Genomic DNA, 60,948 nt, shown 5'->3' with positions numbered 1-60,948 from the left:
AGCTACGCACACCTATATGGCCAGTGCTGGAAAGGTGCCTGCTTCTTCTTCTGAAGTTTCAGTAATCATACATGGTTCAAGGGAAGTGAGAGCTGCGGGAGAGGGATACGATAGCCTGTCAGGTTTCTTTATTATATATATGCTACTCCTGTCCATAGTCATCCCTTTACATTAAAAATTGACCTGGGAAGGAGGAACACATAAAGCTTTCGGAGTCCTGGCGGTGAAGCTTTAACAGCGATATTTTCTACTAGTTGATGAGGCTTAAGCAGGTAACCCACATCCATAACAGACTCCACTGATTCGCTCGCTCTCCAGTGTTTTTTGGTATGGCAGAACATCAGCAGTTGTCCAGCCAACATAAAGTGATCAGCAAGGCCTGACTACCTAGTGTTTAAAAAAGTGAAACCATAGAGATTTCTTTCATATAAATACTCCAGTCTTTATTGCTTAAACATGTTCTTAAGTTTGTTTTTCCTGCAACTGCCTGCATTACGCCTCGTGAGTTACCTGCCTGCTATCCCAGCAGGATAGGGTGAGGCTGATGAGCGGCTCCTTTTCCTCCAAAGGACCAATGCCATCCTCCCCCTCTTGGGTGCTAAGGCACACTGCTGGGACAGCCGAGCACCAGCTGCCCAGGGAATATCTCTTCCCAGCACTGAAAGAATTACTGAGAACTCTCCGTGACGCAAAGTCCCGAGTAATGCAGGCAGCCTTATGCACGGCAGAAAAAGAGAAGGAATGATGGCCTTTTGTAAGAAATTAATCTTTAATGAAGCAACCATGAGTCACATGAGCTGCCAGCTGGCCCGAGGAATAACAATAGCAGTGGCCTGGACAATAGCAGCTAGAGCTCACAAGGGAGATTGTCTCTCTCCAGAAAGTGATATACTTAATAGTACATATATACATATAAGTGATTTTTTCCCCACTGCTAGAAAGTTGCGCTATTGGCAAATGCATATCACCACTAAACCCCTGCTGGGCCGAGGCATGTTGGTGAGTGCAAGGAGGTAGCTTGAGTAATACTCTGGAGCATTTTGAACTTGATCCTGCTTTCACTGAAGTCAATGGTGAAGCTCCGCTTGTTCCAAGGGAGCAGGATGAGGAGCAACAGCCCTTGCCCTCCCGCCCCCCCGCCCCAACACAATTCTTTCCAATGCAAGATATTTGTAGCCATGTTAAAATGCTAACCAGGTGCTGTTCTTGTATGTGTAGCAGCCCCTGCCTGAGGGCCAGGAACTGTCCTGAACATCAGCATGGGCCTTTCCGTGTTTATGTCAATAAACAACTGCTACTTACTGTTTTTCATGGCTAAAAGCCACAACAAAGGAGAGTGGGGAAATCTTCTGTTGGTTCAACAGACATTTCACATAGCCATATAGTTTACAGCAGGTTTTGCAGCAGGTGCTAATTCTATTGCAATGATGGGTTTCAGCTCAGAAGCAACTCTGCCTCCTTGCAATGAGGGTAAAGCGTGCCAGGGAGCCATCGTTTGAGCTAGACTGAGAGCCAAGTTCTTCAGTAGATTTCTGTTTATTATTGATAAGGTGATGTAAAGAGGACATGGAGCTGGACATTGTATTGTTTGACCTGGCTGGTGATCACTCTTGTTCTCATACAGATTTAAACTTCAGTCCTGAGTGTATGTGTAATATCAAAGTCCTTTTGTATTGCACAGCAGCATGGTGGGTTAGTGAAGCTAGATAAACACAGAACTAAGGCTGGAAGTTGAACAAGCCCCTGTGAAATCAGCATGGCATCAAACTCTAGGAGGTTGACTAAATTCTAAGAATAAAAAATAATGCTGTATTGCATTACCAAGAAGGAATAACAGAGGGATACATCCTCATGCTGGTCAGTTGTTTCAAAGCTCATGCACTGCTTTCTGATTTTTTTCCTGATCTCTACAAAAACCTCTGTAAATCCAACAATATTTGAAAACAGGGAAAAAACAGTCAACAGTTGTTGGATGCCTACATACTTGAGCATGATCAGAAACATGCCCAAAGTAAATCATTACGAGTGTCCAGGCTAGGAGAGCACGTTTCCCATCAGCAATAACACACTTTGTGTCCATGTATTTGCTGATAGCACAAGATCAGTCCTGGGCTGTGATCCAAAGCCATCTTCCTAGAAACATTGCATCTCCAGGGGTCACAGGGAACTTCTCAGATGACAGCACAAGAGAAGTTTGTTTTAATGCTGTGATTTTTGCTGGGCTTTTCTCTCCATTTTTGCCCTAAGGGGCTCTTTGTGTCCTGCTTGTGGAGCTACAGCCTGTACATACCCCAGCGAGGCAATCTGCACCTCCGAGCCCAGGTGCGTGTCTCAGTCCTTGCCCATTTTCAGCAAAGGTGTGGGACTGCCCTTCCTCAGATCATTGTCCACTCCGACCAGCTCAGATATGTATAACAGCTAGTAGTGCAGGAAGGGGAAATGCATGACACATGTCCCACTGCCTGACCCTATGCAACACCTTCCCTGGGGAATTTTGTGGGTGACTTCAGACATCTTCCTGTGCCAAGAGCCGGCTCTACCTGGGCAGTGCGTTTCTACCTCTGTCGCAGGATATATTTGCCTTTCCGGTCCAGGTTGCTGCTGAAGTGGATGGAGAACCAGAGGAATGAAGTCAGGATCATCCCATAAGCCTAAGAGGAAATAAATGAGATGGGCATACAATTAAATGCTGAACTGATTATGATGCTCCATCTGCGCAAATAAGTGATCATAAATGTTGCCTGTTAGTCCACGTGGCACTTCTGAATTTATGTATCAGGATGTCACATTTTTCTTAAGACAGCTGTTCTCCAATAAATGGTGAACACCAATTCCAACATAGGAGAAAAAACCACCCCCAAAAGTGGTTAAAGCATCTGATTGCAATTAGCACAGTATGGCTCAAACCCAGTCCTAAAAATACCAAGAAATGAGATGAAACCGGGAAATTCAGAATTCAAATTCCTGCCAGAAAACATTCCTCTATGAAAACAAACATCTCTTTCCCATAATAATAGCCTTTTGTAAAGAGAACATAGGGAGAAAAAACCCCAAACCTCGTGTATCATTTGGAGTTCAAAACTCACCAAAACAAAAAAAAATCTCTAACAAAACACAAACCCCACCCCATAAACGTGCATGGTTGTGACTGCAGAGGACAGTATACTTCCTCTGTACTCTCATATTCTGCCTAGTATATCACACATCAGGATTTACACAGGCAATGTATCAATGGCAAGGCTGCTGTGGGAAGGATAACAAGGGCTGTAACAACGTGCTCTTTCTTAAAAGTCTGCCTTGGTGTGCAGGTGCCTTTGCTTGCAGCTTGATCTGGGGACACGTGTGCATTGTTGGCTGAGGGACAGTGACATCAGAGCAGCTATAGACTTTGTCACACGTTTCCTTTGCATCCTGCCATCACAATAGTGAACTATGCAGCAAGATTTCCTCTAGCATGCACTTCAAAGACAGCGCCTTATCTGGCTATAGCATCAAGCTGTGAAAAAAAGATATACATAATAAAAATGCCCCCACTTCTGTCTAATATGGCTGCAGTGAAATTCCTTCTATACCTGAGAAAAATCAGAAAGCGACACCAAATATTCACACATGACTTTACATTTATAGCTCCACAGCAATGCCTGATGTTTTTCCTAATTTGCTACTAGCAGTATAAAATACAAAAGTGTTTGTTTATCTGGGCTTTTTTTTTTGGATGGAGAAGAGCCTTCTAACCCATAAGTGTGCCAAGGTGGACACAAGTAGTAAAACAATCTCCAAATACACATTCAGTCAGGAAAGGTCATCCCAGCTGGGGAGTAACACAGAGATACCACAGCAGACCAAACCTCCCTTCATGGTGAAGAAACGAGTCTCCTGGCAAGTACTCTTTTCTTGCATGCTTCACCACACATGCAGGGCCCTTGTATAGACGTGATTACAGTGATACACCTCTGCCAAGCAGTGGGTGGGCATATGAACAGGCTTCTTTCAATTAGTGGCGCTCTCCAGCTCCAAAGAGACCATCCCAATGCAGCCACTGAGCCCCCTCACCACTGAAGGACACGCTCCTCTTGCAGCACTTCATTTTTTCTTTTGTCTTCCCCCAAACAAGACTCACAAATTCAGTACAGACGCTTTCTACCCAAGCCATGCTACGAAGATGATCCTACCCCTCCTCTGCAAGATCCTCCTTCAAAGATGGTGCCTGGGCGTCCAGGCAACATGCTCTGCTCCTCTCCTTTGCAACCTGCTCCTTATGAGCCCGTGCTTCACCCACCCACTGCCTGAGATGCACCTTTCCAGGTTCTTTAGTGGTCATTAATAGGATGGGACCTTCCCCTTCTGCACAGCTCTCCAGCTCCACTGCTAGTGCTCACTAGCTTTCAAGACCTTCTAGCTCTGGCCACACAAAGTGACTTCTCAGGCTGAGCTGGGAGGCAGCCAGCAAGCGCTGGGCAAGGAGGGGTAGCAAGTTTCTTAAAATATGGAGCTTTTACTGCATCTCCTTTTCTACAATTTTTGCTGGCTACCTACCTGATCTGCAAGGCCTGCACCAAGTGACACAGCCTCTCGCTTGCAGGATAAGATGTGCAGGCAAGCCTGAAAGGATGAAACACAAATGCTGCTGCAGCCCACTCCTGCTGGTCCCCAGCCCCAGCTGCTGTGTCTAGTTTGGGCAGAAAAACCATGCAGCGAGCCTATTCCTGCAGGAAAACGCCTCCATCCATCAGCCTGGCCAAGACAGGTCATGGCCCTTTCCTAATTTCCACAGTGGAGTCCGCCACTGTTTGTTTCGCTGCTGCCAGTCTCCAAACCCACTGAAAATCCTAGCTTCTGGGGGCTAATTTAAGATACACTTTTCCTGCTGGACCCTGCCTCTTGGGGCCAAAACGCAAAGGAACAGACATAGCTACCGTGAAGCCAATGGTGATGCCCAGGAGTGTGGAGACAAAGTCCATGTGCTTCTTCAGGAAGACCTGGATCTCTTTGAGGCAGTCCTAGGAGGAGAGAGACACAACTTGCAGCACAGCTGCAGCTCAGTGCGGGACTTTGTCGCCCCAACAGCACTTGCCACAACGCCAGATGGAAAGGGAAGCAAGAGGGGGATGCAGCATTACACAGCTGGGCTGCTCTGTGGGCAGCTCTTCTATTTTTTCTCCTGCTTGCTGCAACTTGGGAAGACAAACACCTGCAGTGTATTTTCCATTACTACAATACACCTACGATTTTTCTTGGTGTGATGCATTTCAGACTGTGGGGGTTGTGTGTGTGCACAGGAAAGGGTGGTCATGCACAGGCTTTTTTCTTTCCACCCAGTGGAAAATGTAAAGAGGGAAACGAAAAGATGGACAAAGCAGAGCACACCATAATGCTAAATACGTTCCCCGAAGATACTAATGAACAGCTCAGTTTTGCGAAGTGTCACAAGCATTAATATACATTAGCTGTAAGCATGCCAACGGCCCTACAGAAATCCAGGAGTTGTTAGCCAAGAGAGCAATTTCAAAAATGCAAGAGCATGCCCTTGATAAAGTAATTTGTAGCATGAGGTAAGAGTGCTAAAAGCCAGAGGGCAAATGTACTGCGGCTACCAAACCGCGGTTCCCCGAGTTGCAAAATGCATCCTCCCACCGACCTCCCCCAGACCGCCACTGGAGGAAACACAAACCATTAGCCGGGAGGGGAACCGAGTCATCCCTATGGTGCCCAGTTTTACTCTGCTCTCCCTTCCTGTTCTTTGAGCTGAGTTCAACCCTGCTTTGAGATGTGACATTCCCGGAGGCAGTGCTTTGAAACGGCGCCCTGCGGGCGGACGCGTGCCTGCGCGTCACAGCGTCCTGTTAGCGCTTGACATCTTTGTCTAACAACAATGTTTTTCTATAGCTGTAGCAACATGGTTTTGTTTTTCCTAGGGACAGCATACATATTGATGCTGGTGGCTTTATCTACTTCAGCTGCTTTGACTACTCCAGTGGAAGAAAAGTAATCATACAATAGATTTGCTCGGAGAGTACGAAGTCTACGTTGCAGCTTCAGCACAGAGGCAGTCTAATATTGGTGGCGTCTTCATTAGCCTCACTGAGATACTGCAAAGAGGAGGAATAAAGTGTACCCGATTAAGCTACTGCTGGGCATCATCATCCTGCTTCAAGTTTCTCATTTTAGTACCTACTTAATGCCCTGGGAAAATGGAATTACAGCAAATTCCACATTTTTTATTAGCGGGGCACTTTTTAAGCCTCAGAAACTAGTATCGCTTGGAAATGTCCAACAGTTTTTTTGAGTGCAGACACAGGCCCACGGTATGTCACAGACTCTGCAGAGGCAGGAGATGAGGAGGAAGTTGGAGGGAAATGACAGACTGCAAACACAAGCATTTTGAAGCTGTTCTAGAGCTGCAAACGAAACCAGGGCTCCTCCAGTGGGTGACATGCCTCCTTATTGAAATAACAAAACCCCAACAAAAGAAACCCCAACTACAGCAACTCCAAACCATGAGAACACCATCATTTTCCTTAACGCTTAGACACCAGTGAGGTTTTAACAGTTAGTGAGCAGCAGCACAAGCCCACTGTGGGGTAGAAGAAACCTTTCCCTTACCTGTCCTGCACTGTAAACCTGGCTGGATGGGCAAGTCTTGTGCTCGATGTTGTCTGTGTCCCCAAATGGAGAGTGCTTCCCACAGCACAGGAACTGGAAGAGAGGGAGAGATCTGCCAGCCACCTGCTGGGGCTCTCCCCTTGCTGCTAGCTGCTGCAGCAGGAGGTGTTGGCAATGGGCCACCCTTCCTCCCTACTGCCCCTGGCAGGACTATGCAACCAGGGCTGCAAGAAGCGAAGCGCACAGGTATGCAGCTGACAACTGCAGCAGCAATGGAAGTTAAATTCAGAGGAGGTGGATGGATCTGGCCCCAGACTTGCCCAGCCCCTCCAGGTCTGCTGCCTGGAGCTGGGGCCAGGCTCTCCTTCCATGGTCACACCAGCTCTCACAGTGTCTGCTCTGGAAAATCCAGGGATGCTCAGACTCATGTTTCCAGTGCTTGTTGTGGGCTGGGGGTGGTCCCCAGCAACACCCACTGTGGAGCTAGTTTCCCATAGCAGGGTAAACTGGCCAGCTTGGAGCTCTAGCAGAAGGAAAAAAAAATAGGAGTAGAAGGACTGTTTCTCAGGCCTTCAGTGTTTATCAGGATCAAAGTGGCTAAAATAGTAACTAATGAAGCTGGATATTGTGCCTGGTTCTCCTTGCCAAGGGGGACTCTGTGTGTGCTGCTCCACAACCCTGCAGAGCAAGCACCGCCACACCTGGTCAAGGCTCCGAGGGCCACCACCATTATTGCAATGAGGAACATTTGCCCTTTTCTGCGTTTTGAGAAGCACGGATGACAGCAGCTTCAGAAAGTACATGTTACAATGATTTAAGAAAACATGGAAGGATAGAAAGAGTTGCATGGGAGGTGTCTGGAAACAGCTGAACGGAGCTGACCTCCTGATCCAGCCCTGCTGCATGCCATGAACTCACTACTCAAACAGGCCCTGCTATGCAAGGAGACAGCATCTCCTGTTGGAGACTTGGGAGTTTCTCACCACAGGGGACATCCTCACTCAACTCCTGTGGCTCTGAGGGCAAGCATCCTCCCTGTGCTCTGGGCAACCACCCATACCCACCTACTGAGCTACAGACAAATCCCCTGTGCCAACAGCATCCTGGTGGTGGTTTTGGGGAGCTTGCTAGCAGCCTCCAGAATTGCAAGAGGCCACGTAGCATCCAGTACTCCTCAGCCATAGGCTCAAGAGTAAACAGAAATAACCAAGTCCAAATATTTCTGCTGGACAATGTGGAATTTCCCCCCTCTCTCTACCTGACTGGGGACACCAGAGAGGTGTATATCCACTTTCTCATACCACAGATAGGGAGCATGGCAGAGACCCTGCTGAGACAGACAATATATATATATCAGCTACAGTGTGGAAGCTCTGAAGATCTCATACCAGAGCAATGCTCAGGCAGGTGGCCCTTTCCTCCTGTTGATAATCCGGTTGGTCAAATGAGGGAAAGTAAGAGTAGGAAGGGAGGAGCAGACTTCACAGCAGGCTGGAGGACTTGGTTCCCAAGGAAAAACAGCATTGCATCATCCACAAGGGAGAGCACAGGCATCAGCCCCAGCCTGCTGAGACCATTGGGAAGATACCCCAGGGCAAGGTTTTCTGCTGAGGCTGAAAGACAACTTACTGCTTCATGAATGGCAGTCAGCTCCTGCCTCCTGATGCTGGAGGTGTTCCTCCTCACCTCCTCGTACACAAGATCGTACATATCCATCATGCTGTGTTCCACCTGCAATGAAAGCAGAGATCTGTATGTGGAAAACACTTACTATGGTAATCTCTGGAGGGAAATATGCTTCTCTCACATCCCCCCAGAAGATATCACACGTGTAGTAAGACAAGTAATGCAGCTATTAAATGACCACCATTCAGCAGCAGAAGCTAGTGTATGACCCACCACACACCAAGGACTACCTACAGCATGGTGAGTCCCACATGAGAGGCTGCAATGCTGCATCTGTTCCACCTTCTGCTACACACAAAATCACAGAATCATTAAGGTTGGAAAAGACCTCTAGGATCATCAAGTCCAACCATCAACCCAACACCACCATGCCTCCTAAACCATGCTCTGAAGTGCCACGTTTACACATCTTTTAAATACCTCCCAGGACGGTGACTCCACCACCTCTCTGGGCAGCCTGTTCCAGTGCCTGACCACTCTTTCAGTAAAGAAATTTTTCCTAATATCCAATCTAAACCTCCCCTGGCACAACTTGAGGCCATTTTCTCTTGTTCTATCGCTAGTGACCTGGGAGAAGAGACCAACAGCCACCTCACTACAACCTCCTTTCTGGTAGCTGTAGAGAGAGATAAGGTCTCCCCTCAGCCTCTTCTTCTCCAGGCTAAACAACCCCAGTTCCCTCAGCCGCTCCTTATCAGACCTGCTCTCCAGAGCCTTCACCAGCTTCGTTGCCCTTCTCTGGACACGCTCCAGCATGGGCCCTTTGGCATCATGCCAGGTTCTCACCAGCTGATGGCTGGAGCTTTTGGCCTGTTTTGTGTTTAGAGTCAGAGAACAACTCTGGTGCCTGTGACCAGTGTGTCTCTAAATCCCTCTGCCAGGCAGGGATGACACCATCTCCCTGTCCTGTTGGATGACTGTGAGGACAGGCACACATGACTGAGAGATGCTAAAATAAAAAGTTGAGAGGACATCAGATCGCTGGTGTTATCCCAGTGATGGAGGTGTTCCTCCAAATACAGCCAAAAAAATAACAGAGTGATTCAGTGGTGAATCAGACCCTAAATATTTACCAAACATGTGAGAACTCACAGCTTGACAGATCCCAGGGAACTCCCACTCGGGTTTCAAAGGGAAAAAATATGACAATTGCCTTCAGCGCCTGGAGTCAAAACCTTATTTCTTCCTTTTATTTTCCCTTGCTTCCTCACCAGCATCGATCTGAGTGGGCCTGCAGGCAGCGCTTGCCTTTCAGGAGGGAAAAATTGATCGGCGAGACAGAGTGGGTGGCCACACAGGGAGGGACAGGCTCTACGGGAGCAGAGCCAACTCTCAGTGAGGCTTTTCAGCTCAGTCTCAAGGGGCTGTGCTTGGAAATTATACTAGGGGAAAAAAAACCAACGCCATGTGCCTGGTGGGTGAAACCAGGGTAATTTGAGGCAATTACAGCCATCACTGCAATATTGCTCTACCCTGCCTGGCTGTCCAAAATGCAAGCAACTAATGGAGGTTGATAACCAGGGAGGAGAGAGAGGAAGGTTGAGAAGATTACTTGTATCCAAGTCGGCTCAATGCCACCAGTAATAGAGTTTAATGTCTCACATTGGAAGATTTTCCGTGGCTATCAACATGGCATAGAAATGAAGGGGCTTGGGGGTTTCTCTGCATTTATCTGCAGCAAAGCTGATGTCCCCCCTGGACACTCCATCACCCTTCATGGGGCAATCTGTAGGTGAGGCAGGAGCAGCCCAATGATGAAGGACATATTCTGAGCCAAGGAAAAAATCCTCCACAGCAAGGTGTGTGATGCTGACCTGTCCCACACAGGTGAGGAGGGAAGATGGTCATTTTGCCACCCCTGTGTATCAGAGTGCATTGAGTGGGATGGGCACAGCAGTAAGAAAAGATCTCCAGCAGACTTGTGCACCATCCTTCCCCTGAGCAAACCTTAAAACCCAATAAGAAGAAAACATCCAAGCTTTTCTAACTTCTTGTGGGCCATGAAATAGCTTTCCAGCAGCAGCAATTAAATAAATGGATTCAATAAAAAGAGCATCCATTTCCACTGAAGAATTAGATTAAGAATAATGAAAAAAGAATAATCTTTTGACCTCCTCTTGTGGCCTCATGTTGCTGAGGAAGGAAGGAAGAACAGAGCAGCTGGTGCCTTAACCTAAGAGATTATTACCTTTTGAATATCCCAACGCCAGTCTAAGATGCAGGAACAAAAACTATTTTGTGTTGTTACAACATACATATGCATTTTGGTAAGATAATGGCGCTGCATGTGCAATTTTTGCCTGTTCGTATTTATTGTTAGTCTCAGGGTGCTGAGCTTCCCTCCTAAATTTCAATGACTTTTTAAAAAAAATAAAAGGGGGTTTTAAGCAAGTTGCTAGGTTCAAGCAAGTGCTCAAGGCTTGAAAGCAACCCAGAAGTTTAACATTAAAAGGTCTGCTGAACACTGGGCCAGGAAGTGGTGGTACAAGTAGTTTTAAGCCTTCTGCCTTGCCTGGGCACATTCCCCAAAACCTCACAAAAACGGGCAAAAATGCTCCTTTGACTGCAGTGAGTTTTGGGCTGGATCTGGCTGCTTACTTTACAACTGTATTCAGCTTAAACCAAGGTGAATTGAGACGGGTCAGTGATGTTCCATCTGCAAAGACCATCACAGGCTCCATAGCAGTAGAGCAGGCTCTGACCATGCCACCAGAACCAATTCACTATGCAGAAAAGTCAATGCTCATTAGTATTTTGGTCTGATAATACGCCTCAGGGCCCAACTGAGGCTGATGTCCTACTCAGCAGCTTCTCAGGTGATTGTGCAGCACCAAGCAACCTGGGAGGAGGGCAGGTGAGCTGCCCAGATGTTGGCAACTGCTGGCCACTGCTCATAGCCTGCGGCAGCTGCCAGACTGGCAAGCTCCTGCCAGCTGCATAAAACCATGAGAGGATCTATTTAACCAGGCAAGGTCCTGCCTGATGCCATGGTGCACATCTGCACCTTCCTTGTTATTTTAGGTACCATGCAATGACATTAAACATTGAGTCTAAGGCTGCTTGAAGGAAGAGAACCGCTAGGAAAGAATTGAAGGAACAAGATAGCCATAACAAAGCTATGGCAGAAAATTATTCCAACTGTTGGAAACAATGAGGGAAGAAACCACCAGCAGTCACTGTTTCACAGCCAGCTCAACTACAGTGATGGTGATGATGATTACGATGGTCATCTCCAGGTACATAATGACTACGAAAGACTTCAACAGCACCCTGTTTCTGAGCTTGCTTGTGAGCTGGCTTCTCAGTTATTTACTAATTTTTTTTTTCATTTTGTCAAGCAGCCTCCAAGACCTGAAAGCTCAAAGTGTAAAATGTTTTACAGCAATAATTTTCTTTTAGAATGTGTGTCTGGGCAGGCCTAAGAGTACAATTTGCTGTTAAGTCATTCTCAGCATTTCTATCTAGCAATTATATTTAGCATTTATACCCAGCTATTATCTGAATATACTATTTAGGCCCTGGTAAGGGAATATCAAACTACAAAACCATTTTTAAAGAGTAAATTGACTGTAGTTCCTCCACATCATCTTTCTGATCTTTTTCTAGGATCATTTGATTTTGGAGGGGAAAATAGCTGTCTTCATACAACATGGCAGTCTGTTTTCAAAGATTACTGCAGAGAGCTTTCTCATTTAAATATTTCAGAGATAGGTATAAAGTACTAAATCTCAGTATTTATCACTGGCTATTTCTTTCCATGCAGGAAATCATGCCACAGAGCATACAACAGGTCTGGTTTAACAAGGAGACATACAAGAGCAAAAGAGATTGCACTAATGAACCATCATCATTGCAACTTTTTTGCCTGGAAGGGGTTTCTATTTAGAGCTGCAGACGAGCTCTGAAGCACCAGTTATGCATGGCAGCGTTTATCCAGCCCAAAAAGGCATGCTAACTCATGCATGCCTAATGTTGTAAAAAATAAAACCTGAAAGCATTACATGAAGTCACCAGGTGGTTTCATGACCTATCTTTATTTGCAACACTATTTTATCCAGCAGATGCAAGTTTGCCTGTATTAGTTTCCTTTTGATCTGGGACGTAACAGTGAAGGTAGACTGCAGCACTGCTTTGTGCCGTCCTCAGATTCCCATCACACACTCCACTGATGGGCAACTTTCAGTCCATTGCCTCAAAATAATTTTCTTCTTCCTTTTCTTACACCAGGTGTTGGAGAAAAAGTATTAAAAATAATCAGGGTACTTTCTCTGACAGTTAAGCAACAGTATGCCTTTTGAGTTTGAGTGGTTATGCCAATAGCATTAATAACATGCTTTAAGAAAACCACAGCTGTGCCCCATCCCTTAACTCAGACAGCAGTTAGCACATAATGGACCAATACCGTTGGAGAAGAGAAAGTGTGTCTGGGCTTCTTTTTGAAAGCTCTTACACTCCCCCCCGCCACATCAGTATCATTACGGTCAAGTGAATTTTCCTGTTCCTAGTGACATGCTGTCACCCACTGCTGGAGGAGTAGTTATGGACGAAGCTCTCCCTTGGAAAGAGACTGTCCCTGCAATGCTTGTCAGTAAAAAACACCGAGAGCTGAAGATGAAGCATCAGCTGGGCCTTGGCTACGAAAAATCTCCAGGTTAAGTGATATGCAGGTCACACCTTACAGTCATTCTTTTCCTGGAAGATGCTGGGTGAAATGTTCCAGCTCTAAATTAGTCAAATAATTGCTGCCTCCCATTTGCTGTCTGCATTCTTTAATGAAACATTAATTTAGGGGTGATATTGATGGGTTGTTGGATACAACAAATGGAAAATCACCACTGAGATGGATGCATCTAACTCCATCTGACTCAGTAGAGTAGCATTTTTTTACTTACAGTAAAAGAAAGAAGGAATTTGGATTGTTTATCATCCTCTAAGTCCTTTCTTCCCCCAAGAAGCAGAATTTATGATGGCAGGAAGGCATTTACTCTAAGCCATTAGTGTTCTTGCCCTTGGCTATTAGAAACTAAGACAAATTTCATTCTTACCTCCTTCAAGAGGAAAACTGACATTTTTGACTTGGGTTATTTATCAAGGATAATTTTTACCTGTAATTGGATTTGGAACAGGAAGATCCGATGAGGAGGCTAGCCTTCAGTTCCTGATCCCTTTGCAAGCCAGGGGTATTAATGAATGCCCCTCCTGCTGCCAGTGGATAACCATGCCTAGGCAACCTGAGCTAGTTGCTTCAATGTATGTTGGAAAACTAATGTAGACTTGTACCAGGAAGAACAGTCTGAGACCTACTCAGTGAGCCATCTTTGCAACAGCTCTTGGCCAAAAATCTCTCTGAAGAGCTGCAGCTGAATGAGAACATAGTGTAAGGAGATGTCAGGGTTGTCTCAAAGATGAGCCCACCTCTCTCCTTTCTGCTTAACAGGAATGCTCTTGTCATGGCAGAGGAGGAAGGCAAGCATGGCAAGCAGAAGGACGACCCTCCTCTCCTGTGGCTCTTTGTGCCTTTGAGGTACCAAACTGAGCACACACGCCACAGCCTCAGAAGAAACTGCAACCTCAGCACTTCATGTTCTTTCAGCATCGCCAAGAGAGATGTACTCACTAGCGCCACTCAGAAATATCCCTTCAGCAGCGTCTACCACAGACTCCTTTTGTAAGAGAACAGCCCCCCTTGGAAAGAAGAGGTATTGTCTATGTTTAATGAACATGAATCTAGACTCTTTTTTTTTTTTTTTGAACAAGCATTATTTGATGTTTTAATATTTAATGTAAGCTTAGGGACAGGATATCTTGGCCATTTAATCAAGGACAAGCGTTCCTTTTGGAAGAAAATAAAGGAAAGTTGGCAAGAGAAAGCAGCCTTGAATTAGCCGTAGGTGACATGTGACAAGGTATGCATAAAAAGGGTTAGGGTACTTCATCCATAAAGACCACCAAGGACCCCTGAAGAGAGGAAGACATGTGCAGAAGGATCTGAAGTGGAGCCAAGAATAGTGACTTAATGCCATTATGCAACCTAGGTAGATTAGAATGAACGTGTGTTAGATATACAATAAATTCATATATATTCTGCCTATATATAACAAAGGAGCAGGCTCTCGTGTGATCGGTTTGTGGAAAGCCATGAAGCACCCAGGCTTGTGCAATCCTGAAATAAATCAGCAGTGTCTCCTGAGTGTGTGATTATTGACTCACTGCACATCGGGAGACGAGTACGCTTTTCGGACAACACTTTGCTGAGTTACAAACCACAAGTTAGTTATGACGTGAACTAGAATACAGTGGTTGACCTACTTGAAATCCTTCCTTGCTCCAGTAAGACAAAACACTTCTGCATTTCACCATCTCTGTCTTCCCCGTCCTCCCCAGTGTGCTGAAATGCACGTGTTCACAGAATGTCAGAAAGCAGCGGGGGGCAGATGCAACTGCTTGGGTTTGGATAAGGCAACAATGCAACTGCAGTGAAACAGAGGAGGGAAAACCACCCTGAGTGCTTTAGCCAGGTTGCAGAGCAATTGCCACCATGTGGATCAAGCACATGGTAAGATGGGCTCACCCCGCTCCATGCTTGACCAGGCCTCCATTGCTGTGTCTAACACAGTCATTACAACTTGCTGCATCTTTATATTCCCTTAATAGCATTCAGCTCCCCTCCTCTCCAGCCTTCCTGAAGCCAATCAATACCAGCTGCAGAAATCTGGCCAGCACTGCAAATCAAAGCAGCCTTTGAGGGCCCCCATGGAAAACTGCCCAAGATAAGAAGGTGCTGCTCTGCCTCTGACTGCTGGTGGTCACGGGGGACCGCTGATGCAAGAGCAGCAAGATCCAGATGGGGTTTTTAACTAAATGGTTTTCACCTTTTCTTTCCAGTATATATAAATATATATATTATATACACATAGATACACACACACATATATAATGTTTTTTAATAACTCATACACTTCCACCCACTTTCTCATATTGGAAAAGGACCAGGCAACCCCCAACCATCTTTTAGTCCATCACTGAGTGAATACACAGAAGGAGAGAGAACAAAAACCATCATGGAACAAAAAAATTCAGGTAAAGCACAGCCTTACAAAGTTGTTTCTCTCTGGTCCCAGTGCTTCCATCAGATCCTTGTACAAAACATTTAAAACAGGAGAAAGTGATGAGCTTTTATGCTGCTCACCTCCTCCTCAATTCCCATCTCCATGTCCCAGAACAACAGCAAAAGTCTAGCTGTATGGGTGATATTCAAACTGCTCAAACAGCAGGCAGGGGGACATCACAGCTTCATGCTCAACCAAGCCATAAACCCCCAAGACCACCTCTGTGCTACTCTATGCAGCCAGGAGCATCACTTTGTGACTGTGGCAGAGCACCAGATGCTTCACAGGGAAGCACAGAAAACCCAAGCAAGCAGTTATTCAACACCAACAATTTTTTCCCCTAAATCCTCCAGATCTGGGGCTGCATCCCTCCTGAGTAACACCAGCCTCAGGATTATCAAGGTCCTCTTGTGGTTTTGGGTCTGTTGGCCACACTCCTTTTAATGCACCCCAGGATACTGTTGGCCTTCTTGGCCACAAGGGCACGTTGCTGGCTCATGGTCAACTTGTCCACCAGCACTCCAAGGTCTTTCTCAACAGAGCCACTTTCCAGTAGTTCAGCCCCCAGCCTGTACTGGTGCGTGGGGTTGTTCCTCCCCAGGTGCAGGACCTTGCACATGGTCTTGTTGCATTTCATCAGGTTCCCCTCGGCCCAGCTCTCCAGCCTGTCCAGGTCTCACTGGATGGCAGCACAGCCTTCTGGTGTATCAGCCACTCCTCCCAGCTTGGTATCATCAGCAAACTTTATGAGGTAACACTTGATCCCTTCATCCAGGTCATTGATGAATATGTTGAACAGGACTGGACCCAGCACAGACCCCTGGGGAACACCACTAGTGACAGGCCTCCATCCAGACTCTGCCCCGTTGATCATGACCCTCTGAGTTCTGTTGTTGAGCCAGTTCTCTGTCCATCTCACTCTCCACTCATGCAACCCACACTTCCTTAGCTTGCCTGTGAGGAGGCTATGGGAGACAGTGTCTAATGCCTTACTGCAGTTAAGACAGACAACATCCACTGCTCTCCCTTCATCGACCCAGCCAGTCACACCATCATAGAAGGCTATCAGGTTGGTCAGGCATGATCCTCCCTTGGTGAATCCATGTTGACTATTTCTCATAACTTTCTTGTCCTCTACCTGCTTAGAGATGACCTCCAGGATGGACTGCTCCATCACCTTTCTGGGGACGGAGGTGAGGCTGACTGGTCTATAGTTCCCCAGGTCCTCCTCCTTGCCCTTTTTGAAGATTGGAGTGACATTTGCTGTCCTCCAGTCCTCGGGCACCTCTCCTGTCCTCCACAACCTTTCAAAGATGGTGGAGAGTGGCTCATCAAGAACATCTGCCAGCTCCCTCAGCACTTGTGGGTGCATCCCATTGGGGCCTATGGATTTGCGAGGATCCAGTTTGCATAGGTGATCTCTGACCCAATACTCTTTAACCAAGGGGAATTCTTCCTTTCTCCAGATTTTCCTCTCTTCTCTGGGGGCTGAGATGCCTGAGGGCCAGCCTTAGCAGTAAAGACCAAAGCAAAGAAGGCATTCAGTAACTCTGCCTTCTCTGCATCCTGCATCGCCAGGGCCCCTTCCTTCAGCAGTGGGCCCACTGTAGCCCCAGTCTTCCTTTTATTGCTGATGTATTTAAAGAAGCCCTTCTTGTTATCTTTGACATTGCTTGCCAGATTTTGTTCCATAGTGACAGCAATCATCTGAGCAGCCTTGGGTACCACAGTTGATGCTGCTGGAAACAGGAGCTCCAGCTAACACTCTGCCACAGGAAGTGGCAGAAACAGGGCCACATAGGTTCAGCATCAGGGCAGCAATAAATTATAAAACCCATGAGTGCGAACAACTGTGTGGCATGTCAGACAAAGGACATCAGGGTCTTGCTGGTGGGAGCAAGCTGTTATTGTGTGATGAGAACATAACTGTTAGGAGAGAGTCCCAATATTTAAGAACACTAAAGAAGGGGAAGGGAGTTTCCCCCTTTTCTATTTTTTCCATAGACTTCAGAGACTGGGAAAAGCTCTGTGCTTACTTTAAAGTGATTGTGCCTGGCAGAATAACAGCAAGAGAAAGGTGGACATTAGATTATTCAGTGTTTTGGCAGGCAAATCACTGCTTTTTGCAAATGCTCTTGAAAGACCCCCATAGGTGGCTACAACCCTGATCCAGCCCCACTGAATCAGAAAACCAAAGGAAACTGTATGCTTCAGGTTTGGTTTCAGAAAGCACCTGAACACACCTTCAGCTTGTGTTTAAGTCCCATTAAAATCTCTAGGACTTAAGCCTGCCTTTAAGCGTTGCCTTCAGATGAGACAGACTGGACCCTGTAAGAGTTTGCCCCAGCACACACGACTAGCAGGAGCAACAGAAACAAACACACCCTGGAAAAACCACAGACTTGGTTTGCCACTGGAAGGACCTCTGCAGTCCTGCTTAAGGAATTACTTGGGAAGTGCAGGTCACTCCTTGCATACCTGAAGAAACAAGCAATGCATGTCCTGGTTTTGAGCACAAAAAGACAGGATTTGCTTCCTGGCGACCCAGGCAGTACCGCATCTAGCATTGCACTGGTTAGGAGGAAGAGCCACAAACAGAAGATCGGAACTGATCCCATATGCAGGTAAGAGAGCAGGGAAGCTGCTCTTTTGAAGAATGGGGCCCAGGTGTAGCAATGCTTGTTATTTAACAGCTGCAACTGTTAATCCCAGCTTTGTACCCCAGGCCCTGTTAGAAAATCACTACCTCAAAAGATACCACCTTGCTCACTAACAAAGTATGAAAGACTCTGTTTCCCCTTTCCAGTATGAGGAGGGGAGAGCAAACATGTTCCTCTGCAGAAAATTTCAAGCAGAGCACACCTGCAGGAGAACCAGAGCACGGGTGGTTTGTGTTCCCCATCCCATAAAAAGCTAAACCCTCACATTTATTCCCTGAGTACTTGCAGTGCAATGCAAAGAGGCTATTGCTTTTCTACAAATGTGGAGCCAAAAGCCAATGTGAAACCTCCTTTTGAAATCACACAGCAACTTGAGAGACCATTTGAAAATTAAGAGATTGCGGTATCATTGCAATTAGTGCAAATCCAAGTGACCTCTTCATCCAAAGGACGTGGGAAATCGGGCCTTTATGCCAGAAGTATGGGCAACTATTTGCACCAGTGTTTAGTTTCAAATTTTCCCAAGTAGGGAAATAATAATTTAATTGGTTTTAAGCTAACATTCACCTGCAAAAGAATCTCTGTAATTAAAAGCTTGTGCTGTTGCAAAACTCCTTTCACATTGCAGCAATTTTATTTTTGCTGATTCACCCTGCCATTCTGACTGGCTTACGGGGCCAGCATCGCAGGGCTGCTGGAAGGATCTTCTAAGCCGCTGCAGAGAAGGGAAACAGCAGAAGATGGTGTGAGACTGAAAATCCTCCAGCCTTTTTCACAGCAGGGTCCAGAATGAAACCCCAAATCTATTTCTCTGTTGGCTAGCAAGGGTACCAAAAGTCTTTTACACCACAGCTGCAAGGCTACTCTTTCTTCCAGCCTCAGCTGGCAGGTTTTTAAAGCAGCAGTTAATGGGTGAGGAGAGAAGGAAAGCTGTGGAGGAGGAGAAAGCAGCAGCCTTCCCCACCAGCTGCTCCAGATGTGGCATGTCTCTCCTACATCCTTCTCCACATCCCAGGTCCCAGCTGCATTGGGTTGCACTGGCGACGACTAAAGATCTCACCTAAACAGGCAGAGGTTTGTGGTAAAGGAGCTGCCATAAAAATAACTTTGGAAAACAAGACTCATCAGTTTGGCTTCAGGAATCAGGACTCCCTAACGTGGCTGAAAACCAGTCAAAACCCTCATCATTTCTGTGGTTACCACAACTGCTGCACCGAAGGTGCTCGTGTAGAGGTCATCCTCCCCGCCCACTCTTGTACTTTGTTCTCTATTTCACTTTGCATCACTGGTGTTGAACCTAGACAGGTTTGTGACACTTTCCAACCAAGTCCACATTTCCCACCAAGACCACATTTTGGCCAGATGGCCCATAGCGAGGGCAACCAAACATGCTCCTCACCCTTGTGGAGACCCTTGTCTGCACTAGGTTGGACATGGGAAGGGATCAACTCTCCCAAGTGATTTGGGCCAGGCAGAAAAGCACATTAGAGTTTCACAGGGGCTTGGAGGCTGGGCTGGGGTGTTTCTGGAACTGTGGGCTTGAGAGCATGATGGGATAGAGTTCACCTATCTGAAGTCCTAGGAGGAGCGTTGGGTGCAGCAGGTGAGGATATGGCTATGGGGCAAGTTGAGCTAGAAAATACTGAAACATGAATGGCTCAGCACTATAGCTAGTAGGAGAAAAGGTCCTTCAACAACCTCCAGATTACAAATATTTTAATTTCAGATTTTCCTCCAAGCAGCTGACCTGCCCAGAGGAGTTTTCACACTTCTGCAAGAGACAGCGGCATTTTTTCTGTTGGTGCCATTGGCTAAGAGGCAAAGTGTTTCTTTTTAAGCTGGGGGTAGACACTAACAGAAAGGCTGCATTGTACATGCTGGCAAGACATGGAGATCTGGGATGTTACTCTGACTTATTTGTTCTTCCCCATTTTGTTCAGCATTTTCTTTGCAGAATGTACCAAGCAAACATATTTTGGGAATGAGTAGTTTGTTAGTTCCTTATTAAAAGTACTTCAGTGCAGACAGTTGGATGCAAAGCAGCCTTAGAAGACAGGCCTGGATCTCACAAAACCCATTCTTTGGCCACATGGATAGGTCAACAGGGCAGGAATAATTACAGTGCTGAACAGAGGGATCAACCTTTTTGTGTAAAGCACAGTAAACCTCAGATTCATGACTTTTACATGTCTGATGTAAGTTATTTGAAGTATAAAGATAGATAGGTTACACTGAGTCTATCTGGGATGCAGGGAACTTGAAATTAAAACGCATGGCACCTCTCTGAAAGAATTCATTCAGGAGCTACAGAAGGTCACAAAAGCAGAAAAGAATGGGAAATGAGAAGGTTCACATTTTGTTTACAGTGCCCATGTCTGAGAATAGAGAATATTTACAAATAACTCTTCTTCTCCTGTCCTGAGTAGCTCCTCTGTAAGAAGTACTGTTAACAAGTATCTAAAGGACTCACAAAGACAAAAAAGGCCATCTTGCTTTCATCATGTTCAAGTAATATTTCTATCTACCGCCTCTTGAAAATAACCATCAAAGCAATTTTTCAACTGAAAATTGGGCTTTTCCATTTTAGATAATCTTCTATAAGAAGGGTCTGCTTTATGAAGGAAATTCAGGGTTTTTTGATTTTTGGGGTTTTTTTTTTTTGATCAAGAGGAGTAAACCACTGAGGGCACCTGCCATGGTTTGGTGTGGGAGGGACCTCCCATCTCCTGGCTTGCAGAGCGACGGGAGGGTTCCACTTTCAGTGCTGCCTGTGTTCAGCACCTTGCCCACAGGGAGGGAGAGGAGGGATCTACTGACACCAGCTCCCAGCTGGCATTTCCAGATGGAACTGGCTGATTTTCTGTCTGGCTTTTCACTGGAAGGTCAATATATTTTACAAGGGAAAAATGCACATTTTTGGTTTAGCCATGAGCGCGGGGCAGTAGCCCCTTGGTGCTCTCAGAGGCACTGATTCAGGCACACGTAATGGGCATATTCATCCATACACGGTTTTATATCCCCAAATTGTCTTCCTTTCTTGGTAGCTGTGTACATCCCATCAAGTCTACAAGACACCCGTCAATTGTTTTAGTTTGATTTTTTCCCCCATATTACTGCAATTAACTATTTCTGACAGTACAGGCACGCAGTAGGCTCGGGGAGGACACCTGCTTTTATCTTGCTCTTTACTTTGAGAAAGTCAGGCAAACAAATGGCTCTATAACGAGACTTCAGGAGTCTTCCCCCTGCTCCATTTGGTTTTCTGTGTCATTGCACTGTCTTTCTGTTCTGGAGGTGCAGTCACATCTGCATTTCTCTCTCACATCTGCATTTTTCTCACTGGTGAGACAGGTTATCTTTCAAGCTAAACCAAATTTCCATTTGTTTTGTAAGGGACACTCCTAATTAAATCTTTCCTTACTTATATACCCTGTTTCTCCTTGCATTTTAGAAAGCAGAGAAGCCCAAGACAATGTCTACCAGTATTTCAGTTTTTCTGTTGCCAGAAACACTGCTGGATTTCTCTACCTAGAAAGTAAACACTTTACAGAAAACCTTCATTTTGCCTACTGGTAACTGTTTTGCCCAAAGAAACCCAACCAACTACTACAGCTAACCATAACACATGGGTGCATTTATGGGCAGGGCACTCAAAGCAAGAAAACAGGAAAATAATTTGAAGTAAAAACAGATGTGGTGATTAAGAGATATACAGAGAACGTAATTCTCCTTTAAATATTTTCAGCCAAACATTTTTCATTACAATATACAACTTTTTTCTTGCAGCCTTTTTACACCCTACTCCATGTTTCTGCATTAAAAAGTATAACTAAATAGTCTATTTGGAAAACCCAATCTCACAAGACCAAGCAGACACACTTTCTGTTGCCATTTCTCCCTTACTAACACAGCTTTTATTTCAAACTCTCATTACAAACTTCTGCAGAAGAAGAAGGAAACTGTGCTCAAGACCTCCCTTCTGTGTTGGCCATGAAAACAAAATTATTTCTGTATTAAATTGTTAGTGTGGAAATAACAACTTTTGATAGCTTTGCCCGAAACCAGGGAAAATATATGTAGAGGCTGTGGAAAGACTTCTCTGTGGATGTCTCAGCTCTGACTGAATCTGCTTCAGCTAGGTAAGTGTAGAGATGAAAGCTGCTGCTGTGCCACCAGCACTCACCCTAACATTTCCAAAGCAGCTGGACAAATTCACGGGGGAAAAACCCACTGAGAGCATTAAAGGCAAAGGCACCAGGAGGTGCCATGAACAGGCACCTGAGCCACAAGTGGTTGGCATCTGAAAAGCATTGCTTTGTGCTCACTGGGTTTTTATACTCTTACCTTGGCCAACAGTGGGTGTGCCTGTCTGAGAGTGGGTACCTTTGATCCAGTATAGCCATCTGCATATTTCAAAGGATTTTCAACTACTGTGGCCACTGGTTAGCTCTGGACAAACTTTCTAGAGAACCTTAACCCTCATCTTAACCTTGACTTTGCCCTTTAGACTTCTGCTTCCAAAAGGACTTAATTTTTGCACAGGACATGAACCATCATGTGGCAGGGCTTCTTGTCCCCAAGAAGTGCAATTGCCACGCTCCTAGTATGGATTAAGTCTCTGGGGTTTTGATGGAGTGGTCATCCAGCAAAGAATAAAATCCCTTCTGATGCTCTTTTCCTGACGCACTGGTCTTCAATTCCCCCCAATGTCTGTAACCCTAAAGAGATGAGCTGGCAGTATCAATGTGACCCTAATCCACCAGGATGATGTTTTGCGTCACCCCTATCCTCATGGCTGGCCACAGCATTGTAGGTTGCAGCATGTGCCTCGGGCTGGGGAGGAACAAAACGGAGACGGGGACCAACCCGCTGCATGAAACATCTATCGAAGTCCCAAAGACTTATCTGAGTTCCTGTTAGATAATTCAGATACTTCCCTAAAATATCAGGGTTCTGCTTTCAAAAAAAAGAAGTAATGATTTTATTTTTGCACTTCTAAGTCTCTTAACATTTTTTTTTTGAGTGCAGGGATACAGAAAGGGGATTTAAGACCAAGCAGTAACAAATTCCTCTGAATGGGAAGATGAATAAATACACAAAAAGCAAATTATATCAGATTAAGAAAGGGTTAAAAAAAAGTCTAAACATCTTTAGGCTACCAAATATTAGGCTCAATTTCTGCTTTCCCCAACAGCCTGCCCCAGGGGCATCCCAGCCCTGGGGTGAGGGTACACACTGCAATGCGCAGGGCTGTCCCTCAGCAACTCTGTGTGCCTTGACTCCACTTCCCCAGCACCTTGCATCTCCAACACCATCCATCTACCACCACCAGCAAGCTCTGGGTTAACAAATCAAAACGCAGCTTTCTGGAAAATTTGACTGCGTACAGCCTTCTCTTTCTGGTCCAGCATGGCAGCGACCCAAAACACCATTTTTCACACTAGCGTTTTTACTGTAGCATTGCTGCTGGTTAATAAACACCTCTTGGGTGTTTCTCCTGGCCATTGCCAGAGAAAACCTGAACAGTCACAACCTGCCACCACCTTTGAACAGAGGCTTCCAACTTTTTGCAGGAATTAGAGCTGTCTGGAAATGACTATTCAAAAGTCAAGCATCTCATTTAAAACAAAACAAAACAAAACATCCCCTGAAAAAAAATAAAAGATCCCAAAGCTATTTAAAATGAGACTTGCATTTGTTTTGTCTTCAGGACAAAGTGTTGCCCTGCATGAGGGTTTCCGTGGCTTCTCCCTTCAGATGACCCACTGGAGAGGCAGCTGATGAAGGCAGCCCTGCTCTTGCAAAGGACGGATGTGACAGAGCATGCATCTGATAGACCTCAGCATGGACTGCTTAATTACCACCAGATGTCCCTTTTATGGGAGAAATCATTGCTACAAAAAAATCTCCATCTGACAAGATGGTGGTGGTATTTCCTAGCAGCCGAGGCTTACCTCTGTGCTGTGTGTGTATCTCCAGCAGGCAGCTGGGATCAATCCACAGAAGGCCAGAGCAAAACAGAAAAATCCCTGAGGACAAAGAGGAAAAATACTATCAGTTACAGTACGGGGAGAAAAACAGCCATCTGAAAACACCATTGCGACACATTTAATATGCTCGTTTGAGCAAGTTTAGTTAAAGTTAGAGCTAAACATCCCCTTCTTTTAATATCCTTCATAATGCTGGTTACTTAAAAGAAATTAGATTAATAATAATGTGATTCTCTGTCAGGAGCCCTCTAATTACACTGTGGCTGTTTGCAGGGTTGACCAAAAAAGCATCAAGCTTCCTGCGGAGCGTTTAAACTATTCTGCCCAAATTCCCTTTGGGGAAAGAAAAAAAAAAACCCCCAAACGCCAAAACATTATATTTACAATATGCTCCTCCTCTGTAGCAGGACTGTGCACCAGAATTGTACCTCCTTACTCACAGGATTCAATCCCCTGCATTTAAAACTCGTCTATCAGTTTCAAAGTGGGGAAAACACAAATAGTCCATGAAGAAGTGAGTAATCGGGATGGAGAGCAACCTGGAAAAGGAGCTGGACTTTACCCTGTTAGCAAGGTGACAGCTGCACAGTCACGCATCCTTTCTTAAATCAGCACCATCCTAGTTAGATAAAAGGACTACAGAAACACAATCAAGGCCAGCAAACTGGCCCTGAAGTGTCTAAACAATTACGGCAATGATGCAGGAGGCAGTTTGCCTTTTGTCTTCTTCCCCAGGCTCGCAGAGCTGGAAGTTAGATGCATTGTCTCTTTATTTGAACAAATGTGATCCAAAAGAAAAAAACCCTGATGTAAACAGCGCTTGCCTGTTGTGACAGCTGGACCAAAGGATCTTGTTCCCATTAAAAAAAAAAAGAAAAAGAAAGGAAAAAGTGCCTGTAAAGCATTTGAAGGCCAAATGGGCTCCTCAAATATGAATCCACAGCTTAGTTCTGGAATGGCAAAAGATGATGAATAAGCACCAGTCAAAAATTATTGCCCTTACAAGTTTTTCCATGAAACTGTCCCTCTTCCAAAAAAGTTATGTAGCAGGGGAAGATTACCCAACTGACTGCTTCTTATTTTGGTGTCTAATTTTTTTCTATGAGGGTTTTAATAGTACGATATAGCTGAAATCGCTTAAAAAAGACTAAATCTTTCATGAAAGCTTACCAAAATCACGCTGAAGAGGAGGAAGAAGAGTGTTGCTGCTACAAATTCTGCTTCACCAAAAACCTTTTGCTTAAGAGGTATGGTTTTAAAAAAAAAAAAAAGACTCAAACTCCTTCATACACAACAAGAAAGGAAAATGTGTTACTTTAAACCCTGGAAATGAATGTGAACAAGCCAATAAACTGCCTTTTGATGGTTCTTGTCCATCTGCTGCCTGCTGTGTTTCTCTGCTCGTGGCAGGACAATGCCCTTCCCTGGGGGCTTTGCTCCAGGAACAAGACAGGCATTGGCATTTCCCTACTCTTTTAGGGTGCCTTGTTTCAGGCTCTGCACCAGATGCTGGGGAAAACCCTGGTACGGCTTTTACAAAAAAACTTAAATTACGTATGTCTGATCTCCCCTTTTCTTTTATTTTTTTGGCAGTTGCCTGGCCATATAGGTGGTGAGATCACTTGCTGCCTTGCCAGGAGCCGAAATGGGATTATGGGAGAAATGGGACCCTAAAGAAGAGGAAAGTCTGATCAAACGCTGATGTGACAAGGGGAATACAAGTAGCAAAGATGGGGAAGAACACACAAGGTGAGATGCCACAGACCAAAGCATGGCAGGACCAAGCCTGAACCCAGCTGGGGCGGGTGGTTCAACCCCTGCAGGTACAGCACACGTTGGAGGTGGGAGGAGGTGAGGTTGCATGGCCATTTCAGGTTGCTTCTCATTAGGACCAGACCCTGCATTCTGCACCTCCTCCTACAATTTATCCCCTAAACAAACAGCATAACAAAGTTAATGTTTTCACCAAATTCAAGAATCATAGGATCATTAAGGTTGGAAAAGACCTCTAGGATCATCAAGTCCAACCATCAACCCAACACCACCATGCCTCCTAAACCATGCCCTGAAGTGCCACGTTTACACATCTTTTAAATACCTCCCAGGACGGTGACTCCACCACCTCTCTGGGCAGCCTGTTCCAGTGCCTGACCACTCTTTCAGTAAAGAAATTTTTCCTAATATCCAACCTAAACCTCCCCTAGCACAACTTGAGGCCATTTTCTCTTGTTCTATCGCTAGTGACCTGGGAGAAGAGACCAACAGCCACCTCACTACAACCTCCTTTCTGGTAGCTGTAGAGAGAGATAAGGTCTCCCCTCAGCCTCTTCTTCTCCAGGCTAAACAACCCCAGTTCCCTCAGCCGCTCCTTATCAGACCTGCTCTCCAGAGCCTTCACCAGCTTCGTTGCCCTTCTCTGGACACGCTCCAGCACCTCAATGTCCTTCTTGTAGTGAGAGGCCCAAAACTGAACACAGTATTCACACTCGCTAGTGCTGAGTACAGGGGTGCGATCACTTCCCTACTCACTATTCCTGATACAAGCCAGGATGCTGTTGGCCTTCTTGGCCACCTGGGCACACTGCTGGCTCATGTTCAGCTGGCTGTCAGCCAACACAACACCCCCAGGTCCTTTGCTGCCGTGCAGCTTTCCAGCCACTCTTCCCCAAGCCTGTAGCGTTGCACGGGGTTGTTGTGACTCAAGTGCAGGACCCAGCACTTGGACTTGTTAAACCTCATACAGTTGACCTCAGCCCATCGATCCAGCCTGTCCAGGTCCCTCTGTAGAGCCCTCCTACCCTCCAGCAGATCGACACTCCTGCCCAACATGGTGTCATCTGCAAATTTACTGAATGTGTACACAGTCCCCTCATCCAGATCATCAATAAAGACATTAAACACAACTGGCCCCAAAACTGAGCCCTGGGGGACACCATGACTGGCCGGCAACTGGATTTAGCTCCACTCACCACAACTCTCTGGGCTCAAAGACAATAAAAAATAGAGAAAAATATGGCAGATGAAAAGAACAGCACCGACAGCAACGTGAAAGCTCTTCTGCACATTGTTCCAGTAAGCATTTAATTGAGAGGACCCACCATGAACCTGGAGAGTGAGAACAACAGCATGCCAGTGGCACCATCCAGATTTCTCCCTTCCTTCCCCCTCCTCTGCTCTCCCTTCCTTCCCCCATCAGCTCCAGCACTTACGACATCTCTCTGGGGCCAGAAACCCCAGCAGATTAAAATCCTCCTTCTCATTTTCCCTTCCTCAGCTCTACCCCACATCCCAGTCCTTCACCTCCAGCATCGGCTCTCCCTTTATTTCTGTCTAGCTTCTCTGGGAATACCAAAACACAGCCCCTAGGGAAGCTCCCCCCTCCATCCAGCCAGTGTGGAGCAATTACATGGCTCTGAGAACATCTTATAAATGAATTATAGGCTGTTTTTAACCTTCCCAGCCAAAAGGCTTTTGGAAGAGCAACTTTCTAATTACATTAGAAGACATTTGGAGGAAAAAAGAAAAAGGCAACACATCGTTTGCATACAAAATGTGGAAGGGTCGAGGCTGGTTTACCATCTCCCAGACCCTTGGAGCTCCTCAGAGTCGGCCGTGGGCTGCTGCCTGTTCCCTTTGCAGGAGGCAGCCACATCAGCCCCACAGAGGGCTGTCACCAGCCAGACATCAATTACTCTTTTATGAATGACCTTGTTTCCATCCTTGCTGCAAGGAACAACTTGTCTTCGAGAGACTTGACAGAATCCGCAGAAACAGCATCTTGTCTGTTGACTGGTGAATCTTTTAATTCACCTTTCTGATGCTTCCCCTTCAGTTAAGGGGTCTGCTTCGGACAAGGGGGGGGGGGGATCCTTTAGCTCAGACTGGGTTCAGTAGCTCTGCCAAACCCCTGCACTCCCAGGGAAGGAGCCAACCTGTGCCCTGCTCAGCTCCAGCTGCTTTTTGGTGCTTCTGTGGCCACTGCAAGGGCCAGCTCCCTGCCAGACTTCACAGCCCAGGGGCGGGGAGGGGGGGAGCTAATTTCAGGTTACTTCCATCAGGTTGCATCCCTCCCACCCTGACCCGGTTCACCTAAAAGCCCACGATGCTTTTGCCTTTCCACATAGCAAATATGAGTCAGTTATCTCAGTCCAAAGGAGGAATCCGTCTTCAGCTCCAACTGAGCACATCAGCTCTGCCCGCACGTGCTCCCCAGGGACAAATGGTGGACGGATGCATTGCTCAGGAGTGCTGCACCCTGAGGGACAGCAGAGGAGACAGACTGATTGTGAAAGCAAGATGCTGAAGTGCACTGCAGTGTTATTAAAGATGCTCTACACGCTTGCCTACAATGATACACCTGGGAACAGTAAAGCAAACAGCCTGTGCTGTGTGCTGGCCCTACTGGCACATCACTCTTGGTGAAAAACTGGGTTATATCGGGCATTCACTGAGGCTTTTTTACCACAGAATTTGTTTGGAACAGGTGCTTGGAACAGCTGCTCCATCCTGAGCACAAATTTTGCTCAACATAAGTGGGTTTTAGCCTGGAAAGTTCAGGTATAAGAATTTCAGCTGAGATATTCTGCTTATTTTTTCTCCCCTCTCTCTGTCTGACCAGATAACAGCACATAGCACCTTAAACCCCACTGGAGCCAGAGTCTTTCCTTTGTACAAGCAGGACTAGCAAAACTGCAGTTTTCCTTCCTTTCCTTCAAGAGTGGTGTGGCCTTCAGGGGCCGTGAGAGCTGCAGGATGTTTATGTGCAGGACCGACTGCATGATGGACCACAGATCACCAAAAAGCAGGGTTTGCTAGAACTATAGCTGGAGGACAGTCAATAAACTGTCACTGCTCTGCCTATTTAAGAGGAGCTTTGGGGATAATAGCCCTGGATTTTAGGACTTTTTTTTATCCTGAAGTTTTCTGCTACTCTTTAGAAACCAGCTTCCTCGCAAGCATCAGTGGATGCACAGTGGCACCTCTCAGGTCCGGTGATGCTGCTAATGCAGCTACAGGACAAGCTCCTGAGATATGTAACCAATTTGACCTGTTCTGGTTTCTAACCACTGGGCACCCATTATAGTTATTAGGACAGCACCAGTAAGGCCTGCAAAGACCGAGGCCCCTCCTCTGTATACACACAAACCTCCAGATAACCAGGCAGGGTGAGCACTTATAATTTAAATAGACCAAAAAACCAACCAAACAAAAAAAGAAGTCGGTAGGGAAAGAGGCACAAGAAGGAGATGGGGTCCACCCAACAGGTCAATGACCAGGGTAATGCCCCTCTAAGACCACCTGCATCCTGACTAGCATTTCCCCGGGGGGGCTGGTTTACCAAGCATCATTGTGATAGATTAGCCACATGGATGCAGATATCCCCTGAGCATGGCTTGGTTTTCTATACAGCCACAGATGTCAGGCACCAATACTCTGGTGTCTTCCCTCTTTGATTAAAGAGGGAATTAAATGGTCTTCTAAAGCAGACACATGCTTTTCAGGGGAGGAAAGTCCTTTAAAATCAATAGCAGGGGAAAGTGAAAAATCCTCTCTATTAACAAGCAGGAAAAAAGCTACAAGTGGGGGGCTGATCACTTCTGCAAGCTGCAGCCCAGCGGGGATTAGCAGGGTAGGATGTGACACCGGTAAGTGTCAGAACCCCACAGGGCTGAACCCCACTCCTGCCTGCGGTGACATCTCACCACAGCCATCAGGGCTGGCTTTCCCTGCCTGCATTTCTCGCTTGCAGATCAGAGATTAAAAACGAGCCTTGGGAGAGGGTAGGAGCCGGTGGGAAAACAAGCAGCGGACTGGCCCTTGCTGTAAGATACCGACAGAACGGGGGGACGGGCGGGGGCAATTTATAAGAATAAGCAAAGCTCCCCTATGTGATTTAAGATGCTGATGAGCTGCTAGAACAAGGCGGAGCAAAGAATAAGGTTGCTCGTGACCAGCTCTTGGGTATTCCCCCGGGGCCCCCTTAATTTCTGAAGGGCTGGGTACATGCCACCCCCCGGCAGCGGTTACGGCGGCTGCTCCCGCACCCCCTGCGCCTCCCGGCAGCTCCCGGTGCCGAGGGCCCCCGCCCGGAGGGGCGGGCAGCGCGGAGCTCGGCGGGGCCGCGGCGCCCTCCAGCGGCGGAGGCGGCGGCGCAGCCGGGGCGGCCGCTCCCGGGGCAGCGCCGCGATGGAGCGGCCCCTCGCTCGGGTGGTGGCCGCCCCCCTCCCCTTGCACCCTGTCCTGCACCTTCACACGCCCCGCGGGCCCCTCACGCTGCCGGAGGCGGTGGAACCGGAGCTTAAAGGCAACCGAGGGCCACGCCGTTATCCCCTGCTGAGAGCAGAGGGCGGTGGATGCCCCATTGCCACAGCCACGGGGAAAGCACCTCGCACCCTTCTGCCACAAAGAAATTATACTGTCTTCACTGCAATGGTATCATGAGAGGTCCAAAACGAAGACAGCCACCTTCCCCCAGAAGACCCAAACTGTGAATGCTAAAGCAAAGCGACCAGGACGCCCTAGGAGCCACAGAGAAAAGCAAACAGCTAGTTTGGGGTTTCTGCCAGCCAGGGCTTGCTTTGGTGGCCAAAGCTTGGCGGTGTTACACCAAACCAGCTGGGCTGGGGGAGCCCACGGGGCCTGGAGGAAGGGGCCTGCTCATCCTTACCCTCCACTGCCACGGGAAAGGAGAACAGCATCAGGTGGCCCTTGGAGGAGGGACAGCAACGCTGGAGTTCACTGGATATATTTTTCTTCAACTATCCCTTCAGGAAACAGCCATAATTTTAACAACCTCTTTTACCTAGTGGCATATCCCAAGCCATACTGCACGTGGAGTAAGGCAATCAAATAAACATTACAGAGAAGTTCAACTGTGTTTTCCGGCAGCCCTGACAATGCCCCCTAGCCTGTACATACCCATCTGTTGTTTTAGATGCAGTAATTGCAGGCACACACTGAAGTATACTTCAGCAAAAAAGGGGGATTCTTTGGCAAAAGAGAGGGGGATTATACATACTCTGCTAGCAGTATTCATGGGAACTGTATCACTCAAGCCCCTTAGAGCATCTCAGAGAGAGGAAGACTGTGTATTGAGAGGGTGAAAACATTCATTTCAGCAGCTGGTTTGCACTAAGTTTTAAAGGTGTCCACTTCTTGTTTCCACCATCAGTATAATTTTCCCCAATTACATAGATTAGATAAATCTCCTGAAAGCTAGTTTATTTATGACAGCAATGGAAGTATTTTTATATTAAGCACACCTTCACACACAGCCATCTACCTGTTAGCTCCTGCCCTTCGCACAATATGGGCAAGCATGCAGTGAGCAGCATTTTCCTGCTTATCCCTCCAGCCCCAAGGCTGGAAGCTGCTCCGTTCAGACTAAGCCCTGTGTGCAGGCTGTGCTTTTAAATGAGGCTGAGCTCACAGTCCAGTTTGCCAACGCTGCCATGGTTTGGGCCCAAAAAGGCACTTCACTGTGGATGATGGAGAGAAGAAAGGTGGCGTTTCAGCTCTTGTGGTACCCCTCCACCTTCTCTTTGGAGGCTGAAGCTGAGTGTCAAGCCCAAAGCCCCCGTGCCTGCTACCACCACCACTGTGGTAGATGTTTGTGGCAAGGGGGGAAGGAGGGGAGCTGACTTTGCTGTCACAAGTCAGAGGAACAACGTGGGACTCAAAATCTCACTGCTAAGGTTTCCCCACACAAACCGCATTTTGACTTTGTGAGAAAAAAATACCCTGGGAATCGTCATCACTGCAATTACTCTGGCAGATAAGCACCTCCCTTTGACCCTCCTCTGAAAGCTGCATACACAGCACTTTGGCAAAAGAAACAAGGAACAGAAGGATGTAGTCCTCAGCTGGAAAAACTCTGCAAGGTCATGCCTTTTACAAAAATGTCCTCCTGCAGCACAGGGTGGAGCAACAGGACATCCTTCCCCAGGTGTGCATGCTCCCGGGCACAAGGCAAAACAGCCCCCAGCACCACATTTTAAGGGTATCAGCCCAAGGTTACGAAAAGCCCCTCCCAATACGCACCATGGCGGTGAGGCACTGCGATTCCCGCACCGTGGCAGCAGAGCTCAGCAGGGCTGCAAGGATCAGGGTCATGCTGAGGCAGATCCCAAAGTAGAAAGCTGGAAGGAAGTCAGACATGGGAGCTGTGGTCAGGCACAAAGACTTTAGGGCTAACAGAGGCCTGGTCTGATGCTTCTTCCAGGAAGGGGGCCAAAAAGCGCATTTTGGGGAGCTGGTCCAAGAAGACCAGGTTGCAGAACTGAAATTGTTTTATAATTTATTCAGTACCTTCCATTTGCGTATGCTTTGCTTTTCTGGCAGGGCTGTAAACCTCTGACTGGTTCTCACAGCTCCAGCAGAATTAAGCACTCTAAAAGGATATTGGTCTACCCGACAGACCACAAGCTGTCAATTATTTCAGCACTCCCGATAAGGATCACCCCAAATGGGGGGTGCTGATGCACAGCAGCTGTCCCACAGCCCCTATCGGGACTTTGCGCACTGCTAATCTGGTGCAACACTCGCCCTCCAGTTTCCTCCTGGCTAAGTCAGGGTCACAGCCAGTACCCTGGGGCAGGGTTCAGGGACCACAGTGCTGCAAAGGGCTTTGCAACCCTCACTAAGGGCTAAGCGTGCAAGAGTTAGCACTTGCAAGCAATCTAAGTGGAAACATCGCTGGAGAGGAGTGGTTGGGAAGGGAAAGACTGCAAGGCTGCATTAAGTGACAATCTATACAGTCTCTGGTGTGTGTAGGAAAGGGGGAGGGCTGTACCTTAGCTTTGGACTAACATAGTTCTTACACCTGCCTTGTTAAACCGAAATTGAGAACCAGGATCTAGAGTAGTGATGAGCACGTTTAAGCCCAGAGTATAGCTTAGGAGAAAGAGAAGATGCAAGCATAGCAGAGGTGAGCAGAGTATTTTAGTATCTGGGCTGTTGTCATCTCTTTGCTCTGGTCTTGTAGCCAAGACTCAGTTTGTATTTCTTTGTTGTGTAGGGAAAACCCCCCACATTTCCTCCAAAAACAGCTGTTTCCACACATTTCTCCTCCCAGCCTCAATTTTCTATACTCTGCTTCAACTCCTGTAATAGTCCTTCTCACACACCCAGGGCCCTTCCAGCCCCACTGCACCTTTAGGTCCATCTTTGGCTGAACCCCGCCGTGCTTTCACTGCAGCACAGGGGAAGGATGGGGAGATGGTGAATAGAGGGACAGGAATGAACACAGCAGCACCTGAGCACCCTGTGGTTCCACAACACCCTTCAGTGCTGGGCATGTGGATCTGATACAGAAAAAAGTGTCTGTGGGACTGTGTTAGCCCTAGCGCATCCTCCAAAAGCCAGCCCCTGCTTCCTTCTGCGATGCCTCTGCACTTCCTTCGACTGCTCTGGGGGACTTTGCAGGTTCTGGGTTCACCAAAGGTCTCACTGGGATGCGACTGCAATGTACCTGCATAGTGGATGACCCTGTAGGAGTTGCTCTCCAGGGAGATGTTGCTGATGACGGTGAAATGGAGCCCGTAGTGGGTGACCGTGGTCAGTGTGGCAATGGACAATCCCAGCAGCTGGAAAAGAAGGGTTTTAGGAAAGTATTGGCAAGGTAGCAGCCCCTGCCGAGGACACACAAAGCTTTGAGGTGTATCTGGATAGTCCTGAGCCCCACACAGATGCAGACAGCCTGATCATCCAAAGACCACTACATCTACCCCAAAATGCACATAAAAGGACAAACCCCGGAACTTATACCAAAGCCCTTAGGAAAAGGGCTCTTGCATAATGAGTGCACATGCCACTGCACAGCCCACGGTCTCTTGGCCAGTGTCCATGGATGAAATTCCCACCACGTGAAGAAAGCCCAGAGGATCGATGCTTTTGCAGCACACCTGTGCAGTCCCACCTGGCTCTGCAGAGTATGCACATGCAGTTATGACAGCCACCAGTTTCAAGAGTGGTTTTGGGCAGGGATGATATTCTCTTCTTTGCTCTTTGCAATGCTAGTCCCATTGCCTGCTGTTGGCTATATTTTGTATTGTAGAGTGCAAAGAGCTGAGCCTTATACTACTCGAAGTAAGCTGTGATGCTTTCTGTCGCCACAACATGCTGCCAGGCTGTCCATGTTTCTGTCCCATCCCTGAGAGCACTGGTATGCCAAAGGCGTGGGGTGACTACCAGCACGTTACCCTCTGTGTCGCCCAGAGCAAGTCCAGATGATGGAGAGGGAACATTTCTGATGGCACCTGGCTCTAGACAAGGGCTCCTTGTAGCACACCAGTGGCAGAGCTGGGACAAAGGCACCAACAGGAGGACAGAATAAAACAGCTGCAATGGTAGTATAATGAACTTGCAAAATACAAGATGTGAGGCCACTCTTAGGTCCCAAGGTAAGGTTTCAGCATTTTGTGCCTTTACAATATGGAAACACAAGGCAGCTATCCCTGTGTCAAATGTGACAATCCAGTGTCAACATAATCCCCACTGTATGACATTTTCTTCCAGAGCAGACTAATAGCTATTGTTGGAGACTAGTTTAGTTTCAGAGACTAAATACACCCAAACCAAGCATTTTTTGCTTATAAATAATTTGTGGCACCTACTGATCCTTCATGCTGTGCATTACTGCATATCTTGATCCACACCCAGCAAAATGCTAAGTGCAACACTGGTTAGCTCAGATTTCTGAGAAACACCAGTCTAAAATCCTCCCAACAGCAATAACATGATTCTTGCCTAGCACGGTGGCAACATCTTTGGTACCAATCCTCCTTTGATTTTCTCCAAATGACATATTCTGCTATTTGGAAGAGAACAACGTACAGCCACTACAGCCAGTGGTCCTGAAATGTTCAAATTTGGATGAACTATAAATTTCCCATATGGCCCAAAATAAGGCGCCACCTTTTAATTACACTCTTTCCAAGCCACTAACCCTCTTTCAACTAAATACAGATTATTTTTTTTAAGCTTGCAAGTTTTGATGAAGTGAAAAGACAAGCACATACAACTCAAAAACATCCAGCAGAAGCATCCCCCAGTTTCTAACATTTCCCATCAGCTCTAACAGCAGATGTCAAGAAGTTCCCCTTTAATTTGCTTCAAAATCTGAAAAAAAAAAAAACTTTAAAAAGTGCCTAGAACTGCTTTCACTTTGTGGTGCGGGTTCACAGGTCTCTCACATATATTTCCATCGAAGGCTTGCAGTTTCATATCCTCATTGATCCCACCTGCAGTTGACCACCGTCCCAGCAACAAGTGTGACTGCAGCAGGTCCATCCTCCCTCTTTTGCTCCAAGGAGACAGGAACAAGTTTCTTTTTGCTGAAAACCACACATTCTGTCAAGCAGCGACCTTTTCTTTCTCCCTCAAGGCGCCCAGCAGGTTGTGAAAGAGCTGCAGTGGCGTGGCAGCCCTGAGAAACCAGAAGTCTATCAGCGGGGGGGGGTGATGCTGGCGGCCGGTGATAACTGCCCAGGGCATAACGATAACTCAGGCAGTTGCCTTTGCTTGCCCTCCGCCCGTGAAAAACAGAACGTGGGAAAACCTGACCGTCTCCGAGCGGGGACGGGAAAGGCAACAGTCTGTCTTGCCCCAATTCTGCAGAGGTCCCCCCCAAACTTGCCTGCTCACCATGACACAGAGGCTGGTCACCAGCTGCTGGCACTTGGTGGTCCTCATCCCGCACCTCAGTCGCATGGCTGCTCGTCCCCAGAGAGAGCTGGCAGTTGGTCCCTCTAGCTCTTGATAAAGCCTGAGTTTCCACCAAAGGGAGGCACGGCCACAGTGGGGCCTCTCAGGAAGTGTAGTCCCCACCACGTGCCGATGCACCTCCTCCTGCCCGATTATTAAATCCTGTTTAGAGCAGCCACTTTCCACCCAGGCTTTCGGTGGGCTGCTGTCAGCTCCAACATGTGGCCACCTGGGAAAGGAGGAAAGGTGTATAGAAAAACAGCCTTTCATGGACTTCAGAGCAAAGCTTCTCAAAAGACTTTTAAAAACTATTCAGTCAAGAGCCAGTATCAAAATACCCTGGTTTTCGCTTTCACTGGGATGCAGTTCTGCGTAATGAACATTGTCACTAATTTTTTTCTAAGCCTGCATAATTAGTTTCTTGGGAAAAAGTTTAGGAAAATGCTATTTAGAGAAAAATAACTTCATGTTTAAACAAGACATCAAAGCCCCCAAACAGACCTGCATGAGTCTTCCCATCCATTTGAAAAACCACCACATGGCAATAACCTTTGGCTGAGAGTCTATTAAAACTTCTATTTGCAGCCAGGGGAAAAAAATCCCTTTGGTAGCATTTTATTCAGGAAAATGGCTATATGTAAATATAAACCCCTGCTCAGGAGACCCTCACTGTCCATGAACATTCTGACTCTCTTGTTTCCCCTCTCCTACCACTGATGACCCCACGGACCCATGGCTACAGAAGACTCAGGTGACTTCTGCTGTTCAAAAATAGCTGCCTGGTGGCTGCATATTTCCCAAAAGTAAATCACAAAAGAGCCTCAAGAACACTCTGGCCAAAGGGAGACTGAATGACTGAGTGCCTTAATCACCCTTGGTTTTGGAGCTAGACCTGTGGAAAACAGGTGAAACAACAATGGAAAATAGTCGCACTCCCCCCAGGTGGCAAAGAAAGTGGTGGTGGGGAGGGTAAAACCACCCCACATCAGTAACTGTAGTTACAGGAAGATGACAAAGGAGGAGGAGTGGAGTGAAAAAAGGAAGGAAGATGCATTTTGTGGAGCAAAGAGAAGCAAGAGAAAGTGAGTTGCACAAAGTCATGTGCACAGGAAAAAGCATGTAATGATTTTCTGACTACATTGCTAGCTTTCTTGCAAGCTTTCTCGTCAAACATCTTGGTTGCAACCTCCCAAGACACCAATGAGAGCTGCCACAGCCATTTCTGAAAACAGGTATCCCCCATGGCTCGTGGGTCCCTGCCCTGGTGGGGGTCCCTGATGCCCAGCAGGAGACACTGTTGTACCCATGTGCACACAGAGACCTTCCTACTCCAGCCACCAGCTGGAAATCACCTGAGAAAGTCGAACAGATGGACGGCAGGGAAGGAGAGCAGTGAGGAGAGGACTACAGAGAGAGGGCAACAGGCTGGGGAGGCAGCTGGTGCCCAGCCACACATGTCCAGGAGGAGGATCCAGACACCATCCACGGCAGCGCAGACACCCCCGGGGACCAGAGCACAGCTGCAAGGTGATCATGGTCCCCACCATGGGCCAGGTTGGGAAAGTGCCTTATGAAACACTGTGGTGGAGTTAGGACTGCATCCAAATGCAGAGCTGTTAGCACCCGTCATTTCTTCTGGTACTATGGGCCAGACGATTGTGTTGACACCTGCACTTTCATGGGGAATGAACAGCAAGGGGGCCACGGGTATAAAGGCAGTGGGGTTGGTTCACAGGTGGAATGGTTAGAAGGGTTAGAAGAAGGTATGAAGCACAGCTCTGCGTGTAAAACCAGCTACAGAAGCCTGACCAAGAGCAACGGTGAGTTAGAAGCGAGGGCGCAGCCATGGTGCATACCATGAACACCCCTGGTGCCTGTTTCACAGCAAGGGACATATGCAAAACCATGCAGTCCATCTTCATTTTCCCCTAGGCCCCACTTTTCTTCCTCAACCTTAAACGCACGCTACCAGAGACTTGTGCAAAGCCAGATCTCACACTAGAGGTCCCCACAGACCAGCAGAACTCCCTCCCGAAGGCCTGGATGATTCAAGTGGGCTTTCTGAAGGGAACAGATGGACAGTTCCCTTCCCAGCTCCACAAAGGTCTCCTCTGTCCGTGCAGGAGCCTCACACCTCGCTGCAGGACCACCTGATCCTGGACCTGACCACCAGCTCACAAAATCATCATCTACACCCCTTGGAAGTGCCCCTGCTCTCTCCACAAAAGATGCTCTACCTCCCTTTGTCTCCAGCCATAAAAACAGGCAGCTTCACTGCCTCACCAAAGCTCTCAAAGCAGGTGCAGAACTTTAAACACCTGGATTTAAACAGATGTTGCCTCTGGTTTGGTTGCGCATGCCTATTCCTGGTAGTTTGCCCATGTCTTCTGATGCTTCAGATGCTTCTCCCACCTCCAGTGCTCAGCGCTCTGCCTTCGTGCCTGCTCTCTCGATTACCCGCTCCAGTGCTGCACTGGATTTGGGTGTGGAAGCATTTTCTGCTGTTTCTCTTCCCTCTGTCTTACACATTATCTCACACAGGTATGGCCTGAAAGATTTCTCTTTGGGCAGAACATATGTGAATTTCTAACATCAAAAAATAACAAAAAGCAATAGAAGTTACCCCCTCCCCCCAAACAAAAGTGAACAGCAGGAGTGTTAGTAGACCTGGGGCATTAAGAGGTTAGGCTCTGATTGAGGGAGGCACATTTGGCACGTGGCAAGGGCACTGCTGAAGTGAGGACAGGGAGAGCATGCATGCTTATCTTAACTGTGGCCATCAAAAGGGGGCCTTTACAACACTTCACTTTCCACAGGTGTATACTTCTGGGTGCCGTGTCATTGTCATATGCCTGTCTTGGCAGTTCTCTGCCCAGGGACCCCTGGCAAGAAGCAGGGTGTCCCCCAGCCCCATACCAGTGGGAAGAGAGGCAGCGCTGGAGGCACACCGGGGAACCATCCTCGCAGCCGGTGTGCAGGCTGGATGGCAGCATGGCTTTTCCTGCAAGACTCGGCCTCCTGCCCGCCCTGCTGGGTTTTATCAGTTGGTCCCCTTTGCAAGGGCACAACTTATCACTCCCAGACGCGGTGCAAAAACCACAGGTGACCACAGCTCTTGCCTGTGGCTTCCTCCCTTATCTCTGGTTATCAGCTGGAGCACGGGAAGAGGGTAGCAAGGCTGAAAATACCCCAGAGAGCCCAGGTGCCCTCTTCGTCTAGCCTTGTGGCAGCTTGCAGCCTTCTGTTAGGCTGTGAAAATACACACTGGCATCCCCAGCTGCATGGGTGTCGGAAGGATGTGCCACCATGTCCAGAAGTAAAGGATTGATTTAAAAAAGGGAACAATGCCAGATCATACTTTTGCAGAGCTAAAAACCTCCAACCCTCTTCTGTGCTGGAGGGAAATGCTGCCCACACTGTCAAGACGGATATCCTAAAAGAGCTGGGGGATTTAATGTGTCACTGCTGCATGGGGTGAACTTGGGAGACTAAACATAAATGGAGGAGGAGAGGCTGAATTCATGCTAGTCTTTCTCACTGTCCACTTCTCTGGCTCTCGCTCCATCGGTGCAGCCACTAATGATGCAACAGCAGCACCCTGGCCCCAGCTGCTTCAACTCCAGCCAGGCAGCAGGTAGAAGAAACCTCCCCCGTGGCTTTGGGGTGCTGCTACTCGTGTTCCTGTGAAAGGATGTGCTGGAGGCAGGGGAGAGGAGGTTGCTCCAGGAGGCAAAGCTATACACATCGTCCAGGCAGGACACACTCGTGCCAGGTTCCTGCTGCCTCTCAGGAGCCTCCTCTTTTGCCAGCCCATACCACTGTTAGGGAAAATACCTCTCTTCTAAGAAAATAGCTCCAAATGTGGCAGATTTACAAGTGTCACTGGCTCAGCCCATTCGGTCGCTCAGCTACTGCCCATAGCATGGCTATATTCACCCTAGTGCAGGCTCGTAAATAAAACATGTCCATATCAAACTGCACCAAAGCCGTATGAATGACGGGAAGCCAGGGAGACCTCACAGCCTGTGTCTGCCTTCCCAGGCACATCAGAAGGACGCTTTGTAAAGGCTGCTTAGTATTCCTATAGCACATACGCACAATCAAAGCTAAAAATCAACTTTTAGACCTGGGGCCTTCTCTTTTCAAGAAGGGAAGGAGAGGAGAAAAGAGGGCGGTGCCGAGCTTTGCCAAGCTTCAGACGCACCATACAACTCCACTATGAATGGAAAAAAGGCTGGCTGGATGCTGCCTTGGAAGAAACAAAACTGGATAGAAATCATAAAATCTCCAAAGGACTTTTTTATTTATTATTATTTCCAAAGTGTGTCTCCTCCAGAAATCCTCCAGTGATTCCCAGGCATTTTGAAATTGTAGGTGAGAAAATAAATGTCGGAAGAGTTACTAAAAAAAGTTCATCAAGCCTAAGAAAGATTACATTCAAAAAGAACATAAGCTGAAGACTTCAAAGAATAAACTCAAATAAACTTCTTTCCCCCTGAAAGTGAAACAACTGTACTCATAGCTCTAAAGCACAACACCCTACTTAAACGAAATTATTTTTTCTTTTCCACATGGTATCTAATTGCAAACCATAACCACCCAGGAGCCAGCTGTGCTGGTGATAGACCCAAAGACAACTCTAGCCCTGCTCCTGACAAAACCAATGCAAGCAGAGCCCAGCCTAGCAAGCAGGGATTCACCTCCTCTCCAGGGAGCATGGGGCTGCTTGACTGCCCCTTGCCATTTATTTCTGGCATTTGCTCTGTTGAGCCTTACCACAACGGGACCTCTACTGCTTTCTACAGATGTCCAGAAAGTTTTGGCAAAAAAACCCAGAAGCTCATGCCAGCTGCCTGTAAATCATGGGTCATGGTGGGACTGACCCAGCACCTCGTCTGCTGCATTCCCACTGACACACGTGCCAACACAGGTGGCAGCATTTTGCCCTCAACTTTGGCAGACGCAAGAAGTAACACATAGCGTCAGGGCTTGGAGGCCCTTCACCGCAGAGTTACTCTCTCTCCAAGCAGAGCTTGCCCACCTTGCACCACGCTGGCCAAAGCCACAAAGGGCTGCGAGGTGTCCACACCAACCATGCATTTATCACTTTTGCCTCACCCGTGCCAGAATAGGAGAATTTCTTCTCCCCAACCTCTGGGGATGGGTATCACATCGCTGGAAGCTCGCTCTCCCCAGATTACAATCAGGAAGTTGATTGTGAACCCAGTCTTCAATGATGTTCTACTGGATCTTACATAGTCATTAGCTTTTATAAAGAGATTTCAAATAAGGTTACATTTCTCAGAGTACAAGATGTACCTACCTTCCTTCAGACTATCAGGAAACCAGCTGTACTGTTAAGAAAGCATAAGCAGTTGTTCTGTGCTGTGCTCAGGCCCAGAGCCGACAGCCTCATCTGGCTGGAAACACGCATCGCCATCAGCAGCCCCGAAGCCAATTTGGCCAAGTCAAGTTTGTCGCCAAGCTGAGCATGGAATCACTGGGGCTGGAGGCTACATGCTCTCTCTTGAGACTGGATTTACTGGTGTTTAAACTGTGCATTATTAATGAAAAAAAAATCCCTGTAGTTATTTTTGTACGATAAAAATCCAGTTATTACTCTTGAGTGTGGCTCTTCGATACAGAAGGTTTTCTCTTGAAAAGCTTCAAAGACAGCAACTTCCTCTTTCCTGTGAGAAAGGCTTGCATCAGAAATTAAAGACGGGGTAATAAAAGAACATTAATATTACTCCATTGCAGTAATGCCCTTTCTGCCTAAGCCACTACTGCTAGTGAGCGCAAGGGAAGCCCCCTGCGCCAGTCAAGACAGCTTTGCGGCTGCTGAAGGCAAGCACTGGCATTACATGGCTTGAGCCGAGCAAGCGATCCTGTGACCACTCGTGGACACAAGCACATTTATATGCACAAGCAGCTCCCCTGCACTTCCCAGGAACCCACCAAGCAAAATGCTCCCACCTGCACCGCACTTCACGAGCTGCTCCCCTTGGGCCAAACCCTTCAGAGCAACCACAGAGCTGCTCATAGTTTTTGCCCCAGGTCTACAGCACAGCCAAGAACATCTTGAAAGCTACTGAATTTGGGTGCTCAGTACGCTTGGGTGGGATTACCAGAAATGTGAAGCACTCGCAGGCTTCTTCCTGCCACTTCCAGGAATTTCAGCTGGGCTGCCTGCGATGCTGTGGCAGTGCTTGCTCCTTCAACCTGCTGCCATTGCAACCGATCCCTGGGAAAACTACTTCTCTTCCAACATGGTAGAGCTTTGCTGCTCCCTAAATACCCCAGGCAGGTAGAAAAAAGCCACCTTTGTGTCACGTCTAGAAAGCATGGATGGCTTGTTATATTACTATTTTTGGGTTAGATACACCCTAGGAGCAGCACCAGAGTACTTCAGGGCAGCCAGGGGAATAGAGGTACTTACTATGATACCCGACTTCTGCTGCAGAGCCTGGCTGGCCCCCACCTGTGCGGTGATGGCTCTGCTATGGGCACGTACATGTCCCTGCCACCAGGTTGCTGCCAGAGCCACTGGCTTTGAGCGTCTCCTGAGAAGGGGTTGTGTTCTCTGCCAAAAAACGAAGCCCCATAACTGAACTGCCTCCAACCTCCTTGCCTGCACACCTCTGGGTGGAGGGAGACCCTGCAGAAGGCAATTAGCATGTCTCTTAGTCTAATTGCTGCAAACCCTCAAGTGGATGAGCACTCTCCACCTCCTGCGGATGGTCACACTGAGGGGCTGCACGAGCACCAGCTTGGCAGCTGGCACCGGAGGCAAGGCAGAAGGGGCCAGGGCTGACCCCACTGAAGCCAGTGAAAGGGTCTGTTGCAGATGTTTTAGCATCACACGGGGTCTTTTGGGGCTTTTTTTTTTTTTAAAGGCTGGGCTAGAGCAAAGCCCTGAGGACAGCCGTGCTGAAGCCAGGAGTGGACTGCAGCCCCTGGGCAATGGGTACATGTGGCACCCCCTCCATCCGCCCTGCTTACTTAGCAAAACAAGTGCAAGTTATTTCTCACCACAAGCTCCTGGGATACCAAGAAACAGATCCTTTGCCCTGTCCATTAAATTCAGCTATTTGAAAGTACCTTACCCTGCTGCTCTCCTCCCCGGAGCTGGGAGCAAGGTTTGCTCGATGTCACAGCAAAGTGAAGCGCGGGCGCAGCCCCTGAGCCACAAAAGCTTTGCGTTTTTCTCCTCTCTGTGCCTTTATCATTGAAACTGTCATGTAAGCCTGAAAAGCAGGCCTGCGGAGAACAGCCTTTTTAAGATGTCTCACGCAGCTGCTATAAAGTTTTATTATTTTTTTGTACACGTAACAAAGCAGAGTCCCGGTGCATCCCTTCGCTTTGCAAAACAAACGCCAGCCGGCAGCCAGGTGTCCGCACCGCTCCGGCCCCGGAGTTTGATGGCAGGGCTGCTTCCAGCCACCGCGCCGCGGGGGCCGCCCGCTCCCGGGGGCGCCGACTTCCCTGGCCCCGCCACCCACGGGGTGCCCGCTTTGGGGGGGGGGGGGGCGGGGCGGGGAATGCCATGTTTGAGGGGACAGGACACGGGGGCTGGCACCGCACCGGGGACAGAGGGACCCCCGGCTGCTTGTGCGTGCCCGCGCCGGTGTGCGGGGGGGGGAGGCGGGGCCAAAGGGGAGCCCCTCCCCCGAATAATAATAAAAAGTAGAGTACATTATTAAAAAAATAAAGGCAGAAGCGGCGGGCAAAGGGAAGGGCCGCAGCAGGCGGGCCGGGCAGGGGCGGGCGGGGGCGGGAGCGCACCCCCGTCCCGCGGGGGCAGGGGGAGAACGCCGGGCCCTGCCCGGAGCGGGCGGTGCCACGCGCCGGGCGCGCGCGGGGGCGGGGGCGCGCGCGCGGGGGCAGGGCGGGTGTCGAGGGGGTGCGGCGGGCGCGCGTGGCGCGGCGTGCGCGGCGCGTGCGGCCGGCGGGGGCTCGCGAGCGGCGGCGGCGGCGCGTTGATAAGGGGCGTCCGGCGGCGGCGCCCGCCGCAGAGTCGCGGAGCGGTGGCGGGGATAAACACCCCCGCGCTGCTCACCACCCGCTTTCCTTATTATTTTTTTTTTCCCCCCTTTAAATTTAGTTTTTCTTAAAAAAAAAAAATCTTTTTGTTTTCTTGCGCGCTTTGCGCCCGCCGCCGCCGTGGCCGCCCGGCGATGAACGGCGCGGCGCTGCCGCCGCTGCCCCCCGCCGCCCCCCGCGGCCGCCGTCGGCCCGCCTCCCCCGAGCTGCTGCGCTGCAAGCGCCGCCTGGCCTTCGCCGCCCTGCCGAGCACCGGGGCGGCGGCGGCGGCGGCGGCGGCCGTGGCCCGTCGTAACGAGCGGGAGCGCAACCGCGTGCGGCTGGTCAACATGGGCTTCGCCGCCCTCCGCCAGCACGTCCCGCACGGCGCCGCCAGCAAGAAGATGAGCAAGGTGGAAACGCTCCGCTCCGCCGTCGAGTACATCCGCGCCTTGCAGCGGCTCCTCGACGAGCACGACGCCGCCGCCGCCGCCTTCCCCGACGGCCGCGGGCGGGCGGCCGTCGGGGAGGGCGGCGGTGGCGGCGGCTACTCCTCCGCTTCGCCCTCCTTCGCCTCCTCCGTGCCCGGCTCGCCTTGCTCTTCCGAGGAGAGCGGCTACGACGCGGCGCTCAGCCCCGAGGAGCGGGAGCTGCTCGACTTCACCAGCTGGCTCGGGAGCTACTGACCCGGCGGGAGGTGAGGGGGCAGCCGGCGGTGGGGGGGAGGAGGGGGCCGCCTCCCCATGCGCCGGCGCTCGGGGGAGCGGGGCGCGTACCCACCGGAGCTCTCTGCACATCTCTCCGCAGCCGCGCTCAGCCTGCAGTAGTACCTCAGCGCCCTCGCTCTCCGCAGAAAGCCGGCACGGCGACCCCCCTCCCCACAGAAACACTTGCCGCCCCCCCCCCCCCCCCCCCCCGCCCCGGCGGGGCGCCGCTGGCTGCTTTCCTCGCCGGGTTCACCCGTCGTCTTCGGGCAGCGGGAAGTGCAATGGTGTAACCGGCGGGGCTCCGGTACCTGCGCCGGGGCGGCGGCGGCTCCACCTGCCCGCCGGGAGCTGCCGGCGGAGAGGAGGCCCGAGAGACCCCGCTTCCCGCCGCGGCTGCTTCGGAGGGGTGGAAAAGAAAAGAAAAACACTTGATGCTTCCTTGTTTCTGGAGGGGGAGGGAACTTTTTTATCATGTCAGATTCTATTTTACATATAACTTGAACGGCCTGTGGGAACACTGGTGTATGAAGACTTATTTTTGTACAAGAAACCTTAGAGAAAAGGGGTGAGGAGATGGGTCTATTTTTAGCAAGTCCTATTCCGTTGTTCTTGAACACTGCCAGCTAGAATGTTTTGGGAACATACACAAGTTTAGATAAAAAGATGGGTTTTTTTCTCTCCAAACACTTTAGTAAAAGACTGTAAAGTTATGTTGTGTCTTAACGTGGTGTCCAAGTTTGCCTGGTGTGAAGGTCCACTGCTCTGAAAACTGAAGTTTTTTTTAAAAAAAATGTATTGAAGGCATTTTTGTATGCACTTGCTAGGATTTCTTAAGTTGTACATATGCAGTTTTTAAGAGAGTATCATATTTTATGTAAATTGACTTTATAAATAAAAATCTATTTATAAATTACTTCAGGGCTGTAAGGTGCATGTGTTTGCCAGAAATGCCCAAGGTAACTTCTGTCTGAGCAGGTGGGAGAGGGGACTAATGAGCGGTACAGCAGAGAGGCAGTTCTCCCGGACCAGGCTTCATGTGCAGAAGGGAATGAGGAGCAGCACAGCAAAACCTCCAGGCTTCCTTTTTTTCCCCTCCCCATTCAAATTTTATGAACTTTACACTTGGTGCAAGTACTCCAGAGCTGATGTACGGGGATGCGGATGCATGTGGGAGATGGGGCATGTTCAGCTCTGGTAACTCCTTTCCAGGGCACGCAGAAGGTGCCGCAGGCTGCGCTGCCCTTGCTGGCAGCGATGGGAGAGTCATGGGAAGGTGAAGGGGAGTGGGTATCTGAAGTTGGTTTGTCCTGGCACCTACGTTGAGGAGTTAGGTTGGGGTGCCTTTATTCAGGTGAGCCGCATTTCTGAGATCAGTGTTGTCATTTAAAACCCTTCCACATAACTAAGTGTCCTACTCTGTCCTCCTCTAACTTCAGCTGCTTGTACATGTACTTTATCTAAAAGCAATAAGCAAACATGAATTGCTCCTTAGAAACTATTGTCAGAGACTCCTAAGCTCTGTCCATTACTTTTGCACTCACGCTGAAGGCCTGCTTCAGTGCAGGTGAGCCAAAGTAAAACAGATTGCTGTGAAACAAAACACAGCGATGATGGCATGAAAAACTACAGCAGAGGTTACTTCCCTTAAATAGCTCTAGTGAATGCTACTAGTTGCATGGAGCAAAATGGACCAGCCTCTAGAATACAGTGAGCAAACACAAAACAGAAAGGGTTATTAAAATTGACCTACTTTGCAGGGACTGTGTGTGTAATCTCTTGGCTGTGTTAGTGCTGGGAAGGTAGAAGTTTTCAGGAGTATGATCACACAGTCCCGACTGTGTGCTCTGTAATCTAGATCTGTAAGAGTATTCCACATATATGATTCCATTATTCCATTTGAAAAGAAAAAAAAAACAAAAAACCAAAATCAACAACCCATGGGAAAATGCAGGCTCTGACAGCAAGTACCATTTAGGAGTCTGCAAGCAAGATCAATGATTACTGTGCTTCAAGTTCATTCCCCAAAGTTGCTCTGATAAACATGCCCTTTGAAAGGCCCAGGAAATTGAAGTTCTTGATAAATTGCTTGCAAAGATTTTGCCCTGCATGACTCTTCAACAGCCCCACAGGTAGGAGTGTGAGCTGACCTGGGTGTTAAGTGATCTGCTACACTTGGCGGCAGCAGCAGATAGGGTGGGTGGGGTGGGTTAGCATGGTACCTTTCCCCAGTTGGAGTTTAGGGGCTTTATTGTCATGGATGACCTCCAAAAATTCAGTCAGGCATAAACCAATGCAGATTCCCACATACTTATTCTCAGCCTAAACCAACAGCATGCCATCTTTCCCAAGCAATTTAGGAAAAAAGAGGACTGCTGCATTTATCTGCACAAACGTCCCGTGATGGCAGAACGCATTTGTTTAGAGAGTTTTACTACTGCTTGTCAGAGTGTTTGTTTTCCTTCCGTAGGAGCACTGGCCATTTTCATATTTCCAAAAGCAATATTTAGCTCTTAGTTGAGTAACTCCCAGCCTTATTACTAGGTTCATCAGATCACCCAAGATACTGTTGCAGCAACATTAAAGCAGAATCAACTGTAACTGTATTGGCAAGAAATGAGAACAGTTTTCACTTAATAATGAGGGGGTGAGGGGGGAGAGAGAGCTTGGTCAGCATCACAAGCTACCTTAATGCTGTCAGTCAGTGTTTCCGTAGAAAATAAATAGGGGGGAAATCAGGAATGTACAATTTACTTTTAAAAAATCAAGGTGGTCATGAGTCCTCCAAACACTTGAGGGGGAAGAGTGCAGGGAGAAGGATGTATGCCTGATTTAGAAACGCAAGATGGACAGAGGGACTCTTTCCTCAGCCATGGTGACAAGTCACTAGCAGATTCTCAGATCAAGCTGCTAAAGAGGCTGCACCAGAGAGAAAGTTATTGAATCATTCTGCCCTTTTAAGAGAGCGTTAGGGAGGATGCAAGGTAGGTTCTTTGGCAGTTGCAAAGACAGCTGGTACCTTTGGCCAGCCTGGCTCACTCCTGTTCTCTTCAACTGCAGCCACCTGAAGAGTGTTTGGACCAAACTGAGAAGATTCCTGGCTATAAAAGCTCACACCTAGACCGCTTTGCTCCATTTATGCAAAATAGTGCTAGAGCAAAGACTTGGAGATGAAAGCCCTCTGACCACAAAAGTCCCCTCTAAGCAGCAAGACACCACACCAGATCTGCCTTCTCAGCCAGGTGCTTCCCCTGCCTGGAGTAGCCACCTCCACGTGACAGTGGGACTTTCAGCGTCTGGGTTAGCTGCCATTAACCAAGGGCTGTTGTGGGGGCTTCCAGGAAGCCTGGGTGCCTGCCTAAACTGCTACCTGAAACACTTGTGGCAGGGATGGGGAATGTCTCTGATGAGCACATCGTTTCTCTTTAGTTGTATAGCTAGAAATTCAGTGCCTAAAATGGAAACTCCAGCTCCCTGGGAAGACACAAACCCAGCCCTAAGTTGAGGTCTGCAGGACAGTCAGATTCAAGCAGAAGAAATACGCTGAGGAATTCTGAGAATTAAGAAAAAAAAAAAAAAGCTGCAGCAAGCCGAGGGTGCCAGGAAGCACAGCATTGAACCATGCATTATTGCACTGTAGCGTTTAAATGATGCTGTCACCGTTTGTGGCCAGCCTCAGGTTCAGTTCCATGGCTACACTGCTTCCAAATTTGTTCACATGTTATTAGAAAAGTAGTTTTGTAGGAAAGGGCTATGCCTTCTGCTTGAAGGCTTGCACACCGTGAGAAGCACCAGGAAGCTGGCACACGGGTACCCTGCAGCATCTCCATGGCAGGATGGCATTGCTGGTCCTTCTTGCAGGACAAGTGGCTGCCTCAGAACCCCGGCACTGCAGTGGTCTCCAGGAGATTCCTGCCTCAGACCACATTGAGAGACAAGAGTCCAATGGCAGAGGGATTTCTGCTGTTCCTACCACCACATGGCATCACCAGCAAATATCAGCTCTACTACAGGTTGTCCTGCAGAGAATGGCCAGTGGCTGGTTTCCATTTATAAGGACTCACTTTTACATTAACACCTTGTAAAGATCTTGTTACACACCAAGCGCAGCAGGCAGTGAGGCGAGCTTCTGCCTCCCCTCCCATCTGTTGGAAGCAGCCGCCAGGAAAATACTGGTCTTGCCAGCCTTTGGTCTACGTCCCAAGGCTTTTTGCCTGCCATGGTTTGTGGGCAGACAGCTGTGTGCTAAGACTAGTCCTGAGGTCATTTCACTCTTTTCATGCAGGTCACAGAATAGACGGCTAACAGTAACAATTTTCAGTCATTCCTTATCTGGATTGGATGTGGGCCAGCAGCCTGGGAGTGTGTGTAGTTAAGAATGAAGGGCAGCCCTTGCACAGTCAACAGCAGGCAGAGCTGGCCTGGCTTTGCCCAGTTTGGGCATCAGCCAGCAAGGGTTCGGTTTTCTTCCCAGAAACTATCATCAACAAAGTACGATATGAAGGCATACCTGAGAGTAATGGGAAAAAGAGTATTAAAGCAGCACCAGCTGTAATCACAAGTTAACGTTGCACTCTTAAGAGGCTATCAGGCAGTATAACAAATGACTTAAAATCCTGGGGACACCGTGAACCCCCAGCTCCTTTTCAGCTCTGTGCACCCCCTGGCACTCATGAACGGAAGAGTTCTGCCAGGACCTCACCACAGGTCTTCTCAAGCCAGTCCCTGGGACTTCGTCTTTGGAGAAGTGAGCGGATGCTCCTGTACCTAAGTCTGAGGGCACAGAGAGGTTTTATACTTACCAGTGCTCAGTCTGTTATAGCCAACTAATTTATTCCATCCATTATTTTCCCACAATATAGATCTACTGAGGAAGAGGCTAAAGCTCGTACAAGGAAGGGAGAAGTGGCATAGCTAAAGTACTTCCCAGTAAGAGGGGCTGCTTTGCACCTCTGCTGTCACCATTCTCAAGTGGGGAAAACTGAAGGGGAACATCAGCATCCTTAGCTTAGGGAAAGTGTGGGAAAAGCAGAGACTGGAATTTCTGCTGTGTTTTAACTGGAGATTCTCCCCTGTTCTTAAGACCCTTGAGACAGAGATCACTGCAGAAAATGAGGATTTATTAATCCTGATATGAACAGAGTGCTACCTGCCCCCCCCCGTTGTCACCACTCTTTTGTCCCAGGGCACAAGGTGGCAAAAGGATAAGCAAAGTGACCCACACAGGTCCTAACGTGGCTGTGCTACATACAGGTGAGGCAGGAGAGAGGTCCTCAGAGAAACCCTAGCCGGCTGGTAGGCTCCAACACCAGCATCCACACACTTGTCTTGGGAAAAACCCAAGACAAGACAGACATTTAATATCTGCCCAAGTTATCAGTGTTGTTTTACAATAGAGAAGAAATAAACAATCTTGTAGAAGAACATGGAAATGAAAGTGAGAAACAAGTGCAAGAAAGCGGTCAGCAGTAGAAGGCATAGCGCACAGAAGGCAAGAAGCACAGAGAAATGACTTCAAGTATTAGGCTATGACACCCACCCACCCCACCCCTAGCTCTATAGATGCTTCTGTTTATGGGTAGATGTTAGTAAGACTAGAGTATAAACAGCAGAAAAAGAGAAACTTCTGGTAAGACAATTGTTTGGCTGCAGGGACCAGGGCAGTTCTTCAAGCTTTGACCTATGAGCATCCACCTTGCTGCTGGAGAAGCCTCAGTCCTCTCCCCTCTTGATCTCCTTTCATCTCCTGGCCTCAGCCCCACCACTTAAAGCCTGCAGTACAATAGTTATCCAGTCACCAGACACAGTAAATTGTGCTTGCTTTTTAAGTTGTTTGTTTTTGTTTTTTTTTTTTTTAAAGGCAAAGAAAAACCAACAGAGGGAGGCACGATAGCCCCAAGGGAAATTTTCTGTTAAAGTCACTGCCAAAAGAATGACCAATTTGTAAGTGAAATGTTGACACTTATAACACAGAAAATATCCTTCTCTTCAGTGAAGCACTTCAAGATCTTTTTTTTAAGAAATGAATTTTATCAGGATATTAAATACTAGAAGGAAGTGTTGCAATACTGTAACAGTTTCCTTTTCTCTCTGTTTCCCATTTTCACATGCACAATTCCTTCAAGGCTCCACAAAGGAGCCACAGTCCCTTTAGCAGAACCATACACAGAAAGAGCAGGTGAAACCCACTGGGTAAATAAAAATCTAGCTTAAAAGTATTAGTAAATACCAACATCCTCATACCAGCACAGTACCTGCAAAGCCCTCCTTACAGGCTGCTGATTCCTACATCCCTGGCACCAGCTTGCATTTAGCATGGGCTTGCTTATATCAAAGGGAAGCCAACTGGTGTCAGCTGGAAGCAGCTGCTTCTCTCAGTGAAGTACCTCTGTTCCATTCCCTACTGAGGTGGGTCTGCACTGGCCAGCTGGCCCCCATCACTGCTTCTCCTTGCCCAGGAGACACCTAGCACCAGAGCGAACTGGGCAACAGGGGGGGTGAAATGTGCTTTAAGCAGCTTGAAGTTTTCAGCACACACTGTATTTGCATCTGATTTGAATGGAGGCAAGGATGGGGACCAGGTCTGGGTGCACCCTGGCACAGCTCTGCACTGTGTCTTTGCCTGATTCCCCCAAAACCCCTCTCCAGGAGCCTGGCTGACTGTCCTGCAGGTTGCATCCCAGGGATGCAGCTGAGATAGTTTATACCCTTCGGTCTTTGGTCTTGTTAGAGGACAGCCAGTAAAGAGGGGTGGGAGCAGAGAGGCTTTTGAAGTGGGGAGACCACAAAGCTCATTTAGGATGCATACACCACCAAAAAAACCCCAACCACCAGACAGTAATAACTTCAAACCAGTGCTGACTGGAGTTGAAAACAGTGATGTACTGGCAGAAAAACTAGTGCGTAAGCCAAGTTCAGACGTGGTGTAAACTGAATTTGACTCTGTTTACAATGCTGAAGAGAGCTAATGGTTGCTGGCAGGCAAGTCGTGCCATTAAAGAGAAGCATGGCAACGTGTTAAAGGGACCTCTGAGCACTCTTTCAAGCCCAGCTGAAATCAGAACCAACCCGCTCTGTGCAGCAAAACCTGCTGGGGAAAGCAGGTGCAGCGTCCATGTCTTGCACATCCCATGGCTATTTGGGCCTGAGTATGTGAACAGGACCCTTAGTGGGATCTGGGGTATAGGACAGGGGCTGCACTTGGTGTGCGTGTGGTAGAAATCACCCAGCTCTGGCCAAGGAGCAGAGGACGATGGCTTCTCAGGCTGCCTGGGACACAGGCTGGGGCAGGAGGTGAGGCAGGCTGCCTGCAAGTTGTTTTCTTCTGCTGCATTTGGGGGGACAGGATTGGGGACCATTCCTTGTGAGTGAAGCATAAAGCCACCCACACTGTTCTGCCGCCTTCCCATCCCAACTGCATCCCACCACCCTCAGCCTTGACCCAATGAAGTAGCATCATCACTGTGTTGGTGTACTGTCGCATCACTGCAACCTTGTACAGAATATGATAACCAGGTCTTGCGGCTGCTTTATTCAGCCACTGCGGAGGGCACTCTGTACACAGACAGCAAGGAGCACCTTACGCATTGCTGAAGGAGTTCACCATAGGCTACTTCATCCCACTACAAAACCATGCTGCATGGCTGGATTAGCCCTGGCTCCAGAGCCAGCTTCTTCATAGCCAGGCAGTGTCATGACACACGCCTGCTTGAACACAAGCAATCTAAACAGCTGTATAGCTCTTTCCTGGCAAATTTTCATGAGCCAGAAGAGGTAAAATAAGTGCACAGTAAAGTTCTTGTGTTAATTTATTTGTGCCCACTTAGGTTTATTTTGTTCTGTTTTAATAAGAGAAGTGAATTGAGACTTCTGTTGGAAAGTTAAAATAATTCACTTCAAGCATTCCTTGTTAGTGTGTGACAAAGCAAGTACTGAACTTTCAAATAAGTTCTGAGCTGAGCATTGTAGAAGCTGATTGTGTTATCTATTGAAAAAAAAGGGGGGATTTGTTGCTGCTTTCTTTCCCCTGATAATTTATTGTCTGAATTGAGATTTTTTTCCCATGTAGCTTTTTTCTTTTTTTAGTAAAAAGGAAGATTCAGTGAATAAGAAGCACTTTATAAGTGCAGCATTTGGGTTACAAAATTATTAATTTTTGGAGCTGTTTGGATGTAACTACTTTTTATTCCAAAATGTTAAATATTTTATTGAAATCTCCAAAGTTCTGCATGGTCAAAATATACATCAGAACATTTGCTGAAGTAAAGACTCTACTCTGGGTCAGGTTATTTTAAAATTTCAGTTTTCCGGAAATTTTGAAGCACCTCTGAATTATCATCAAAGTACAGCAATGACATCCAAGCTACCAGAAAAATCCTGGGTTCTGACTCTTTCTTAACAAAGTGCTAGCAAGTCTGTGTTGGAAAAGGTCACATGGCCAGCTAAAAACCGGCAGGTTGGAAGAAATAACATGTACAATGGGGTTTTGGTTTTGTTTGCTCACCTCAAGTCTTAACTTGAGGCAGTAGGGCTTTGGACCTCCTTCCCTACTGAGGGGCTAGAAACATCAAGGAAATTCAAGGCAGGAGTGAGCCCAGGCAAGCGAGGGGCAATGCCCCAGGCTGCAGCCACCCCCACCGCAGGAAATGGCCTCCAGCAACGCCCCCCTAAGAGCAGCTGGGGGCATCTGTAGAGGCGTGGATGCTTGGGACATCTTGCCTCTAAATTCCTCCAGCCACAGGGGTAGCCTTGATGCTCCAGCTTTATGCACCTAAGCAGGGGCCTGTATGGCGTAACAGCCCCAAGCACACTCTGCCCGGGATTCAGCCCTGCCATAGGATTTGCAGTGCCCAAAAAGCCATGCTGAAACACAGACATGCATGTATGGAGGCAGTCTCCTCATAGGATTGATCCCCAAGCCCCTTTTTCTCCACCGGTGTCTTCAGTCTTCCCCTCCCCACCTATACTTAAAATTAACTTCGCATCATCTATCACCCCACTTCATTTCTCAGTGCATTCACCACGTGAGAAAGAGATGGAAGTGGGAGGTGGAGTAGGGGAGTGATGGAAAGAAAGAAAATGGAAAAAGGAAAGAAAGTGAGAGGCGAGGGGAGGGGAGAGGCTTGAAAGGACTTGCAGGGGGACAAGGACAGGCTAGCCCCAGACCACCCCACATTGTGCCCTGCTCTATCCATCTAAATAAAGGGACCGTCCCGACTTGTGCCCCAGCTGTTGCCTTTCAGTTTTGGTGTCGTGTTGTCCCCTGCCCGTTTGCTCTTCCCCCCCCACCCCCTTCACCCAGACTGTATCAAAGTGCCCCATCTCCCCAGGCGGATCCGACCCCTCCCCGGAGGCACAATGTCCGCTTTTGTGGCTGCCACCCAGGCCACCTTTTCTATCTTCTTATCCCCATTTATACCTGTGCCCCTGGGGAAAAAAAAACCCGGGGCAAGCAGAGGGTGGAAGCTGGGAGGGCAAGTGCTGGCACTGGGGCAGATGTGCCCTTTTGCACCCCACTTGCCCCAGTGAGGGGGGCTGGTGCCGGGGGCACCAGCATGGGGACATTATTAGGGGGTGGTGCATGGCCGGGGTGGATTCACCTGCCCAGCATCTTGCAGTGAGCCAGGGGTGCAGAGAGCTTTGGCAGATTTGGCCCCAAAAGAGGGCACATCCTCTTTTCCAACTTATATAAAGGCCCATAGCAGCCAGCCCCACAGGAGGGTCAGAGCCAGATTTGGGTTGGGGTGGCTGAGAGTACTCCAGCATGGGTGTGTGGGCCTTTGAGGAACAAATATCCAGCCACAGCCAACACTGGGGATGTTTGCTAGGGGAGAAACAAAAGCATTTGCTGGTCTGGGTGCAGCAAGGGCCTACCCACAGCTCATTCTGTTGTGCCTGTAGGCTGCTCACTTTCCTCCTGGCTTTTCTCCCCCGCATTTGTTTCCCTTCAGTTCCTGCTGGTTCATCAATCTTTATCAGTCTCCGCTCACTTTGGCAGAGCTCAGTCATGCAGGTGAAGCCTGCATGGAGGCTTCACCTTTGCTGGCTGCAAAGGATGGCAGTGCAATGGCGTCCCTGCAGTGAGCACTGCAAACAGTCCCTCCACTCCTCTTTTTCATTATCAGGTCATCTGAGAAACACACCATGTCCTGCCAGCCCCTTGCTTCCCTGCAGGCAGGCAGCAAGGTGATGCAGGGCACCTGGCTTTCCCACTTACCAGGCAGGGATGAGTCTACCCATGGGAAGCTGAACCCTCTATCAGGAGCGGTGGCACAGCAGTATTTCCCACAGGGTTATTTTTCTCCCAGAACAGAGTTTAAGCATCCATCACACTGGGCTCCCCTAGCATATAATTTTTAAAGCTGGTGAAGGTATTTAGATACCCTGAGCCTGGCATAGCTCCACTGGAGGAGCCAGAGGCACATGGGTCTGATCAGCCAGAGGCAGGGCCACACTTGCCACTACTGAAGCTGCATGCCTATGGCTAAAGGTCTGCATTAAATGGAGTCAGCCTTCTTCTTCAGGGTACTTAACAGGCATCAAGGTCTCCAAGAGATAGATAACACCTGTGCTCTGAAGTTTCTACAGTGGGTATTTTCTTTTTGAAAACCATGAGCAGCTCTCTGCCTTGAACACCCCACTTCCCAGCCCCACCCCCCCGGCATGTGTCCCTGAGCAATCACAAATGGGCAGAGGCGCAATAGAGTGCTTCAGCTATGAAATCCAAGTAAAAGCCCTTATTCTGCATGACTGATGCTCTCAGGCCTTGACATTCAAGTGGCCGCGCCTCTGCTGAGCTTGGCTCCAGCTGTGCACGCTGGCTGCCCTGGAAAGGCAGGGCTGGGATGGGTGCATGAACACCTCCTGTCCTCCAGGGCAGCTGGGGATATCAGAGCAGGCTTGGGTAGCTCACCCTGACTGAGTATCTGCCTTGTGTTTCTTCACCATTTTTATTTGTAAAGGGAGAGCTCAGTTCCATGTGGTCCCCCAGGTTGTCTGAAACAGAGAACAACTCTCCACCCCAAAGTCCTTGTCTCCATGTGTTTCAGATCGTATTATGGCTGCTCAAGGTGATACAGTCAGATCCTAAATTAGCCTCTTACAATCTAAATTGAATTTAGACGCAGAAAATCCCCTGCTTTCAGATGTTTCTGGTTACACAATAACCCTGGCTCTCCTTCTCAGAGGAGTGAAATGGCAGGATTTTGAAATTCCTTGTTGGTTCATGTTTGCATATAAATGCTGATTTTATCTTTTCTGTACACAAAGTAAACACAAAGCTGTTTTACAATAATGTTGCCGTTGAAACATGCACCCAGGATGGCAAAACAACCCTGACTTAGAGATGTTTCCAGGCTCAAGGACCATGCCTCCCTTCACACAAAGAAGCTGCCTGCTCCAAGATGCCCAGCCCACCCTTATCCCTGTTGATGCAGTTCAACAGGCAGGTTTCATAAGGCAGGAGTAAGGTCCAGAACTAAAAGCGAGACAGTGATGATAAAAAATGTTGATTCACCCAGGCTGCCTGAGCCGGTAAGCAAGCCTAAGCCCAGGTTCCTGATGGAGCTGAATTATTCCGTGGACCCCCGTGAGTCGTGGACCAGGCTAGAAGTGCCCAGACCCACTGCAACTGGGCAATGATGGCACTCACTTTAACAGGGACTTATATATCATACTTTTTTAAATGCTTGTCTACACAGGGAATGTAATTCAGGTAAAAACAGGGGCTTGAAGTAAGGTAGCTATTGATAATTACCTCTATGGGAGAAAACTCTTATGCTAAAACATCCTTATTGTGAAAGGACTAAATGCAGTCCTGGACAGGAGCAAAGAGGAAGGAAGAACTGCTGCTGGGAGGAGGTAACTGTCGTTGAGTAAGTTAATTCAGCAAAATTGCTGAATTACAGAGCCTTACCTGAGGATCAGAGATGGCTATACTTAAAAAATGACCACATCCACAAGCCTGACAGCCTTAGTTATGGAAAGAATGTTGTAAAATCAAAAAAACCCACATTTTCTGATTATTTTTTTTTGTGTCAGTGGATGTTGCAGAAACTCCATTTGAAAATCAGTGGTCTCTGGTGAAAGAGGTGCTCTTGGGTGCAACCGGAGAGGATAAAAACCCAACCCAAATATCTCCCTTTGGCCATCTAGGAGTGTGGTGTCTACTTTAAGTTAGTAATTTGACTAGTCATCTACTTTAATAGCTCACGAAGACAGAGGTATTTTCTGAGAGCAATTCATTGTGCTTGCTGTAGGATGACTATTTGACATGGGATCAACCGCCCCTGGGTGATGCTCATCCCTCCTGACGGCTGTAGGTGGGTCGGTGGTGAGTAGATGCATCAGTCATAGCCAGCTTTGGGTGGTCACAGGTAGTTGAGTTGCCTCCTGCCCTATATACCTGGGTGCTCAAGGAGGCTGGAGCACCTCCCTCCATCCAAGAGGTCATCTCTGAAATAACACATATTCAGCCCAAAGTTCACTGAAGTCCAGGTTGCTGTAGTTTTCAATGGCCTTTGCATTGTATCTGTAGTAACACATCTGGTGCAGTATCACAAATGGACCCCGCTTTATTTCTGGTAGTCACTGTACCTGATCTACAACATGGATCAGACTGAAAAAGCCCACAACCTCATCCACTGGCTGTCAAGCCTTCATCTTTAAATGGTACTGAATGCATCCAGCAAAAGCTCGATAATGTGTTTTTTGTCATATGGGACTCAAATGCTACTGCCTTTGACACTGCAAGAGCAAAATCTGAAAATGTCACACAGCTGTCTCACATGAAACAATTAAAAAAGTGAACTTGCAGAATATTTTTTTAGAAGCCACACTTTTCTTGTTGTTTCGGACAAGAGGTTTAGGAGAAGAACTGCACATGTTCTTGAGGCACTAACTCGTGTGGCCAAGGCCAGGGACATCAGCAGGTGGGATGAAGAAGACAACTGAGAAATGACAGATCATTTAGCAGCATGAGTTGTCCTGCAGACCACGTCAGAAGCAATTGCAGTGGGACAAGCAAATCATCCCCAGCCTCCTGGCACAGCTGCCCAAGCATGGCTCATACCTCCGCAGTAGAAATCACGGCTTGCTTCTGTAATGCAGCAGGCTACATTGCAGTGTGTCAAGCCCTGCTGCAAGCCCTCACTATCATGTGCAGCCAGGTAGTTAACACTGATGCAAATTTCATTACTACAGGCAGAGCCTCAGCCTCTCTATAAAGGTAAGCAACACCTAGGACCAGAATGAAAGAGAAAGCATATTAAATTGTCAGGAATGATAGAAAATTCACATGCTGGCATCTGGTGTCTACATGGAGTCACTTGCCTACACAAGCTCCTCATCTGACCTCACGTGGGTGGCTTTTACTGCCTTCATTGTTCCTATAAAAACCTCAGACAGATTTCAGTCCGTAAAGAAGACTGAAACTCTATTAATTGCCTTATGGCTGTGACACAAGGCCACCCTTACCTTGCCCTGAGCCCTCCTCCCTGCCAGAATCCCAAATCCTGATCCCTCAATGAAAGCCACAGGGAATTTCAGAGGGCTGGAGAGACCTTCTACTCTCTGCCTCTGCATCTGTCCTTTGCATTGCAGTAGGGCATGTGTATACCACACAGCGAGTGAACAGACATATACACTTCTTGGCTTTTAAAGAAGCCTTATCATATATATTTTCTGTAGGCAAGCAGATGTGGCAGTTGTATGTCTCCCAACCCACGCTGGCTGGGTGTCACTGCTCCCGTTCTGGTACCCTTTCCCTGTCCCCACAGCCCCCCCAGTGCTCCTGCCTTACTTCCAGCCTCTCTGGGCAGTGATTAATGGTGCCCATCAATCAGGCACCGCTGCGATGAAAGCAGCAGGCAGTTTGCGATTAACCTTGGGGCACCTTGTATCCCCACTCCTCCAGCCATCCATCCCCCTCTGGAGCCCCCCGCTGAGATTATCGGGTGAAATGAGGCAGCATGCATATATACGGGCCCTGGAGAACAGGTCCTCTGGTCTTTTCATATTGAAATAGCAAGGTCTCAATTGCTCCTTTGAAGTTTGTTCTCCAGGGGTAAAAAAAAAAAACAACCAAACCCCAGTCTTTTCCTTCAGTAATGCAGGAAGGAACCAGAACTGGGACAATCCGGGCTAGTGGCAACAGTGGTGCCAAAAGGAGTCGGCTCACCTGCCTTGTGCAGGATGTGAGATTTATTTGGAGAAGAGAAAGTGTAAAACAGTAGGACAATTATCACAGGGGACAGACTTTCACTCGACCTCTCCCTGTTTTCCCTCCTGTCTGGGTGGTATCAGGTGACCCTGGCTCTCCTAGTGCTGTACCAACACAGGATGAAGTATAGTCCTTGCTTTCAAGGAATTATGGTGATGATTTCTTAGTTTATTACAGCGCCATTTAATGGCTTCAGCTGGGATTCAATTATGAAATCCCTGCTGCTGGAGAGGGATGGAAAGGGAAGGTGCTCCCATTTCTGCTTATGCCAAGTGCTTTTATTTGGGGTTGCTCAGCTGAACCCAGGCTGATATCTTTGCAAACACCAGTGTGGCTTGCCCCAGTGCAGCACAGCGCGCCTCGTCTGCTGTTGAGACACATGTAGCATGTCTATATGAAAACAAGTCTCCTGTGATTTGTTTCAGGTTCCTGGTTAAAATGGAGCTGCTGCCATGAGCTGTGCCCAGCCTCAGCAGTGTGCATGAGGCTCCCAGGTGCTGTGGCTTGGCCTCCTGCAGCAGGCTGAGGAGGAAAAGCCGACAAGACCGTTGAGAACTACGCCTGCAGTTAGCACCCTGTGTTTTGCTGCTGTGCTCCATGCTAATGGAGAGTATTTTGTACTTGAAGGTGTTTGACCACAGTTTGCACCGCGGGGTGAGAGGGTTTGCTCACTTGCCTGCCTGCGTGGTGGTGCTTCATTGCTGTGGTTTGCATTTCTCAGGCAGGCAAGGCCGTCAGTTTGGGGTGAGCATCCAACAGGTCACACACTGGCTGCCGCAGCAGGGGAGTATGTGAAACAGCCAGCACCTTCCGTAGAGACCAACCCAGGGCTTTAATCTCAGGAGGGAAGCTCTGGTGGAAGAGATCATGCCCTGGCAGGTGGGATGCACTTCTTTCCCTCCTCCAACAGTCCTTAGTGCTCCCTCATTTGCTTATAATCACCAAGAGGCTTTGTTGGTAAGAAATAAAGCTACACGTGCTCCCATTAGAGGCCTGTGTGGCCCTTTTTGGTCTTGTCCCTTGCTGATAAGTATGCAAATTAACAAACGAACTGAAATTAATAGCCAAATCTCTTTCAAGAAACAGCCTCATGCTCAAGCATCTCTGAACAGGGTTTTAACAAATATTTGTCTCTTATTTGAATTGACATTATGAACATTTTGAACTGTGTTGTTCATATATATGTGTCTGTATACATGCAGTCCTGCATGCATGCAAATGTTTGTGCATTCAGTTGCTGTTTTCATGCTGAAGAGGAGGAAGTCTCACTTTGCTTGCGGATTTCAGGGGAACCACTTGGGTTAGCATCAGTTCAGGGGATGGCCTCCAGCATTAGCCTATTTCATCTTCTTCTCCAGCCACCCCATCCCTCATCACCCTGGATCGTGGTTGGTTCAAGGGTGCAATGGGTCTGCCCCTTGCAGGTGAGCACTGGGGGGCAAGTGGGCTGACTCGCTGCCCAGGGAGCCCACTGAAGAGGCTGTAAAAGCGAGGCTGAGCTTTACCACAGCACCCAGGGAGGTGGAGTGAGGTGGAGAGGGTGCATGGCTATTAAGATCTCCGTTCAAATGTTATTAAATAATGTTTTGCTGCTGCAGCACGACAGGTGTGGAGGTGCAGGCAGGTAAACACAGCCCAGAGCGGGGCAGTCCGCCAAGTCTGTTTCCTTACATAAATCTCTCCACTTCAAGGTATGCAATTAATCCCGGCTCCAGCCTCCGTTCACCACAGACCTTCTTTGTACACATGATGTATTAATCACCAGAAAGGACTTTTGCACCTCTGCTATCATTCCTGCTTTGCTGGCTGCTGCAAAGAACTTTTAGGACCAGCAGAGATCCAAGGACGTGGTGGCAGAGGTGGGTTGGTGATGGCATCTCACACGAGACAGCCAGAGGATGAGCATGCGTGCGTGTACGGGTACATCCATGTGTGGGTGTGGGTACCTCTCTGCCACACTATGTCATGCTGCAGCCCATCTGCTGATTTGCCAGCAGATCCCCTGTTCCACTTTCCCTGGAGACAATGGATGTTAATAAGTAACAGCTCCCCACCCTGAGTTTTACAGGGGTGATTACAAGAAGTTCTCATTAAAGAAAACAGGACAGCAGATCCCCGTCAGGAAGCTTGAGCCTGCAAGAGCCTGCATGTACATCTGCATCCCTGGTGTACCCAGGCAGCTGGGCAAGCCTCAGCCCTATCTCCTGCATCTCAGCAGAGGGAGAGGGCACTGCCGGCCGACTGGTGGAGCCT

General features: G+C 48.2%; 2 protein-coding genes across 2 annotated transcripts; one reads left to right on the top strand and one right to left on the bottom strand.

Annotated features, from left to right (window-relative positions):
* Window positions 1-750: 750 nt before the first annotated feature.
* TSPAN32 (tetraspanin 32) lies at window positions 751-35,876 on the bottom strand. Its single transcript, XM_075094579.1, has 8 exons — window positions 35,692-35,876; window positions 33,518-33,632; window positions 32,089-32,186; window positions 24,013-24,087; window positions 8,233-8,334; window positions 6,604-6,696; window positions 4,917-5,000; window positions 751-2,651 (listed from the first exon to the last, which is right to left on the bottom strand). The coding sequence occupies exons 1-8, from the start codon at window positions 35,755-35,757 to the stop codon at window positions 2,556-2,558; spliced, it is 729 nt and encodes a 242-aa protein (XP_074950680.1). The 5' UTR covers window positions 35,758-35,876; the 3' UTR covers window positions 751-2,555.
* Window positions 35,877-43,862: 7,986 nt separating this feature from the next.
* Window positions 43,863-45,392, top strand: ASCL2 (achaete-scute family bHLH transcription factor 2). The gene is made up of 2 exons (XM_075094578.1): window positions 43,863-44,470; window positions 44,581-45,392. Exon 1 carries the CDS (start codon window positions 43,929-43,931, stop codon window positions 44,457-44,459), a length of 531 nt encoding a protein of 176 aa, XP_074950679.1. The 5' UTR covers window positions 43,863-43,928; the 3' UTR covers window positions 44,460-44,470; window positions 44,581-45,392.
* The last annotated feature ends 15,556 nt before the right edge of the window (window positions 45,393-60,948 follow it).

This window comes from Phalacrocorax aristotelis, chromosome 5 (genome assembly GCF_949628215.1).
Source record: "Phalacrocorax aristotelis chromosome 5, bGulAri2.1, whole genome shotgun sequence".
NCBI classification, from domain to species: Eukaryota; Metazoa; Chordata; class Aves; order Suliformes; family Phalacrocoracidae; genus Phalacrocorax; species Phalacrocorax aristotelis.
The sequence above is the reverse complement of the archived record's forward strand: the minus strand, read 5'-3'. Positions and strand labels throughout refer to the sequence as shown.

What these genes read in the sequence shown, in the direction of transcription:
- TSPAN32 (XM_075094579.1), bottom strand. Translation starts at nt 35,757, where the DNA reads ATGCGACTGAGGTGCGGGATGAGGACCACCAAGTGCCAGCAGCTGGTG. An exon ending in GATACACACACAGCACAGAG is followed by an intron (nt 8,335 to 24,012) that starts GTAAGCCTCGGC and finishes CTTTCATTGCAG; the next exon opens with GTGGAACACAGCATGATGGA. An exon ending in GCATCACCATTGGCTTCACG is followed by an intron (nt 2,652 to 4,916) that starts GTAGCTATGTCT and finishes ATTTCCTCTTAG; the next exon opens with GCTTATGGGATGATCCTGAC.
- ASCL2 (XM_075094578.1), top strand. Translation starts at nt 43,929, where the DNA reads ATGAACGGCGCGGCGCTGCCGCCGCTGCCCCCCGCCGCCCCCCGCGGC.